Source organism: Callorhinus ursinus, unplaced genomic scaffold (genome assembly GCF_003265705.2).
Source record: "Callorhinus ursinus isolate GAN/ISIS: 27379988/994484 unplaced genomic scaffold, GSC_fseal_2.0 scaffold1, whole genome shotgun sequence".
Lineage (NCBI taxonomy): Eukaryota > Metazoa > Chordata > Mammalia > Carnivora > Otariidae > Callorhinus > Callorhinus ursinus.
Window position 1 is genome coordinate 16,216,916 of NW_027397063.1, and position 72,089 is coordinate 16,289,004.

Consider the following 72,089-nt stretch of genomic DNA (forward strand, 5'->3'; position numbering starts at 1 on the left):
ACTGACATTTTGGTTCACTCTTTATATAAACTGAATTTATCTGATAGTTCAAACATTCTACCTTCCCAATAGTAGGCAATTTTTTTTAAAGATTTTAATTATTTATTTGAGAGAGAGAGAATGAGAGAAAGAGAGCATGAGAAGGAAGAGGGTCAGAGGGAGAAGCAGACTCCCCGCTGAGCAGGGAGCCCAATGCGGGACTCGATCCTGGGACTCCAGGATCATGACCTGAGCCGAAGGCAGTCGCTTAACCAACTGAGCCACCCAGGCGCCCCTAGTAGACAATTTTTGACTAGCCTATAATTTTTTGATAATTCACATGTAAATATCCAACTAGAAACAGAGCTATCAAGTCTTCCATATAATTCAGTCATTAAGGATTAATGCAATGGTGCTTCCACCATATTCAATTATGAATAAATTTATATAGGAATTTTGAATGTTATTTACTTAAAAATTGAATATTTTGATAATACAATACATTATTGGGTAAAATAAAAATCAAAATTAGTTGTTCCCTTACTTTGCTGGATAAATGTAAGTTTTTACTAAAAAATTTTTGAAACATACTATAAAAACTTTTACAATTGAACTGATTGACACAGAAATGAATACCCTAGGGGCACCTGGGTGGCTCAGTCAGTCGGGCATCCAGCTCTTGATTTGGCTCAGGTCATGATCTCCAGGTTGTGAGAGCGCCATGTGGGGCTCTGCAGAGTCTGCTTGAGATTCTCTCTCTCCCGCTACCTCTTCCTCTCCCCTTCCCCAGTTCACACTCTCTCTCTCTCTAGAATAAATAAAATCTTAAAAAAAATGAATATAATTTTTAATTGTATTCACTGTAAACTGCCAATTAGGAATTTATATATTATCTACAATCTTTCAGAGGACTATTCTTCCTTTCACTCTAACTCATAAAAATATGTGTGTATGCAAATCTTTCAATACATATGTATATTTATAAACATGTATAAATATGCATTCGTTCATATACTAAGACACACCAATTAGAATAAGGCTTAAAATAAGTGACCAAAAATTAATATAGTGCGATTAATACCTCTAGTTTAATAATATTTTATATTTTTAACATACATTCAATATCACCTCAGGTCTTCTTTATCTGGTATTTTACCATTTTTTTTGGAAACAGGCATCATTTGCAAATTCATATCTTTAGACTAGTCTTGTGAGGCAGTGCAAAAAAGAAAAAAACAAACCAACAAAAAAAGAATAAAAATAATTGAGGACAAGACTTATTCCTGACAAATATGACCCATGTATATTACAAATACATGTGTTTGAGGATTAATCAATGTTTATGACTGCATTCTTTTCTACTTCTTTTTAATTTCTACTAGCAATGCAAATTTGACTGAACTTGGGAACTTGCAACTGTAATCTATGCAAGTGTTAAGTTTCATGATGTAATTTGCATTCTATGATTAAAATGATTAATTTACTTATTGCATGACTCATTTAATTTATTAAGTGTGTAAAAATACTCAATGACCTATATAAATATTTGGTGTTACTCAAAAATTATAATTATTGTTCACATATATATCTTCAAACAATAGATATCCACCATTGAACTTACCTTCCATAATAGTTAAAATCTTATTTCCAGTAAAATATCTTTGAATTAACCCTTTTGCTCAAAAAGTTTAAAAAGTGAACATTTATGAGTAGCTAATGGTAATTCTAATTTTGTTGAAAAATAAGAGTTTTATCAATTTGATGACAAGTGTCATTTCAGATGAAATATTAATATTTGTATTTCTTCTTGAAAATTCTGTGGTCTGTTTAACTTGCAATATTTGAAACTCCCTATAGCTACTGAGAATAATTATTTACAATCCTACTAAATAACTACAATTTTTTTAAATTACCAATTATGTAGGGTTAAGTGAGGACTACAACAAATATCTTCATATTTTATAGACAAATTTTGAAGGAATGTGGACTGTAAGATTTTTACATATTCTTTATAACATCAGGTTAATTTGTTTTATTCCTGTTGATGGTTTTATGCTTTAATAGCATCTTTGCCATCATAAGAATATTTTTATGCTTCTAAAGTTGTCACTTATCTAGCAAGTTTTTTTTTTTAATAAAGATGAAAATGAATGAATGGAAATCTTTCTAATACATATGGAATTCTTTAAGAAAATGAAAACAATGTAACCTGTGGAATGAAACAGAAAACTGATAAAATATCTCCTAAAGAAATAGAAATATGTTTTTTTTTTTTTTTAGGAAGATACTTAAAGACTAACAAGCAGTTCTGCTATTAAATCAATTTGAACATCAGAACCTGTCTGAAAATGCATTGTCCTTATATTAGGCAGAATTTTAAAATGGACCCTGTTCAGTGCTATGCCCATCAAAATCCCAATGGCATTTATAGAAAAATAGAGTAGACAATTCTAAAATTCATATGGAATCACAACATACTTAGAATAGCTTTAAAAAAGCACAAACAAAAACAAAACCAGAAAACATTAAAAAAGGAAAGCTTGAAAACTCATAGTTCCTGACTTCAAAACATGTTACAAAGCGGGTGCCTGGGTGGCTCAGTTGGTTAATCATCTGCCTTCAGCTCAGGTCATGATCCTGGAGCCCCGGGATTGAGTCCCACATACGGCTCCCTGCTCAGTGGGGTCTGCTTCTCCCTCTGACCCTCCCTCCTCTCATGCTCTCTCTCTGTCTCATTCTTTGCCTCTCAAATAAATAAATAAATAAATAAGTCTTTTAAAAAACATGTTACAAAACTACAGTAATCAAACTAGTATGGTACTGGCATAAAGACAGACATACAGGCAATGAAACAGAGAGCCCAGAAATAAACCTATGTCTATATGATTAAATGATTTTTGAGAAGGGGGCCAAAGCTATACAATGAGTAAAAGATAGCCTCTTTAACAAACAGTTTTGGGAAAATGATATTCACATGCAAAAGAATGAACTTGGAACTTCATTATGGACTACACAAAAATCAAGTCAAAATGAACTAAAGACTTAAATTCAGTTTATGAAACTATAAAACTCTTAGAAGAAAGCATGGGGAAAATCTTCATAACATTGGTCTTGGCAATGATTTCTTGAATATGACAGCAAAAGCGTTGATAATGAGAGCAAAAACAGGTAAGTGGGACTACATCAAGTTAAAATCTTCTGTACAGCAAAGAAACAATAGATTTAAAGATAACCCAGGGAATGGGAGAAAATATTTGCAAACTACATATCTGATAAAAGTTCAATCTCCAAAACATATAAGCAACCCCTACACTCAAGAGCAAAGAAACACAGGGTGCCTGGGTGGCTCAATTGGTTAAGTGTCTGCTTTCAGCTCAGGTCATGATCCCAGGGTCCAGGGATCCAACCCCACATCGGGGTCCCTGCTCAATGGGGAGTCTGCTTCTCCCTCTGTCCCCCCTTCCCCCCACTCATGCTCTCTTTCTCTGTCTCTCTCAAACAAGTAAAATAAATCTTAAAAAAAAGTAAAGAAACAAATAACTCAATTTAAAAATGGACAAAGAATTTGAATAGACATTATAACAAAACAAGACATGGTAATTTCCAAAAGGTACATGAAGAGGTGCTCAACATCACTAGTCATCAGGAAAATACATATCAAAATCACAGTGAGACATCACCTCACACTTATTAGGATGGCTATTTTATTCAAAACAAAACAAAAAAAAACAAGAGTTTGTGAGGAAATGGAAAAACTGAAATCTTTGTACACTGTTGTTGGGAACGTAAAGTGCTGCATCCACTGTGGAAAATACTATGGAAGCACCTCAAAAGTTAAAAATAGAATTACCTTGTAATCCAACAATCCTATTTCTCAGTATATTCCAAAAAAATTGAAATCAGGACCTCAAAGAATTATCAGCATGCCCCTGTTACAGTAGAATTATTCACAGTAACCAAGGTATGGAAACAACCTATGAATGAATGGATAAAGAAAATGTGGTACATATATTCAATGGAATATTATTCAGCTTTTAAAAATAAGAAAAGCCTGTCATTATGCAGCAGCATAATGAATGAATTTAGAGGACTTTATGCTAAGTGAAATAAACCAGTCACTGAAGACAAATACTACATGAACCCAATTATATGAGGTATCTGAAATACTCAAATCCAAAGAAGCAGAGAGTAGAATGATGGTTGCCAGGGGAAATGGGAATTTGTTGCTCAACAGGAATAAAACTTCAGTTTTGCAAGATGATTAAGTTCTAGAGATCTACTATACAATACTGTCCCTATAGTTAACCATACTATATTGTGGGCTTAAATATTTGTTAAGAGTGTAGATCTCATGTTACGTGTTCTTACCTTAATTGCAAAAAAAAAGAAAAAGATAGCTTTGTAACCTTTGCCTCTGGCATTATACCAGTGATTATTTTATATTGTATGGCAAAAGGGAATTTTGCAGGTGTAGTTAAGATTACTAATTTGGTGACTTTAGGTAGAGACATTGTCTGAGTGGGCGTAATCTAATCCCATCCTTAAGTGGAAAGTCTTCTCAGGCTGGTGGCAGAAGAAGTCAGAGAGATCTGAAGCATGAAGAGGATTCAATCCACCAATGCTGGCTGGAAGCTGGAGGTTGCCATGTGACCAGGAATGCAGTAGGCCTATAACATCTGAGAGTGTTTCTGGTTGATAACCAGAAAAGAAACCAGAACCTCACTCCTACAAGCAAAAAGACCTGAATTCTGCCAACAATCTGAATGAGCTTGGAAGCAGATCCCTCCAGGTAGGAACTCAGTAGACTCCTTTCTTAGGCCTTGTAAGGCCCTTTGCAGAGGTTGCAGATAAGCCTGACCAGACTCTTAATCTACAAGTTTTTCAAGACTTTTATAAGCAGATCTATCAGCTTTGTTGATTACACTCTTACTTTGATATTGCATCAGAGAGATTAGAAGAAAAAAACCACATATAACTCTTGAATTTAGACTAAACTAGCACAGATGCTAACAATAAAATATATTCAAGTTACTCTCTCCTAAACCTAGAAAGTACCTTTTTCAACATTTGAGTGTGTACACACACACACACACACACACACACACACACACTTCATTCTCTGGCAAAAGCTGCAAGGTTGATTATGATTATCTTAAAACCTTGCTTTTGTTCATTATTCTGTTCATTTTATGTCATTAATTATCCTGCAGTTACTTTCTATTTTCTACAAAATAAAAGTTTATTCATTGCTCTGATAATTAAACACTCAGATATATATCAGACTATCAACCAAACAGTATTGGTTTTTTTTCCCCCCTTGCTATAATTTTAGAGAATGGATGATCTTTCTATTCTATTGGGTCTGTTGCTTTTTTTTGTCCAATACAAACATTAAGATAGTTCCTTTGTCATATATAGTCCTTTTTGTGTATTATTTCTGCACTCAAATTATATTAGTAGTGTAACTAAACCTTCTGTACTAGGATAGAAATAACTAAGAACACAGCAGAGAGAATAAGGGAAGAAAAAGAACATAAAAACACTTTCACTGAACAAGGGGATTAAGATGTATTTCATTTATTTTTATAGCATGGCCATTCAATTCCTCATTTATTCCAGAAATATTGATTGACCACTTTCTGTATTCTAGGAAGACAGTTGGCCAGACACCTTCCTGAGTATAAGGAAGGCATTTACTGGGTATGTACACTACTATCCTGGAAAATGTTTAAAGAATGACATGATTAAATACACTAAACACGTTCTCAACTCCATGACCAAATTTTTGCCTATATTTATAACCATTCCAAGTTTAAAACCTATTTTAGTTGCATGTTAAAAAAACAAAAGTAAGAAGGATATGTTTTTGTGTTATATAACTGAAAAGTCAGGCAAGGATAAGTTCATATGCTAAAATGATGTTGGCACCTTTTTCTCTACCTCTGGACTTCATTTTCCTTGATTTTAGTTCCTTTTTCATGTAGAGGTCTGGATTTAAACAAATTTAGATGGAAATATTAAAGGTGCCAAATAAGGCCAAGCCAGGTGACAAATTGATCTTTCCAAGACTATATCTATCTCCAGAAATCTCAGCAATTCTTTCTTTCTCAGAATCAGAAATCATAGAGGAAGTCTGATTGACATATTTGTGTTCACTTTTCTATGAACAAAACACTTTGTGCAGATGACTAGCATATTTGGCTAGATCTGGCTCACTTATTCTTCATTGTATCAGGTAAAGACAATGTACTAACTCTCACCAGGAAAGAGGTTTTATTATTAGAAAAAGGAAAAATGGAAAGTATATAGTTACAAATCTACCACTTTCCACTAGAACTTACTATCAGTCAGTATAATGTATTTGCTTTGATTTGATGGTATTGGGTTTTTCAAAATTTTATTCATGTTATTTTATTCACATATCAAACTTTTTCCATTTATATTAGAGTATGCTCTTATCTAGAATGTTATTTATCTTCTTCACTTTTTCAAATCCCTCTTATCTATGGAATTATAGTTCAATTTATATACCCTATATGAAATCTTTTACATTAAAATAATCTCCAGTTTTCTTAATGCTTTACAGTATTTAATATTGTTCTTAATTGTTTTACTATATTATATTGCCAATAAAACCTTAATAACATATCTCCTGGAATGTGCTTGCATACTAGAGAAATAATGGTTTTCTTATGGTTCTCAAATAAAATATTTCTTAATTACAAATGGCTTTCTAAATGGAGCACTACCCATGTATAGATATATGCAGACACATCCAAAGCTATGTCTTGCCCTGCAATGGAGCATTAGATATGACTGTTTAAACCCCTAAGGTGATTTACTTTTAATTATACAAAATAAAATTAACTTATTCTGCCAGGGCACTTAAAGCTGCTTCTGTCTGTCTCATCACAACAAACATCTCAGGACATTTTCTAAAAGATTTTTTTTATCATAGTGGAATTTGAAATATACATAAAAAGACTTTAGCAAATTTGTTGATTTAGAGCATATTTGTCCAGAGATTACCAAGTAACTAGTTAGATTAAAGTGGGTTTAATTAGGTGAGCTAAAGAGATACTTACAAACTCTTACTCCTTTCTAAAGTGTTAAGCCTACCTTAAAATTAAAGCTCCTTCATCCTTGGATCAAAAATTTTAATTATAGATTAAATTTCTAGATTTCTACAATGTGTGAATAAATGAAACAAAATCAGTTTTGACACTTTCTGAAATCCCTGGCAAATAAGGCTGTCTGTTTTTGTTTAAAAAAAAAAGGCTGAGAAGAAGTCTGCCAACCTGTATTCCTGGTTCATACCTTAAGCTTTCTTTCTTTCTTTTTTTTTTACTGAAATTTTTTTATTATGTTATGTTAGTCACCATACATTGTATCATTAGTTTTTGATGTAGTGTTCCATGATTCATTGTTTACTAAGCTTTCTGTTGGATCATGAACAATGAGACGTCTGAGAGATGCTACTTTCATCTTTTCTGAAATTTGGAAGCTTTTATTAGGTGGCATGATATATTGCTTATTCAATTAGTTTATAACTAGTCCAATGTGATTAGAGGAGCTAGAGACAAATTTTGCACTCTGCAGTTAAAGAAAGGTCTAGAGAAAATATTTCCTATAGATATAGATATCTTAACTATGTAGTTAAATAGAAACAAAGCTAAACTTAAAAATTTCACATTAAGCAAAAATAAATGCGTAATTAAAGAAAGAAATAATTAAAAAAAGGTTAAAAATTGCTCCATATCTATAGGAGAAATGTTAAGGTTGTGATTTTTCACATTTTGAGAACATATTTTATTTATGAGCCAAGAAATTTCTCTGAGATAGGACTTGATGCAGAACTTATAAATAAAAACATAGTTTGCTTATGAAGTTGTTTCCTTGAGTTCTCCAGATTCTATTGAATAAAAAAGAGTGAACCATGATTTTTGGATCAAAAGGATAAAAAAAACTGATTACATGTTAGAATGTTTTGTTATGACTTTAATAACTAAACAAGAAAAATTGAATTATTGATTTAATTTTGACCAAAAATTATTGATTAAAATGCTTAAACATTTTCTAACTGGATAGATAAATATGTGTCTACATATATAAATATTTGCACATATTTAATTTTGGAACTTTTCTCTAACAGTGTGAACATTTTAAGATTAATTTTTTTTTAATTGTATAATAAATGTGTATTCTTTCTCAGTTTTTTGCAAATGTATAGAAACTATTGTGTTAAAACAGCGCTTTTCACAAAATCATTTACCTTTTATGCTATTTAAAATAAAATATTGGGGCACCTGGATGACTCAGTCAGTTAAGCATCTGCTTTTGGCTCAGGTCATGATTCTGGGGTCCTGGGATCAAGCCCCCCATGTCAGTCACACTGCTCAGTGAGGAGTCTGCTTCTCCCTCTGCCCTTTCCTCCTGCTCATGCTCTCTGTCTCTCAAATGAATAAATAAATCTTAAAAAAATAAAATAAATTAAAGCATTGTTTTTTCTTAATATAATCTTAAAAAAATTTAATATCAACCACATGATATATTTAAAATATTTTTCTGAAATATCTCTAGAAAAACTTTATTTCATTACTGTAGATTACATTTTTATGTACTATAAGAATTTTCCACCCTTCTAATGTACTTTCATATGTTCGTATATTTTTTATTTTCAATGATATGTGAAAAATTTATACTTTCATATTTGTATATACTCAGTATTACAAAATAGTTCTAATTAGTGCCACGTATCTTAAGTATTACAGTAAAATCTTTTTGTTTGCTATGTTTAAGAGAAGCATGTCATAGACTTATTTACCATCTCAGAAAAGTTTCAGAAAAGGACTAGAATATGAAATAAGTATAGCTTATTTGGCTGGACTTTAGTTTTCTTTAAATATACTCATCTATTTTTTCTCTATAGCCAAAATTGAACATCCATTCTTTCCACTTAGTCTTTAGTGCACTTTGTTTCCCATTAGGCATTATAAAACTTTTAGCTTAAGTACTGTACTCTAAAATCTATTTTTCTTAAGTAGTCTTAATAATATATTTCTAAACCTTTCCCCTGTACTACCTTCATCTGTAAAGCTGACTAAATAGTCACACTATGAAATTGATTACTTGGGCAATGAAGCAGAGCATAATCTTTGACTTTTAAAGATAATTCTCTGTCCTGGCACAAGGTAGCTCTATTACATAAAATTCCTTTCTCCTTTTCATAATGCTAGATACTCAAAATAGGGGAAAAATCATGTCATTTAAATTCAAATATATTTATCATTAATAAAATATTTTTGTATATCATCATTATGTATTACAATAGTAATGTATTATAGTTACTGTCAGTCTTCATGGATGGTTTTTAATGGCCAACAACTGTATTTATTCACTATGCCACTTATTCATTTGTTGTTGTATTTGTTTCAGTAATTCGGTATTTATGGATAATTTAATATATAACATAATTGTTTACCATGATTATATTGAGGACAAAACAGATATCTTTTCCCTTAAAGAAAGTGATTATGGCTAAACCATCAATGTCAAATAAAAGAAAATAAATTTATGCTTTAAATATGAATAATGTTGTAAACAGTTATAAAACATTCTGTACTAGGTAATAATTATCTCTAAGGTTGTACTTGTATTATACATCATTGAGAGGAAGCTAAATTGAAGGGGATTAATATTAAAATGGAAACTAAAATGGAGACTTCAGCTGTTAATATTCTCCTTTTAGGTCAGGGTTAAACTCTAGTAAAAGCAGTATTATTCCTATTGTTACAATAAGAAAATTGATAATAGCTCTCCCATACACAAACCATTATACTTTTCACAAATTATATCTGGTATTAGACTGTACTCATCAAATTTCTTATTACATTTTTTTTTATTTGAGTATAGTTGGCACATAATGTTATACAGTTTTGGGTGTACAACTTGGTGATTTGACAAGATTATACATTATATATTCACCACAAGTGTAGCTACCATCTTGTCCTGTTATATTGTCATTACAGTATCACTGACTATGGTCCTTATGCTGTGCTTTTTATTCCTGAGATTTATTCATTCCATAACTGTAAGCCTGAATCTCCCTCTCTCCTTCACCAATTGCCCAACCACTCCTCTCCCATCTGGCGACCATCAGTTTGTTCTCTGTATTTATAGGTCTTATTCTGCTTTTTGTGTGTTAGTGTCCATCAATAGACAAATGGATAAGGAAAAAATGTGGTGTGTGATATATAATATACGTATATAATGAAATATTATGCAACCATTAAAAGGATGAGTTTGTGCCATTTTCAAGAGCATGGATGGACCTAGAGGGTATTTGCTAAGTGAAATAAGTCAGACTGAAAAAGACAAATATTCTACTCATAAGTGGAAGCTAAAAAAACCAAAAACCCAAAACAAAAACAGATAATGCTGTATTGCAAAAACTCACAAAATATTGATGGCTACAAAGCAAGCATTTATATCATACTTAGAAGTACACATATTGATTGAGATTAAATTTATCTCATCTGCAGTCAACTAGGTACCTCTTGGCTAGGCTGAACTTCAGACTTTGGTGTGAGTGCAAGTCACCTCTGTAAGCCTTCATTGTTGGACCACGGCTGAAGGTAGAATCCAGGCTGAAGCTGCCACATTCACCTGGGACCTGCTTCATCACAGCAGGTAGCAAAAGCTCCAAAAGGACTGAGGGAAACTGGGCATGCATCTTAACGGCTTTATTTCAGAACTTGACCCACTATTACTTCTGTTTTCTTTCCATCTGCCAAAGTCTCATGTTTAGTCAATGAGGTGTATGAAAGTATAATGAACCAACAAGGAAGCCATGGCAAGGTTGGGCAGAATAGAAATAATTTGGGGAAATAATGCAGTCGATCATATATATAGGGGTGGATATTCATTTTTTTTTTGCCTTAAGTTTTAATACCAAAGAAAATGCAAATTCACCAGTGAAGAGGTTTAGCTTACTAGTGCATTTCCATCTTCTACAATTGTTATTTCACTGATGAGGAAATGAAGTATTTGTTGATTCTTTAAATTGCCATTAGTGCATTTATTTTTTGGTAAAGGTGTCAACCTTTAAAATATCTCTAGAATAATAGAATGCTAATAGAAATAGAAACCAATCATACACTGAGGTCATTTTTGTGACCTGTTACACTATAAGAGAGGCAATTGTTCTTGTTTTAAATTAGGAAATAAGATGATTATCTTAAGAGAATGTTGTTTGGGGACTATTTCAGTTTTTTATTGCCGAGTAACAAATAAGCTTCATGACTTGAAACAACATCCTTTTATTATCTCACAGTTTTTGTTAATGAGAAATACAGACAAGCTCAGCTGAGTTTCTGCTTAGTTATACCCAAGGCCAAAGTCAAATGTTGACTCAGGGTGCTGAGTTCTTATCTGGAGACTCTGGGGAAGAATTCTCTTTCAATCTTACTTGGGTTGTTGGCTGGATTCAATTTCTTGTCGTTTTAGGATTGAAGTCCCTGTTCCATGTCTGGCTGTCAGCCAGGATCTGCTTTTGGTTTCTAAAAGTCACCTGCATTATTTTTTGTATGTTCTTTCCAATTTCAAGACAGCAATGGCATGGTAAATCCTTCTTATACCTCAAATATCTCTGACTTCATCTTCTGCCAACAATAAGAAAACTTTCTGCTTTCAAAGGGGTCATGTGATTAGATTAGCACCACCTGAATAATTTCTCTGTTTTATGGTTGACTCCTTAGTAAACTTACCTACATCTGCAACATCTTTTTCTATGTAACATGACATAATCATGGGATTAACACCTGGAAGTAAGGTCATGAGGGACATCCTAAAATTCTGCTTAACACACGAAAATCCTTTTTTCAGTCACATTTGATATTCAAATTCATTTAGTAGCAGAATTACAGATTAGCCTTTTAAATATTTTTTTCTCATAATGCTGTCAGATTTCCATTTCTCTAGGGGATTTTTTCCAGCTTGCTATTCAATTGCACCAGTTAATTTTTTTTCATTATTATGAAGAATTGCATACATATTAGAGAGATTGTCATTCATTACTTTTTCATCTTTTTGAAAACACATAGGCTGACTTGTTAGAAAAAAACTGACATCTTTAAAGGCACAAAAATATTAGTGTTTTCCCACAAAATGGTGAGATAAACACTCATAGTACCATCAGTAGGCACATCTTGTCACCCCTTAAAAGAAGAGCTAAACTAGTTAAAACTGAAATTGTAAAGAATACCTAATATAATAGAATCACCATGGAAGTGTTGAATATATCCAGGGCCCTATGTAGACATAATTAATCTCTGTGCTTACACAGACTATACAGCTAAGCAGAAGAATCCAAGCCAAGGGATATCCAGTACAGACTTCCCAACAAAAATATATTTAATAACAATACCCAGACCTTTAAAATGGGATGCTGAAAATGCTCCAATGACAGAGTAAGCATATTGTTATATAAACGTCCGTACATCTAGAGCAAGATAGTACCACAAAGATTAGTATTAAAGACACAGTGACCACAAATGCTTCAAAAATAACCAAACCCAGATCAACTAACTGGTGAGACATGTATTAAAAGTTTCTATCCTTTCATCCTCTCTTTCTTTGAAGCACGAATGACCGTAATTGTAGATCCCGGGCAGCTTAATAATCACCCCATTTTCCCATGAAGATTTAGGTTTTTTTGTTTAGAAAGTATGAAAAAAAAATCACTTACTAGGAGATAAAGAGCTTCTAAAATAGTCATTAATTGACCATTGTAAATATAAGCAACAAAGTTGGCTGTCCCTACAATATCTAGAGACTACCTACATTCCATGTAATGTGGCTGCTTCTGTTTTTATGCCAGCAATGGCGTGATGAATCCTTCTTATGCTTCAAGTCTTAGTCTTCATTGCCTGCCTTTCCCCCACTGATATCTGTCTAGCCTGCTACAACCATTCTTTAAGACATACATGACCACTCTGAGTTGGAATAAATATCTGGTCTTCTGTAGTCAAAGAACCTCAGGCTTTTATGTCACCATATTGTTCATCCAGTACCAAGTGCAAATGTTGATACTGTAGTCAGTCATACACACTGCCTCTTTCCTAAGGGAATACTAAAATGGTATAACCCCAGTATGACTTTGGGTTATGGCCACCACCAGGACACAGGCACTACTACTGAGAAGGCTTGGGCCCAGCTGAGTGGTGCCATTTGCATTTTATTTAGAGTTGTAAAATTTAGTATGCAAGTATTTTGACACAGGGAAATGTGTCAGGTCAGAATCCAGACATGAATCTTGTACATAATTTCTTTTATACTTTATTCTTGGTAAGTATCAGTTCTGTGTAATTGATTTTAGGTTATAATTTTCTGAGGGTAACTGTGTCAAAATTTTGACCTACTCATCTTACATGATTATTTTGGCAGGCAATCCCTCTTACCATCTACTTTTTCTCTGTCAGGGATCATGCTTCCTCCTAAATAGATAAAATATAAATGCCATGAGACTGAAAAAAAAAAAAAAAACCTCAACGATATACCCCTCGTTCCTCCAATACGTATTCTGCTATTTCCTTGCCTACATTTAGTTTGCCAGTGGAGGTTATCCAAACTATGTATTCAGTTCATCACCTCATCAGCTTTCTTCACTTACTGCATTTAAACATCCATTTTACCATTCCATTGAATGACTCATAAATGTGACCCCCATAAACTTACTGATTGCTCAATCAAATGGATATATATTATTTAATCTCTCTGAAGTATTTTATATCATTGGCAGGTCTTTATACATTGTGATGCTGTCCTCTTTCTTTTTATGACTCCAAAGCATCAAGGTTTTACTCCAATTTTTTCTGACCATTCTTTCTTAAGAATGGTGTCACTGAATCATCTTTCACTGACTATCCTGTCACTGGTGAGTCCCATTATCAATTGTATATCCTCAAGTTCCTTACGACCACACTACACATCCACTCCCAATTGCTTTATGTTCATTTTCCCATATATGCTTATAATTTTCAGTTCTAAACTTCAGTTTATAACACTTTTATCAGTTGCAGACATATATTTCTATGTCAGCCATATCCTTACTGGCCCCACTGAGAGATTCTTCAGACATTCACATTTGACCTAATCCCAGACAGACAAACAAGAAAAAACATACAAAATTTCAGTACTTCAGTCTTTCTCTTCCAGGAAAAAAAAATAATAAATGAATTAAGTTATATTTTTAAAAGTAAATAACTTAATTGAAATTTAAAGGTATTTCAAATGATAAGCAACACTGAAAACTTTGGGGAAAATTTATGTTTACATTTCCTTTAAGATTTAATCACTGGTATATGAGGATGAATGCCGCCTGGAAAATCCACAAACAGGGCTGCCGTAGAAAAGAAATATAGTATAAGAATACTCTTATATTAGCAGGAAATCATCATATTATCACTCTTGTCACTTTAAATTTTGATCCATTTGATTCCACAAGGAGACATTACAGTTCAATAATATGTGAGGACTGGATAAAGAAGATGTGTTATATATATAATGGAATATTAACCATAAAAAAGAATGAAATTTTACCATTTGCAATGACATGGATGGAGCTAGAGAGTATTATGCTAAGTGAAATAAGTCAGTCAGAGAAAGACAAATACCATGATTTCACTCATATATGGAATTTAAGAAAAAAAGCAATGAACATAAGTGAAAAAGAAAGAGAGGCAAATGAGAAAACAGACTCTCAACTATAGAGAACAAACTGAGGGTTGCTGAAGGGGAGGTGGGTGGGGGATGGGTTAAATGGGTGATGGGGATTAAGGAGGGCACTTGTGATGAGCACCGGGAGTTGTATGTAAATAATGAATCACTAAATTCTACACTTGAAACTAATATTACACTATATGTTAATTAACTGGAATTTAAATAAAAACTTGAAAAAAGAAAAGAAATATCGTCTGGGGACATCTGTTATAAGAAAAATGGGATTTTAAAATAATGTTATCTCAAATACTTAGAAAAAAATGGCAAGTTTTTTTAGAAGAAAAATGACTTTTTGATGAGGCTAGACTGATTTGAAAGAGTAGAAAATTTAGAAATGTTAAACCATTAAGTGTATTGAAGTATGAAAATAAGAAAACAATACCTCAATTATTAGTGACATTTAAACTTTGCTCTTCTACAATAAGAATATAATGGCTTCAGTCTTACTTTTCTGTAGAAGCAATGGAATGAAATAAGGTTTCAGAGAGAAAGAGAGAGCAATCCTTGATAACTAAATAAATAGAAAATAGATATTGTTACTTTCTTCCTTGTGGTATGAAATCTGGCCCAGGTGAAGGGTAAGAAATAGTGATCATGACTATGACCTATGGCCAGCAAGATGGTATAGTGTTTTAAATCTACAAGATAACCATGTACCTCATCCATCTCTCAGTTATGGCAGCAGTCTTTATTAGAGAACAGAAACAGTAAGCATTGAAAAACAAGATAGAGATTAATCCTAGTAAGTCTAAAGACCCATTGCAGAATGTATCTAAATGATAGGGCCTACCTTCCTTGTATTTATAAAATTATAATGCAACAATTACGATTAACCAAAAAAAAGTACTTCAATCAAGTAAATCCAGTATGTCTTCTTTGAGGTTTCTATGTCAGGATTGTATATAAATAGACAGTTATTTATTTTGAGATTCCTTTTTTATAAATTATAAGAGGGTACTGAGAATGAAGAATCTGTGTACAAAGTGTAATAGAATTTAGGGGAAGACAACTGTTTCTTCTTGCTGACTAAATGCTAAATGATCAATCTGCTCAGATATCAAGCAGTACATATTTAGCAATTATCTAAGAAACCACAAAAACTATATAAGTATTTCAGCATGTTAGACTGCAAGAGATTTAAAATTTTAGTTTAGGTAATCTATTTTGGGAATAAACAAAAGACTGAAAGGGTTAAAAGCAATATGAAATATCCTAGAAATATTTTAAGATAACATCCATTTTTGGGTTTTGCAACTAATGTTATTTTCCATACTTCTGTTGGTTTAGTTTCCCTTTAAAATAAATAAATTCAAAAAATTATACTTTGCAAAGGAGTAAAAGACAAAATTATGATCGTTCTCATGCTGCCATGGAAATGTCTAATTGCTACTTTTTTAACACAAATTAATTTTCTCATATGCTCAATTTAAGTATCATCCAATTTTCCTCTCTGTGGCCTTTTGCTTAAGGAGTAATTACATTGCTGACATTTTTTATTAAAACAATACTATCTATTTTAAAAAGCATTAAGCCTGCCATTGATTTCAGATCCTGAATAAAAATTTGCTTGATGAATCAGGATATGTCTTAATACTCTATGAAGCCTATATGTATCAGACAACAGTTTAAATTGCATAGTATTCACATAAAAAGTCATTTTTAAAAAAATCAATAACACATTTGAAATTTGGGTCCTAATACAATGAAACAGATTTTTAAAAATATACATATATTTTAAATATTATATATATAGTCCATTCTGATGAAGCTATCACCTAATAATTTTAATTTTTAGTTGGAAAATGTAAATTAATTTACAGTTATAAATGTTGGAAATTATACTTGGAAGTATTAATTTACAGTTAGAAACTTAACATTTTAGCTTTTTTTTGGAGTCTGAAAAATAATCTGTGGCTTACTATATATTTACTAAATACATTTCCAAATTCTGGAGAACGTTTCAAACTCAGTGAGGAGGAGCTATGAGCCACTTAACCAGTACAATGAGAGCATTAGTAGTGTTATGAAGGATGCTGCTGGGCAGAATGGTGGGGAAGAAATGTGCAATTCAACAAAATGGACCTATGAATTCTGAAAGATAATAATTTCACTAGACAAAAAGAATCTTAGTAATCTGTAAATGAGGACAAAGGATCTAGCCAAGCATATAGCAAAAGAATCTCACTTAGAAAATCCCTAAACCAAGGCCCTGACATCTGAATAGAGGTGGATCTTAATCTAATGCATATGAACTTGTATTATAAAGTGAAAAAACAAAAAGAGAGAGAGTAGATCTTAAAAGTTCTCATCATTTATAACTATGTATGGTGATAGATATTAACCAGGCTTATTATGGTGATCATCTTGCAATATATGCAAATATGGAATCGTTATGTTTTACACCTGAAATTAATATATCAATTATATTTCATTAAAGTGAAGAAGTGTCTATGATCAATTCCTATAAGTTGTGTATAACTTGACTTTGGTTTCAAGGATAATTCTATGCTTAATATCTTTCACAATGGACAAATAAAATCAATAAGCATATCTTCAGTGAATGGCATGAAGGGGAAGATAATAGTTCTTTTTTTTTAAATTTTATTTTATTATGTTATGTTAGTCACCATACATTACAGCATTAGTTTTTGATGTAGTGTTCCATGATTCATTGTTTTCATACAACAAACAGTGCTCCATTCAATATGTGCCCTCATCAGGCTAACACATCTCGCCACCCCCCTCCCTTCTAGAACCCTCAGTTTGTTTCTCAGAGTCCATAGTCTCTCATGGTTCGTCTCTCCCTCTGATTCACCCTTTCATTTTTCCCTTCCTACTATCTTCTTCTTCTTTTTTTTTAACTTATAATGTATTGTTTGTTTCAGAGTTACAGGTCTGTGATTCAACAGACTTACATAAGTCTGTTGACTTACAACAGTCTTACATAATTCACAGGACTCACCATAGCACATACCATCCCCAGTGTCTATCACCCAGCCACCCCATCCCTCCTACCCCCCACCACTTACTGTATAGTAAAAAGGGGCTTTAAAACTAAGGATATACCTACAATATAATGCCTATGATTACCTACTTATATCCCTCCTAGTGTATTCTCTGTTCTGTAATCTTCACATACTGAAGATAAATAGGTTAAAAGACTCATTTTTATATACACATTGCATATATATAATATATCAATTATATTACCTGTTTTTAATGTTTAAATTTAGTTTGTTTTTATTTTTTTAAGATTTTATTTATTTATTTGAGAGAGGGAGAATGAGAGATAGAGAGCACAAGAGGGAAGAGGGTCAGAGGGAGAAGCAGACTCCCCGCTGAGCAGGGAGCCCAATGCGGGACTCAATCCTGGGACTCCAGGATCATGACCTGAGCCGAAGGCAGTCGCTTAACCAACTGAGCCACCCAGGCGCCCTAAATTTAGTTTAAATATTCCTTACTTAAAAATTATCTAATGTTATGTATAGTTGAATATATAATTATTTGAAATAAGCCCTCTTTTCAGACCTTAAACATCACATTTATGACACTCATTACTTCATTGTCTTAGTCTTCATTTAACCCAGCAACACAACATAGACCTAACGTTCCTCCAATAATTTCCTTTGATTTAAATTTCCTCAACTGTTAAGGAATTTGATGTATTCCATGTATGGCTGGAGGCTGTGATTTTTCCCACTATGAAAGATTATAGGTGGTAATACATGTTTTCAAAGCTTCAATTTTTTTCTTCAATTTGAAACTCTTTTAGCTAATTCTCATATTTTTGAAGCTCCAGGCATTAAGCAGTGGGTGGAATTTAATGACAAAAGCAGCAGATGTTATTAATGCAGATACTATCGGCTGCATCAAATTCATGTTTAGAAGATGTGATAGTGGGGCAGGAGTAAAGTCAGGTCCTTTTTTATTTTGTAATAGGTACTTTTCATATTGACAGAACACAAATTTCTGCTTCATTAAAGAGTTTTTTAGAAGTCATAACAATGAGGTGAAGTAAGAAAGAAAAAAGTGAGGAAAAATATTAAAAATACCACTCAAATCAACACTTGGATAAAAACTGAATATGTCAATTTTTGGCCTTACTAAGGAATAACACAACTTGGTAATAAATACAATCAATGGCATTAAAATGAAATCAACTCTCTTGATATTCATCTAATCTAGGAAAGGAAATAATTCATTTCTAAGCAATCTACACATTTAATGCAATGCCTATCAAAATAGCAACAGCATTTTTGAAGAACTAGATCAAACAATCCTAAAATTTGTATGGAACCACAGAAAAACTCCAAATGCCCAAAGCAGTCTTGACAGGGAAAAGCAAAGCTGGAAACATCAGAATTCCAGACTTCAAGTTATATTACAAAGCTGTAGTGATCAAGACAGTATGGTACTGACACAAATTTAGACATATAGATCAGTAGAATAGAAAGCCCAGAACTGAACCCATAACTATGTGGTCAATTAATCTTCTACAAGCAGGAAAAAAACATCCAATGGAAAAAGTCCTTTCAACAAATGGTGTTTGGTAAAACTGGAAAGCAATATGCAAAAGAATGAAACTGGTTGACTTTCTTACACCATACACAAAAATAAATTCAAAATGGGTTGAAGAGCTAAATGTGAGACAGGAAACCATTAAAATCCTAGAGCAGAGGAGGAGCAAGATGGCGGAGGAGTAGGAGAACTAAATTTTGTCTGGTCCCAGGAATTCAGCTGAATAGGGATCAAACCATTCTGACCACCTACGAACTCAACAGGAGATTGAAGAAAACAATAGCAACTCTGAACAGAAAAGCGACCGCTTTCTGGAAGGTAGGATGTGAGGAGAAGTGAATCCAAGGTGATATTTGGGCAGATAGATGGCGGGGGAGGGGTGCCTACTTCAGCTGCTTCTGACAAGTGATAGAGCCACAGAGCACAAAATCGGAACTTTTAGAAGTCAGCTCCACTGAGGGATGTCGCTCCAGTGGCTAAGCAGGGTGTGTGTGTGTGTGTGTGTGTGTGTGTGTGTGTGTGTGTGTGTGTGTAACCCTCACTGGGACAGTGTGGTCTCAGGACGCTTGGGGTCACAAAAAGACTGGAGGTGCCTGAGTGGGCAGAGCTCCCAGGTACTGGAGCAGGGAAGCCAGCTGCAGAGACAGAGCCGAGGAGTGGGCTCTCAAGCTTCGGGTTGACATAAACTGTGATCTGCAGCACAGCTGGGCCACTGCTCTTCCAGCAGGGACCCAACAAGTGGCAGATCCAGGGAGACTCCCCTTCCTCCCCTGGGAGGAGCGGCGCAGGAGCACACTGCAGGGATCTGCTGGGTTTGGAGACTCCAAATGGGGTCATGCACCAGAGATAGAAATGTTTGGTCACAGGCAGGGTGAGCACGGAGTGCAGCCAGACTGGGGAGACAGGAGTCATCGACTGCTTTTCTCTGGGGGCTCACTGAAGAGTGGAACACCGAGGTCTCAGCTGCTCTGGGGCAGAGATTGGGAGGCCGCCATTTTCACTCTTGTCCTCCAAAACTGTAGGGAAAGCTTGCAGGGAGCAAAAGCTACTGAGAGCAAAACTGAGCAGATTACTTAGCCCGGCCAGCAAGGGCGGGGCAATTCTGCTTCTGGCAAAGACATTTGGGAACCATGGCAATAGGCCCCTCCCCCAGAAGATCAGCAAGAACAGCCAGCCAAGACCAAGTTTACGGATCAATGAGAACGGCAGAACTCCAGCGCTAGGGGAATACTGCACATAGAATTTATGGCTTTTTTCCCATGAGTCTTTAGTCTTTCAAAGTTAATTTTAACTTTCTTTTTCTTTTACCCTTTTTCAACCAACATCTTATCAATCCCTTTTTTAAAAGACCCCATCAAAAAGGAGAATTACAGGCCAATATCCTTGATGAACATGGATGCACAAATTCTCACCAAAATACTAGCCAATAGGATCCAACTGTGCATTAAAAGGATTATTCACCATGACCAAGTGGGATTTATTTCTGGGCTGCAAGGTTGGTTCAACATCTGCAAATCAATCAATGTGATACAATACATTAATCAAAGAACAAGAACCATATGATCCTCTCAATAGATGCAGAAAAAGCATTTGACCAAGTACAGCATTCTTTCTTGATCAAAACTCTTCAAAGCATGGAGATAGAAGGTACATACCTCAATATCATAAAACCATCTACGAAAAACCCACAGCATTGAGAATATCATTCTCATTGGGGAAAAACTGAGAGCTTTCCCCCTAAGGTCAGGAACACGGCAGGGATGTCCACTATCACCACTGCTATTCAACATAGTATTAGAAGTCCTAGCCACGGCAATCAGACAACAAAAAGAAATAAAAGGCATCCAAATTGGCAAAGAAGTCAAACACTCACTCTTTGCAGATGATATGATACTTTATGTGGAAAACCCAAAAGACTCCACCCCAAAAATGCTAGAACTCATACAGGAATTCAGTAAAGTGGCAGGATATAAAATGAATGCACAGAAATCAGTGGCATTCCTATACACCAACAATAAGACAGAAGAAAGAGAAATTAAGGAGTTGAACCCATTTACAATCGCACCCAAAACTATAACATACCTAGGAATAAGTCTAACCAAAGAGGTAAAGAATCTGTACTCAGAAAACTATAAAATACTCATGAAAGAAACTGAGGAAGACACAAAGAAATGAAAAAAATATTTCAAGCTTATGGATTGGAAGAACAAATATTGTGAAAATGTCAATGGTCCCTAGAGCAATCTACACATTCAATGCATTCCCTGTCAAAATATCATCAACTTTTTTCAAAGAAATGGAGCAAATAATCCTAAAATTTGGATGGAACCAGAAAAGACCCCGAATAGCCAGAGGAATGTTGAAAAAGAAAAGCAAAGCTGGTGGCATTACAATTCCGGACGTCCAGCTCTATTACAAAGCTGTAATCATCAAGACAATATGGTACTGGCACAAAAACAGACACATAGATCAATGGAACAGAATAGAGAGCCCAGAAATGGACGCTCAACTTTATGGCCAACTCATCTTTGACAAAGCAGGAAAGAATGTCCTGTGGAAAAAAGACAGTCTCTTCAACAAAGGGTGTTGGGAAAATTGGACAGCCACATGCAGACGAATGGAACTGGACTATTTCCTTACACCACACACAAAAACAGACTCAAAGTGGTTGAAAGACCTAAATGTGAAACAGGAGTCCATCAAAATCCTAAGGGAGACCACAGGCAGCAAACTCTTTGACCTCAGCTGCAGCAACTTCTTCCTAGAAACATCGCCAAAGGCAAGGGAAGCAAGGGCAAAAATGAACTCTTGGGACTTCATCAAGATAAAAAGCTTTTGCACAGCAAAGGAAACAGTCAATGAAACCAAAAGACAACCGACAGAATGGGAGAAGATATTTGCAAATGACATATCAGATAAAGGGCTTGTATCCAAAATCTATAAAGAACTTATTAAACTCCACACCCAAAGAACAAATGAGCCGATCAAGAAATGGGCAGAAGACATGAACAGACATTTTTCCAAAGAAGACATCCAAATGGCCAACAGACACATGAAAAAATGCTCAACATCGCTGGACATCAGGGAAATCCAAATCAAAACGTCAATGAGATACCAGCTCGTACCAGTCAGAATGGCTAAAATTAACAAGTCAGGAAACGACAGATGTTGGCGAGGATGCGGAGAAAGGGGAACCCTCCTACACTGTTGGTGGGAATGCAAGCTGGTGCAACCACTCTGGAAAACAATATAGAGGTTCCTCAAAAAGTTGAAAATAGAGCTACTGTGCGACCCAGCAATTGCACAACTGGATATTTACCCCAAAGATACAAATGTAGGGATCCGAAGGGGTATGTTCAGCCCGCTATTTATAGCAGCAATGTCCACAATAGCCAAACTGTGGAAAGAGCCAAGATGTCCATCGACAGGTGAATGGATAAAGAAGATGTGGTATATATACACAATGGAATGTTATGCAGCCATCAAAAGGAATGAAATCTTGCCATTTGTAACAACACGGATGGAACTGGAGGTTGTTATGCTGAGTGAAATAAATCAATCAGAGGAAGACATGTATCATATGACCTCACTGATATGAGGAATTCTTAATCTTAGGAAACAAACTGAGGTTTGCTGGAGGGGTGTGAGGTGGGAGGGATGGGGTGGCTGGGTGATAGACATTGGGGAGGGTGTGTGCTATGGTGAGTGCTCTGAATTGTGTAAGACTGTTGAATCACAGACCTGTACCTCTGAAACAAATAATACATTATATGTTAAAAAGAAGAAGAAGAAGAAGGAGGAGGAGGAGGAGGAGGAGGAGGAGAAGGAGAAGGAGGAGGAGGAGAAGAAGATAGCAGGAAGCGAAGAATGAAGGAGGAGAAATCGGAGGGAGAGATGAACCATGAGAGACTATAGACTCTGAGAAACAAACTGAGGGTTCTAGAAGGGAGGAGGGTGGGGGGATGGGTTAGCCTGGTGATGGGTATTAAAGAGGGCAAGTACTGCATGGAGCACTGGGTGTTATCCGCAAACAATGAATCATGGAACACTACATCAAAAACTAATGATGTAATGTATGGTGATTAACATAACATAATAAAAATAATTACGTTAAAAAAAAATCCTAGAGCAGAACATAGCCAGTAACCTCTTTGACATCTGTGGTAGTAACTTCCTTCTAGATATGTCTCCTTAGGCAAGGTAAATAAAAGCAAAAATGAACTATTGAGACTTCACCAAAATAAAAAAAACTTCTGCACAGCGAAGGAAACAATCAACAAAACTAAAAGGCAACCTACAGAATGGGAGATCTTTGCAAATGACATATCTGATAAGAGGTTAACATCCAAAATATATAAAGAACTTACAAACTCAACACCCCAAAAACAAATAATCCAATTAAAATAATGGGCAGAAGACATGAATAGAAATTTCTCCACAGAAGACATCCAGATGGCTAACAGACACCAAAAAGATGCTTAACATCACTGATCATCAGGAAAATACAAATCAAAACTATGATGAACTATCACCTCAGACCTGTCAGAATGACTAAAATGAACAATACAGGAAACAACAGGTGATGGCAACAATATGGAGAAAGGGGAACCCTCCTACACTGTTGGTGGGAATGCAAGCTGGTGCAGCCACTGTGCAACACAGTATGGAGTTTCCTCAAAAAGTTAAAAATAGAACTATCCTATGATCCACCAATTGCACTACCAGGTATTTATCCAAAGAATGCAAAAATACTAATTCAAAAGGATACATGCACCCCGATGTTTATAACAGTATTATCTACCACCTATAATAGCCAAGATATGGAAGCACCCCAACTGTCCATCAACTGATTAATAGATAATGAAGATATCTCAGCCATAAAAAAAGAATATTGCTCAGCCATAAAAAAGAATTAATCTTGTCATTTGCAACAACACAGACGGAGCTAGAATATTGCTACATAAAATAAGTCAGAGAAAGACAAATACCATATGATTTCACTCATATGTGGAATTTAAGAAATAAAACAAGTGAGCAAAGGGAAAATAAAAGAGAGGGGGAAGCAAACCAAAAAACAGACTCTTAACTACAGAGGACAAACTAATGGTTACCAGAAGGGAAGTGGGTGGGGGAATGGGTTAAATAGGTGATGAGGTTTAAGGAATGCATTTGTGATGAGAACCAGGTGTAGGATGGACGTGTTAAATCACTATGTTGAACACCTGAAACTAATATTACACTGTATATTAACTGAAACTTAAATAAAACTTAAAAAAATAATTCTGTTTGAATTAATTAATTTTTTTCTGAAATACTTTGAAACTACAAAAATATTTTTATTTTAGTCACTATTACCTCATTGTGTAGGTTTGAATTTGAATGCTTCACTCATATAAACTGTATTTTGAATCTGAGTCATGTAATATATAAAGATAGATCTGTGTACATATGGAAAATGTTCTCTATATTATGTAAAAAATTTTCTTAGGCATAAAATGTTGAGACATGGGAAATTCAAATTTAACTTTCCTCTACTTATATAAATATCCAAAAATATTTAATCACTAAATACTAAAGATCATGATATTTAAGTAAAGAACAGTATAATGTTTTGTCAATTTCTTTGTATTTAATATTTTACTGAACTTCCACATTCTCCTAGAATAGATGTAAATTGGAAAAAAAAATTCCCTAAAAACATAACAAAATGAGTCAAAGACAAAATAATATGAACTTTGATATAAAAGTTGATCTACCTCAAATATGTATTATCAAAATAATTTGACAAATGGCAAAAGAAAATGGTACAAGAAAGTTTATTATAGCCTTCCTTGCATTTTGAAAGTATGCTGCAGAGACTGGACAAACACAAAAGATAATTTCAGATAAGGCTGAGTGTTATAAAGGAAGTAAAATAGTGTAGTTAAGCATGATGGGAAGGGACTAATTTAAGTAAGATGTTCAGAGAAGTGGCATTTGATTGGATTCTTAAATGGTGAGGAATTAGCTTGCCAATTCAACAGTTCTAGTCAAAGTATGAGCAAATGATAAAGAATTGAGATGAAAATAAGCTTGGGATTTTCAGACATAAGAAATATGGTCTGTCTGTGTTAAGCAAGGGTAAAAGCGTAGGATAGAGTTTGGGTGAGGCATTGTAATCATGGGTGATAGGTGTCATAATAGGAAAACCTAAAGATGGGAACCTATTTTAAGGCTATGAAATTCCTGGGCGCCTGGGTGGCTCAGTCGTTAAGCGTCTGCCTTCCGCTCAGGTCGATCCCAGGGTTCTGGGATCGAGCCCCGCATCGGGCTCCCTGCTTGGCCAGAAGCCTGCTTTTCCCTCTCCCGCTCCCCCTGCTTGTGTTCTCTCTCTCGCTGTGTCTCTCTCTGTCAAATAAATAAATAAAATCTTTAAAAGAAAAAAAGGATATGAAATTCCTGTTGGAACTTCTAGAAATTAAAAAGTCAGAATGTCAGTCTGGATCATATAATATAATGTTTTAAGCCCTAGAAGAGACTATGTATTTATTTAAATGTGCACAGAAGCCATTAGAAAAGTTGGAGAAGCAGTACAAATATATTTATATATTTTTTTTTGGTCAAATATATTTATATTTTAAAGGACCATGCCTTCTTTTTTTGGGAGAATGTACTCTGACATGGGATATGTTAAGATTAGAAGCAATGAGACACATCAGAAGCTGTTATAGTAATGTAACTTCTATTAATACATTTAATTCGTGTACATGACCTTCATAATGCATTTAATTCATATATTCATACTCATATTGTGTAGATCATGACCTTAACAGTTCCACTGTAACATTTGGAAAAGCTCAGTCCATTGCAAAAATCACAATTTCATAGACACTAAGAGCAGTGAAAGCAATAAGAATAGAATTGGAATTCCAGAGATGGCAGGACTCTTCTTAGATGAGCTGACTATCCTATCACTGACTGTTTTCTTCTTGGTGACATTTGCTAATTGTAAGCTGGGACCAAGGAGGGCCTTGGCTCTGGGTCAGACTTGCCCCATGCTGAGGAACTCGACTGAAAGTAAGTAAAATTGTCGTTCTCTTGAAACTTTACAGGGCTGTTGGAAGAAATAGATAACTTGAAAATACCCAAATACAGGTGAGCCTAGGTGACTCAGTCAAGTGTCTGCCTTCGGATCAGGTCATGATCTCAGGGTCCTGGGATTGAGCCTTACCTTGGGTTCCCTCCTTGACAGTAAGTTCCTCCCCACCCCCTACTCAGGCTCTCCCTTGCTCTGCTCTCTCTCTCTCTCTAATATATAAATAAAATCTTAAAAAAAAGCAAACCCATTTAAAAAAAAAAGAAAAGGAAATACCCAAATACAGCCAGTTTTCCCCAAAGAAAAAATTCTGAATCTCCATCTGCTAGCTGGTGGTTTTGTTTATGAGTAAACAAAGTAATAACTCCTATGATTATGTCATACTTAGCACAGATCTCACCAGAGAAATGGAGACGGCCTCAAAACACAGTTTTCTCTTCAACATATCTGAATGACTTAGAAGCAGGAGGAATCAGGGAACTGGAGAGCTAAACATAAAATATCTGCAGGTCAAAATCTCCCAGGTTTTCCGGGCTGAAGAAAGAGAGATCTGACAGGGTCTCAATCCATAGATTGAAATGTCCTAAGAACATGCCCCAAGAACAGAAATGGACCAAGGGTAGACTGAATCTGCGCATTTGAAGACTGCACATTTAAACTATCTAACTGGTTACAGAGACAAACCATTTCAATCTCTGTCTAATTTGAGATCAGATCTTTACCCTGTCTTCCTATAAGGGAAAGGGAAAGCCCTCGTTGGCTTTGTGAAGGCACTATGGTTTTCAAAAAAATAACCAGACATGCAAAAGGCAAGTAAAAGATGACCTGTAATGAATACAAACAGAAGGATAATCCTAATAGTGACATTAGTACACACAAGGACTTATTATTAATTTGATCAATATAATATATGATAGTCAAAATGATGAAAAGCTGGAAATTGTAATAGAAAAATTTAATCTATAAAATAGAATCAAATGTACATTTTAGATTGTAAAATACAATTTCTGAAAGGAATCAAATTTGTTGAATGATTTCTATATTATAGAAATAAATATAAATTTCTAAATTTAATCTATAAAATAGAATCAAATGTACATTTAAATTGTAAAATACGATTTCTGAAAGGAATCGAACTTGAACGATTTTTAACAGACTGCACAAAAGACAAGATTTGTTATGCATTTTATTATATATAAAGTATACATACCATGTATTATATAAATGTAAATATTATATATGGTATATATGAACATTAACACCGATTGTGTCTAGAATTATTTCTGACTCCTTTTTTATTTTCATTTTTTCTCTTTTGATTAATATCACTTGCATTTTTAGACTGGATAATTGGCATTCGGTACTGAAACAAACACCTCCTGAATCTCAGTGCATTAACACAGCATTTTTTTTTTCTTTCCCATGATAAGTAAAATGCTAATATTTCTCGTCAAGTGGTCCTCCTGTACAATTCTCCACTAAATGATGACTCTGGGACTGAAGTTCTTATTATTTAGTGGCTACACAATGCCCCAAGTCCTCATAGTACCCTGCATTTAGTTGTTCAACTAGAAAAAGAAATTTTGGAGGACTGTGCAGTCACCCCCTGAGCCCCTCAATGACGTGCACAGCACTCCTGTCTACCATCCCCTGTACAGTTGCATCATCGTTTCATTGGAAGCTGGGAAATGGGAGTGCCTGGCAGGTGGACAACTCCCTCAACTTTGCACAACAAAAAGGGGACATGAATCTGTGCAGTTCAAGCAATCTTTGCCACAATTAATGCATGCAATGAAGCAAATTACGATTTACATGCAAAGTGCATTGTTTCCACATTTGAACTATCCAAATGGTTACTTAATCTATGTCTTTTCTTCTATTCTCTAAAGTCATCCCTTAAATTGTGCCTATTTATTTAATTGGGCAAAGTAAATTTTGTACATCTTCAATGTATAAAGAAATTGTCTCAAAGTTTTAATTGCTTGTAATTTATCAGAGAAGGATTATTTGTCTTTTCATGTTTATCTGACTCTTTTTAATGTACAGATTAGATTTGTGCTTCCCACATTTTGAGTTTACAGGCAAAAAAGAAAAAAATTATGGGGTTATTCTGTAAATATTTGCATAATGATGCATCTCTCATCCCTTTTCATATTTTTCCTTCCAAAATAATTTTTCATAGAAAATGTATAATTCCTTCCTAATGCATTATCACTTTAACTAGGCTTTTTAACCACTATTGCCTTTAAAAAATTTACTTATTCCTTTTCTCTTTCCTTATGTTAAAAAATAAAAATTTTTTAAAAAAAATATTCGCAATCGTTTCCTTTGAGTATAAGTTGGTGAATCTATATTTTCCAGGTAGCTTCTGTTCGCCTTCCTGGTTCACTTCCCCATCCTACCCTCTTCTCAAAGTCTTCAAGTCTGATCCCTATGAGAACTTTAAAAGGCACCCATGCACACTTACTACCAGAAAGTTTCAGCAAATGGGAACCCAAAAGAGATAGGAAAAGGGAGGATGGTAATCTCAGTGTACCTATTCTCCTGGGTCCATCCATGACCCAACACAGTGATGGGTTGGCTCTGTCTCTGGGCTGAAGTACTACTACATCTCTCAAGATGGTCTCTTCCATAGGACTCTCTCCTTCTAGGTTCTGGCATAGCTCCTTTCCCCTTCCAATCCTACTTACTGCTCTTTCCTCTATTATTTGCTGCTTTGTATCTAAAAATAACATTAATACAAATTAAGTGAAGAAACACAAATATCCATTATAATTAAAACATAGGTTACAAATGTATCCACACTGAACCTCACTATTATTTGGCCATAAAAAATTTTAACCTTATTATTACTACAGTTTTATGTATACTATTATAAGAGACTATGGTAATTCTGTTCTTTATAAACATTAATATTGATTACAAAATATCATTTATGGGCCCAAAATACTAGGCTAATAAAGAGACAAAATGTTGATGTGCAATTAAAAACACTAATCACATTAAAAATAACATTTAGTGTTTTATTGCTTATCATAAATATGCATTTTAGAAAATTTATGGGAAGAGTCTAGAAAAATATATAAATAGAATAAGTGTTATTTTAACTTGGAGATAACCAATTTGATTATAATTAGGTTTATTTTCCAGCTTTTTCACTGCATGCTAAAAAATCATGATAAATATAGACTTAGATGATAGATTTTATAAAATTGTTTTTATTCTTAACATGTTTTATAAACTGATTATCAGTAATTATTGTTCTTTTTTCTTTCTTGATAGAACAGTATTTTTAAATAAAATAAACTCTTGATTAACACATGATCATAGTTAAAAAATGTAACATTTTTAAAAGTACATTGTTTTAGAACGTAGTACCATTCATCAAGATGTCTGGCTCTCCTTCTGAGAATATGGGAGACCTGTACTGTTTCACCTCAAGTGGTAGGCATGTCCATGTTACTTGCTATGAAATAGACATTGTGTGCAGATATGAGTAGATATGTGTGTCACTTGCATGAAAAGCATGTACTTGCTGGCATTAGTCTTTCCATGTCTCTCTTCTCTTGCAACAAGGATAGTGGAGATAATCTTTCCGTCTCTATGGATTTTCCTATTCTGGACTTTCTGTAGAAATTGAACCATACAATATGTGGCCTTTTATGTCTGGCTTTTTTCCTTTAGCCTAGTGTTTTTAAGGTTCATCCATTTTTAGTGTATTCTTCACTCATCCTTTTTGAGTCTCCATTAATGATCCAGGTTTCTGGAATTTTTATTAAGTATAATTGATGCAATTCTTAATATACTATATTGTTTCATTGAGTTTTCTTCCATTTTATATTATCTATCTACCTTTTCAAGAGTAGAAAAGTTTAAAGGCAAAATATATTTGATTCTATAGCTGATCATTATCTGACTAAAAAGTAAGTATTAGCCAGCCCAATGACAGCTTAAAGGGAAATACAAAAGTATTTTCTTTTGCTGTTGTAATACAATCTCCTAAATGTTTCTAAAAATATATTGGAATTATGAGGACTTATCTACCTTATGTAACTCAATGTGAAAGGAAACGTAAATCACATAAAAATTTAAAAATCTAAATAGATATATTCTATGAGCAAAAATATTGAAAATATTTATTTTGATAACTGATAGATTCTTAGACAATTTCTGTGACATTTTAATTATGCAGCAACCATCCTTTTTTCATAAGTAGAAATGAACTATATCCTGAAGTCTTAGGATCAAAAGGCATTACATTTTACTTTAATATATGTGAAGCTCTGAGATGCAACTCAGCACCTAAAAAGCTACAAACGAATTCTTCACCCTGGGTATTACTGACAAAAAGGATTAAATAAATACATTTGATTTCTTTTCTTTCTTCTACAGCATAAGCTAGCTACAGAAACAGAATAAAGCTTCAGAGTTCTTTTTTGTACTATACTGCAAAACTCTTAACTAATGTAAATTGATATTTAACAACTTTTTCTCTTCCCCGTGAGGATTTTGTGCCTTAAAAAAATCAATTCCTCTTTCAACAGCCCTAAAGTTAGTTTGCTTACTATAAATTTTGTTTTTGCTAAAATATGTATTTTCTTCCTCACTCCTGTTATGTTACTGCTTCTCTTTCCTACCTTTTCTCACTGAACCTCTCTGCACGCCCAAGGATTCTTCAATATCATAATGATGTATTTAATCCTCTAGTTATATTCATCTTTCCAGAATCTCAACTTCTTTTAGAAAAGAATTTTTATTTTTAATTGAAGGGTTAAGCTGTGTAATGAGTTTAACATATGAAGAACAAATAGAAGATAAAACATAATATGCAGTATCAGACTCCTGTCATTTTCAATGACTCAGGGTCTTATGGCCATGTCCTTTGTTATTTTTCCAGTGGTTATTTACAGAAGCTTTTCCAAATAAAGGGACTCCTTGACTAAGCCATTACCAAGTCATTTCTAAGATCTATGCCCTGCATAAGTGCTGCTGTTTGGGTGAATATAGTTTCAATTTCTAAAAAATAAAGGCCAACAAACCATCCAGTGTCGGACCCCACACAGAAGCATAACATGGGATTTCTATTATGTTCTGAAACTTTATCTCAAAATGCAGTGCCTTCCAGTATTGTAGTTAACCACTACTGTTCTGAATTTTCTGCTCTGAAAAATTTATGAGATAGTCATGGACTTATCGTGAAGGCCTAGCAATGTGTTCATGTTGTTACTCACTTTCATGAATTTTGCACACATAAATTACTTTAATGTGTCCACTTGTCTAGGCTACAGTACCCCTTTACTTAGTCAAACAGAATTCCAGGTATTACTGTGAAGCTATTTCATAGATGTGGTTATCATCTACAATCAGTTCACTTTAAGAGATTACCCCCCAAAATATAGGTGGGACTCAGTCAGTTGAAGGCCTTGCAAATGAAAACTAAGGTTTCCAGAAGAAATTCTCCCTCAAGACTAAGGCATTAAACCCTTTCTAGCCTACGGGGTTACCCTACAAATTTCAGTCTTGCCAACCCCACAAACATGTGAGCTAGTTCCTTAAAATAAATCTCTTACATGCTACCCACCTGCGTATGTGTGTGTGTGCACGTGTGTGTGCGTGTGTGTGTGTGTGTGTGTGTGTAATCTGTTGGTTCTGTTTCCCTGGAGAACTTGACTGCTACAATCGTCATATCTTTCTTCTCCACCTTCCCTTCTCTCATCTCCAAATGTCCCCTCTCTCTCTCCCTTCTATTCAGTGGTGCTTGTGCTGGTCAAAGTGATAGCTGGGATCTGGCTGAGGGGAAGATATATTTAGTTGAGTTTGGTGGAATATATGTACCTCATTTTGCAGTGACTTCCCTCTAGATTTCTCCTTTTTATACATGTTTCCTTTCTTCCACTATATCCATACCATTATAATATCCTCCACAAATGCTTCTTTTTCCCACCGTGCTGATACGTGCGCAGGGCTAGAGTTATAACACAGTGTGAGCATGCCCTCCAGAACCTGTCCCTAGCGTGTGAGTAAGTAGAGGAGAAAAACAATGTTTGAAAGAATGACACAGGAAACTAGTCTTTGGAAAATTCTTACACATCTCGGAGACTCCATAAAACATTATTTTGACAGAGATCTTCTTTCTAAATTAAAAAAAATAATAATAACTCTATGGGCGCCTGGCTGGCTCAGTCAGAAGAGCATGTGACTCTTGATCTCAGGGTCATGAATTTGAGCTCCACATTGGGTGTGAAGATTACTTACAAAATTTTTAAAAATTAAAAAAAATCATGAGGACATTTTAAAAATATTTTTTAAATAATCTTAGAATTTGGATGAATAAATCTGAAAGGGAAAATATCTGAATAAGAAATAAATCTGAAGTTAACTTTTACAAGTGATAAATTAAAAATATATTTTGGTCAACCCTGAGTGAAAGATCTTTCTATCCTTTCTATAGAATATATTTTAAAAACTGTTACATAATACCGGTAATCTAAGAATATACAGCAAAAAAGTAGAAAAAATATTACAGCACTGTCTCAGGCTAAAGTTAATTAGTAAAAGTTTTATTTTCATGGATTGTGATGCTGGTGGTATTTGTCACCTTTCTAAAAAATTTATAATGTTTTAATGTTATCTCTTCCTAACCATTTCTTTGTATAGCTAATATCATATTCATAATGATGCATACTTGAGGTTAAATTTCTAATCCAAGTATAGAAACTTTAGGTGAAAAAGAATCCCTGCAGGGAGAAATCCCTGGTTCCTGTTCTTTCTCACCGTAGCTGTGGCTCTTGTGACAATCACCTGGGCTGCTACAGCATCACAATCTGCCACTATCCAGTGGTGAACCCACAGCCAGTAAAACCTGTTTGTCATGGCCAGGTAATCACACCGCATTCCATGCTGAGAAGAGGCAGGCCACCTGTTTGTGAAGAATCAAGTTCATTGTCCCTTGATTGATGGCCTCTGGGCAGCATCGGTTCTTTCCACGCCCAAGTGCAAGACAGTTCTCTTCTTTAAACGGTCTCGCACCACAGAATAGCATTATCATTAAATAAAAGTGAGTTAATGGAACTTAATTTAGTGAAATATTATTCAGCCTTTACGAAGAAGGAACTCCAAGTGAAATAAGTCAGGCACAGAAAGACAAATATTGCATGATCTAACTTATAAGTGGAATCTAAAAAATCAAACTCCCAGAAGTGGAGAGGAAAATGGTGGTTGCCAAGGACTGGAAGGAGGGGGAAATGAGGAGATATTGGTCAAAGGATGAAGTTGTGGGAAAAGATGAATAAGTTCTGGGGATTTAATGTACAACATGGTGGTTATAGTTAATAATACGGAGTTGTATATTTGAAATGTGCTAACAGAGTAGATCATATAGGGCTTACCACAAACACACACACACAAAGATAACTATGTGAGGTGATGGATATGTTAAATAGTTTTATTGTGGTAATCATTTCACAATGTATACGTATGCTAAAACATCACATTGTATACTTTAAATGTATACATTTTCTACTTGTGAATTGTTCATGAGTAAAGCTAGGAGACTTTTTTAAAAAAAGAAATACAGATGCATTCAATTGTATTAGAGGCTAAAGAGAAATATCACTAAGATGGGAAGGATATTGATTCAGAAAAGGTATCAATCCCAGAAGAAGCATCAATCTTCCAACTAACCTGAATTAATACCGTAAGATTAGTTTCTGACTCACGCAAATTCTCCAGGACACCTATCCTGCATGCAGTGACTCAGTGAACATGGTGGCCTTAATATCATGGCTCTTTATTCTCAACACAATGCCTCTACCTGAGGAAACAGACTGAAGAATCATGAAACCTTCTTTGCTGCCTCAGGTCCGAAATGTCACATATCTCTTATGCTCATATTATATTGGCCAGACAAATCAGTCTTACACATGGACACAGGAAGAAAAGGAGAACTGGATAGTGGCGAGAAGTGGATATTGGTCTACCTCAGAGACTGAGAAGTGAAACTTCGATCTATCAATTACTAAGCTGTAATGCTAGGAGAATGCTTCCTCTGTGGTTATTTAAATAAATGCAAAAACTAATGGATTGAGTCCTGGAAAAAATCATGGATTAATTTTTGTAACTATCTTATTTGTTGTTACATTCCAAATTCTATTTTTACTATAAATATATAGTTTATATTGTAAGACATATATTAAATGTAAAATATTTATTTAAAAGGAGTAATTACTAACATGTTTATCAGAGGGAATGCACAAGGAAACATTAGGTCAACATGAGGCAGACAGTTTATGGACATAGATTATAATGTTTCTTGCAGTTTCTAAATCTTTGGGGTTGGATATAAGGCACAACACCTCTAAACTCTCGGGGCCTTAACATTTATATTTTCTCCTTAGACATACAAATATAAAATGCACATAACCTTTCAGATCCAATCATATACATCATAAAAAAAAAACCAAAACAATCACTTTTTTAGAAAATGTAAGTAAAAATGATAAAAGATGTATACCAGTTTGCATCCTGCTAGCAGTGTACAAGGATTCCCTTGTACCCCCACCCTTGCAGCATTTGTTATCTCTTGTCTTTCTGTTATCAGCCATCCCAACAGCTGTGGGGTAGTGTCTCATTTTGGTTTGTATTTGCATTTTCATCTTTGTCCAGAAGCCCTGTTGATTTAAATTTGCATCCTCAGATCCATTTATCTATCTATGCTGGAGAACTGCATGAGGATATTTAATTGGCATCCCAAAATCAACATGTGTAAAACAGAACTAATATTCTCTCCTCCTCACTTGATCTTACTCTAGGAAATTGATTCTGGCCTGGTATTTCCTGCTTGTTTAAAAATTTAGCCAACATACTTTCTTCTTAGCTTTTGCTGCATCCCAAAGATTTTGAACAGTTGTGTTTTCATTTTCATTTGTTTCCATGAATTTTTTTAAATTCTTCTTTAATCTCCTGGTTGGCCCATTCATTCTTTAGTAGGATGCTCTTTAACCTCCAGGTATTTGAGTTCTTTCCGACTTTCCTTTTGTGATTGGGTTCTAAGTTTCAAAGCATTGTGGTCTGAAAATATGCAGGGAATAATCCCAATCTTTTGGTACCGGTTGAGACCTGATTTGTGACCTAGGATGTGATCTATTCTGGAGAATGTTCCATGGGCACTAGAGAAGAATGTGTATTCCGTTGCTTTGGGATGGAACTTTCTGAATATGTCTGTGAAGTCCATTTGGTCCAGTGTGTCATTTAAAGTCTTTATTTCCTTGTTGATCTTCTGCTTAGATGATCTGTCCATTTCAGTGGGGGGGGGGGTGTTAAAGTCCCCCACTATTATTGTATTGTTGTCAATGTGTTTCTTTGCTTTTGTTATTAATTGCCTTATATAATTGGCTGCTCCAATGTTAGGGGCATAGATATTTACAATTGTTAGATCTTCTTGTAGGATAGACCCTTTAAGTAGGATATAGTGTCCTTCCTCATCTCTTATTACAGTCTTTGGTTTAAAATCTAATTTGTCTGATATAAGGATTGCCATCCCAGCTTTCTTTTCGTGTCCATTAGCATGGTAAATGGTTTTCCACCCCCTCACTGACGGTTGCTGGAGTGGGGGTGAGGTGGGAGGGATGGGGTGGCTGGGTGTTAGACATTGGGGAGGGTATGTGCTATGGTGAGTGCTGTGAATTGTGCAAGACTGTTGAATTACGGATCTGTACCTCTGAAACAAATAATGCAATATATGTTAAGAAAAAAAAGAAGAAGAAGAAGAAGATAGCAGGAGGGGAAGAATGAAGGGGGTAAATCAGAGGGGGAGATAAACCATGAGAGACGATGGACTTTGAAAAACAAACTGAGGGTTCTAGAGGGGAGGGGGTTGGGGGATGGGTTAACCTGGTGATGGGTATTAAAGAGGGCACGTTCTGCGTGGAGCACTGGGTGTTATGCACAAACAATGAATCATGGAACACTACATCACAAACTAATGATGTAATGTATGGTGATTAACATAACAATAAAAAATTAAAGAAAAAAATTTAGCCAACAGCACAAATATTCAACAATTCTCAAATCCATTTTATTTCTCCTCATATGTTATGAACATCACATATAATATCAATTCCTGACTCTTTTACCTTCTCTATTGATAACTTTTTTTTTTTACTTCTCTCCATTTTTATGGACAACATCCCCTACTTGAAGTTTTCTTCTTGTTTTAACTAAATTTCTGCAAGAGCTACTAAACTTATTTTCCTGTCTCCATTCTTAAACTTATTTTATGTATCATTCACAGGAGTCAGCATTTTACTTTGAAAATGCAAATCAGTTTATTCATTTCAGTATTTTAAAACTTTCACTGGGGTTTCTATTGAAAATGGAATAAAGTCACAGTTGTTATTGGATTAGAAAGATCTGCATGATCTCTCTCCTTGCTCTACCCCTCTGGTCTCTGTGCAACAAAAGGGAACAAAGATAATCCATCTAGGGCTGAAAGAAAACAATTAAACTCTCTCTATTTTTTTTAAAGATTTTACTTATTTGTTAGAGAGAGAGAGCTTGGGCAAGAGAGAGAATGAGCAAGGGTACAAGCAGGGGGAGCTGCAGGCAGAGGGAGAAGCAGGCTCCCTGCTGAGCAAGGAGCCTGATGTGGGACTCGATCCCAGGGCACTGCGATTATGACCTGAGCCGAAGGCAGACGCTTAACCGACTGAGCCACCCAGGCGTCCCTATATTTTTAAATTGAGAAATATATTAAATTTAGTATTACACATATTTAACATACAAGTTCCTACTGTCTCCTTTATTTTATTTCATTGTATTAAATTTTATTACATTAGTATATTTTGATAATATATACTACTAGTGCTTGTACTTAGACAATAACCGGTATAAGTAAATGTGTATGTACCTTTTTTGTACAAAATGTTTATGTATGGATACTTAGTTTTAAAAGGTAAGGTGTGCATTCAAAAAAAGTTTGAAGACCACTTTTCATCCCATGTCTATTCTTCTCTCTTTGCTGTTTGTATTTCAGTCACAGAGTCTTCTATTATTTGAACCTATTCTTTGCTACCTGAGGCCCTTCTCTCATATTGTCCTTTATGAAACCCTAATTGTAATTTTCCCAACAGAGATGTAAGCCCAAAAGACAGTAAATCCAAATGCTTGCTCAAGAGAAGACTCCCAGTATCTAGCACACTGCTTTGTATATATTGACAGTAGTTACACTTTTCTTGAATGAACGCTTGTTTAAACTTATATAATGAAAATGCCTTCCAGAAAAGTGAAATAAAAAGCTTGTAACTATAAGAATATATATATTATTGTACTTTTGCAAAATAAAGACAAAAAATAGTGGCGCTTTAAAAGAGGGAAACACAGAAACTTTCCAGTTAATTCATTAGAAGAGATATTTTACATTACTATAGTGCCTTTTATACATTATCTAATTAATACTCAAACAGCCCTAAAGAGTACTTTGGGGAAGTGCCATTTGAAAAAAAAAACAAAAACAAAAACAGAAATAGAGAACTTAATTTGCCAAGGGTCAAAAATTTGGTCAACAGCACAGCCCTTTCCAAAGACCCTAGACTTCATGTTTCTTATTCCTGTGACTAGAACTGTGAGTTAAATTGATTAAGCTTTGTGAAGAAGGAAAAAGCTAATTCACAAAATTAGAGAGCTTGAAGTGTCTCCATAGATCATCTAACCAATCCCTTTTTTCTGAAATATAACTGAAACCAAATATCCTCATCCCTGGAACTAAATTTGAATATGTCCTTGTAAAATAACTCCAAGAGTTTTCATATGAACTCTAAAATAGAATTGAAATTATATTTCAGGTAATTATTTTAGCAGAGAGTAGTTTACAATAATTTTCTAGGAAAATAAAAGAAAGAATAAATATTGCCTGAATTATACAGATAAGTTCATTTGAAATTTTTATTTTATCACATGAAATGTTTTTTAAAAACATTTTGTACAAATTAAATATTTTCTCTCTCAGTCTGAGCCTCCTTCCTCTATTTTCTCATTTTTAGAGCATTAGAAAAATTGTTATTCTATAAAGAATTCTTTATACTTAAATACAGTGGCCATTTCTCTATTTCTATGAAAATTGCTCTTGCCATAATTCTAGGTTAAGAAAGAAGACCACTAGTTCCATTTAGTTAATAACTTTGGCATATGTTTAACTACTTCATCTGCTCAATTAATTCTTATCTGGCTTTATATTTCCTAATTCCTATGAGAATAAATGAGAGCATTCCTGACAGAAGATAGTGGATAATGATCCTATAACAGAAGAAATGAAAATGCTTTCTAGAAATGTGAAATAAAGGGCTTGTAACTATAAGAAGCTTTCTTCCTTACTAGATTGTAGGGAGCAAAAGTTAGAGGAAGTACAGAATCATGTGGCAGAGGTAGACAAGAATTAGATCACTTGGCATTGGAGACCTTGTTAAAGTTATTTATCCTAATAAAATTGGAAACCATTGAAAGATTTTATTCTTTTAAAAAAGTTCACCCTTGAAGAAATGTAGATAATATACTAGGAGGAGCTAATAGTAATTCGGAAGAAATCAACTAAGAAGCAAGTGTGTAGTTTAAACAAAGAGATGGTGGGTACTTGGGGTTGGAGTAGCAGATACTGAGAAAAATGTCCTGAAGAGATATGGACATTAAATTGACAGGACATGATTGGAGATAAACCTGGGTGTTGGAGTTGGTGAGTTATCAAAAATGAATATTGAATACTGCATTGTACAACAGGATGTCACTAGTGGTTTCCATGGAATATAGAAACGGATGGGAAGATCAGATTGGTGTTGAAGGAGTATTTCATGATGTTCACTTTGAACATTTTATTTGTGAACTGCCTTTGAAATATCCCAAAGGAAAAATAAGAAATAGATTGGCATTGTGGCAGAGAAATACTAATCTGACCTAAGGATATAAATTTGAAAGACAAGGAGCATAAGTGATCATGAGCAAAATAAAAGGTATTAATTACTAATGTATGAAAACCCCAGTGATTCTCCTTCCACTGCTCTTGTTTCCTCCCTCATACTCTCTGCACTCTATATGGGGTTTCTATTTACCTGCTCATTTCCATTCTGTAGCTGCTCCCAGGAACTTCTAAGGCAGATCTGTCATTTCCAGCTATGGTTGGCAGGTTTTAATACAGGAGAATCTGGGGACTATAACAAAGCAAAAAAGCTTCACATAGAAACAGTCATTAAATGATAAAAGGCATATGGCTAAGAAGTACAGTTGTTCCCTCCTACCTGCCATTTCACTTTCCATGGCTTCAGTTGCCCATGGTCAACTGTGGTCCAGAAGTAGCTGATCCTGCTTCTGATATATTATCCGAATGCTACATCACAATGCTTATGTCATTCACCTCACTTCCTCTCATCATGTAAGCATTTTGTTATCTCACTTCATCACAAGAAGAAGGATGAGTACAGTACAATAAGATATTTAGAAAGAGACACTATATTTACATAACTTTTATTACAGGATATTGTTATAATTGTATTTTTTCATTAGTTGTTCATCTCTCTTTGTGCTTAATTTATAAATTAAACTTTATCACAGGTATGTATGTCTAGGAAAAAACATGACATACACAGGGTACTGTACTATCCATGGTTTCCAGCATCCACTGGGGTCCTAGAACCTATCCCTCACAGATAAGGGAGAAATACTGCAGTAGAGACATGTTCATGGTATTTAGGCAGGAGAAATGACGAGGTGAAAGGTATAAAGGAATAAGAAAGGAGAGGCATATTAAGAAATGTCACTTGGATTAAGTTTTCAACATTTGAAAACTTTTGTCTATTTTCATATTTTTATAACTAGAATTTTTTAAGTATTGTATTTGTTTCTTGAACTATGACGATAACACCATTCTGTGATTGAAACAAATTGTCACAGCTTCAGGAGCATATATGCCTTTTATTCCAGGTGATTGCTTGGAGATGCTAAGACCTGAGCCTTTGGGGAGGTTTATTCATCTCTAGTCACAAATATTAAATCCCTGTTGAGTGTTTAGATCCTTAAATCTTGGCTTACTTGGTGGAAGGCCCAATAACTGAGTTTCCATAAAAAGTGCCTGAAGGGTGAAACAAATTGAAGTCAAAGATTTATCTTTTATCTGAGAAATGAAAAGGCATAATTTATTTAAGTGGAAATCACATGACACAACTATTTTAATGATCATTTTCTTATTAAATAAGGTTTGTTTTTTCAACAAGTCTTCTAGCCTGTCTCTTGATTTTGATTTACTAATCTATAAATAGAGACGACATCCTTTTATGAATTGTATTTCTCAGATTTGTGTTAAAGTTTTTAAATTTTTAATGCCATTTCTTTTGTTGGGGAGCATTTTGGGATGCTGTTATTGAACATCTGTTAAAGAATTATGTGAGCTAGAATGGCATTCTAGAATACTGTTTTAAGCTGTCATCAGTTGCCAGTTCATTGCAATATTAACTATAGAAATATATATCTCAAATGAATTGATAAAATATATTTATTTAAATATTTTTATCCTCTGTTATCATAAAACAGGTGTAATTAGTCTGGATGGCTTTCCCAAGTTTGTGCAAATTATCCTTCGTCTTTTCTTAAGTCTGGTAGGATACAAACCCTTTTTATGGTTGCCAGTAAAAATACTAGGACAGAGAAAATGGAGAATAAAACACTAGTTAGTACTTATTGGGTGTTCTGTATATTTAATTGGTACCCTTAACAATTTAATCTTAACAACTGTTCATGGTTTGCGTAAGACATGTGGATGTAGATGTAGAGTTCCTTTGTTGGTAGAACTTCTACTGTACAACTTTCTCTTGATTTTCCACAGCCTTGATTCCCACAAAGTTGATAATGTCAATAATCACAATAATAATAAGAGGTGCATGCTTATAAACTACAATGAAAATATAATCAAATCATATAGTTTCTGGTAAATAATTATTTTATTTTGTGATAAGCATAATAGGATGTTAAGGAATCAAAGAATATGTATGTTAAAACTTGCACTTGGTTAACAGATGTTTTAATACTAACAGTAATGTTTTGAAGATCAAATATAGCCCCAAAATATAAATAATTGCTATTAATAATAATGGGATATTGTATTTACAGTAAGGGATTGCTATAAACTGAATGCTTGAATCTCCCCAGAATTCACATGTTGAAATCTAATCCCCAGTGGGATGAGTTTGGAGGTGGGGCTTTTAAGAGGTAATTAGGTCCTAAGTAATGTCCTTACAAAAGAGGCCTCAGAGACTTCTGTCTCCCCTTCTGTCATGTGAGGACACAGCAAAAAGACACTGTCTATGAATCAGGAAGCAGGCCCTTATCATTTGCCAAATCTGTAGCTGCCTCGATCTTGGATTTTCCAGCCTCCCGAACTGTGAGAGAGAAATTTCTGTGGTTTATAAGCTACCCAGTCTGTGGTATTTTGTTATAACAGTACAAATGGGCTGAGATAAAAGGAAGCATATGTTCCAGAGTCATGCCTTCTTTTTTTTTTTTAACAAAATTAATAATCCAAAAATTACTACTCACAAAGATAGCAAATATCTTCAGATCCTAAAGCAGAGAAGTCTTAAATCCTTATCACCCCACTTAGTAATACTCAATAATACTAGAACAGCCTTAAAACTAAAGAGGCCTATAGAAATTCCAAACTCAGGGATAGCGAGTTCTCTGAGCCATAATCTAAATTCTCCATTTCCATGCAACAACAAACAAAAATATTCCAGTGAAAGAGCAAATTACAAACATACTTTAAATTATCCTTGGAATATTGGTCAACCCATTCTGTTTATTTACATCACTTGTATTCTTCATGCACACCAGTATTTCAACATCCCAAGCTAAACAATACATTCAGATTTAATCACATTTGAATATTAAAAAAAATTCTCTAATATAGTCTCCCAAACTCAATCAAAATATCCATCATGAAATTAGCCTAATTTGCTCTACTATTCAAATGTATAGGTAATGTTATTAGGTTCAAATAGCTGTTTATAATAAATTCATAATGTGTTATTTCTCTTATGGGAGATATTGACAATAAATAATCAATATCAAGCTATCTTTCTTAAGAAATGTTAAAGAAATATAGAACAGATGCATCTAAATCTTTCTAATGCAAGACTTTTTCTAAATTAAAATAGACATAGGAACACTGTTAAAAAATAGTTTTCAGTAACAGTTTTAAAAAAGAAGCACAATTAGATTACTCCAGCAATGTTTCTTCTTATTAGCCAAGAGGTCTACCCACCCTATTTTATTTTATTTTGTTCTTAAACTTAATACATTTATACTTATACTTACTTACACATTTGGTATAATTATGTCATTTCAAAATTTCCCTTTAACGAATATGGCATATAATCACATAGATTTGACCAAAAGCTTTATATATTTCTTAACCATACTTAACTAGGGTAGAAAAAATATATTTTCATTTTTAATAAAAAATATAATTATATTGAAGCATATTCTTCTCAATGTACTATCCCAAGGAGTATGATTATATACTGGTTGTAAACCTGTGGAGGACTTCCGGGGGCTGAATTAATTTATGTAAATTAGGAGATGGGAAAAAAAATTAACACTCTCCTGGATAGTCTGTAATGGCACAGGAAAAAGAAAATGTGATGAGATTGAGATATCTGACATTTTGCCCTCTATTGTGGAAACTCCAAGATCCCCTTTCTGCTGGTAAGACCAGCGATGTCTGGGATTGTGGCTGTTCTGTTAGCCTGATTCCTTGAGTGACTATCAAGGGTAGGGTTGTCGGATAAAATGCCAAATGCCTAGTAAAATTTGATTTCCAGATAACAACAAAGTTAGTAGAAGTATATCCTATACTTACACTATTTGGGGACATTTATTGCATGGGATGTATTTATACTAGAGAAGTATTCATTGTTCATCTGAAATTCAAATCTGAGTATCTTTTATTTTTATTTGCTAAATCTGGCCACATTAGTGAAGCCTCCCTGAAAATACATAACAAGACATGTAGAATGAACAAAAAAATAAACTTACTTATTTAAATCATGAGATTATTACAGTAAAGCCTAACTAATTTAGACTAATACGTCTGCTTGAAGTCAAACATCTATTTGTGCCAGAAAAGAGATAATTATATTCAATTAGGTTGTAAGATATTTAGATATACAATTTATATAGAAACAAATACAGATACAGATACACGGATTATAGGGTATTTGAATTTATATCTTGAGCCTTAAATTACAAGGTCCAATTTTATTTCATAGTTAACAGAATTATCCTAATTTATGTCTATATAACATTTAACTTTCCCAACAGAATAACAAAAAATTAAGCATTGTTGTTTAATTCTTAATTCTTTACCATATGCAAATTTCAGCTTATCACGTTATGCAACTCTGAAATTTATATTTCTAACATTGACTATGCATTGACAAACATTTTTCTAAATCAACATTATACTAAGTCACTGACAAATGGCCATCTGGTAAAAAACTCAGTGCAGTGTAGCCAAATTTGAAGAAAACCTACCAAATGAAAAGCAATGCTGGAGATACCTACATAATTATTTTGAAAGCCTACAAAGAGACAGATGTTGAATGCCTAGAATAATTTTTTTGCATCTTACTGAATCTTACTGTGTTTGGATATTCACTTTTTCTATATAACCACAGGGAATCATTTCTTAAAAAGGTAAAAGAAGAATGAAAGAGTAGTTTAAAAGATAACACTTTTGTATACTCTGCATGCTTTTGCTTTTCGTTTTCACATGAGGGTAATAAGTATGCATCTTTGAAATTGTATCTAGGCAGGATATTTAAAATTAGTTCATTTTAAACTCAGAAAAATTCCATTTGAATAAAAGGCAAATACAGTTTTCAGGTAGCATATACATAGGCTTACATACCAGCTTTGAAATATATCTCATAGCAACTGGGACTGGCACTGACTGATAAAATAGAAAATCTTACCTCCAACTTGAGAAAAATGCTTACTACTCCACAGGTTTTCAACATTGCTTTAAAAACAATTGTAATAGTTGATCAAAGAGGGAAAAAAGAAACAGAGTTGAGCACTAGGAAATAAAGAAAACCATACAGTATAAAGTCTTCAAAAATAGCTATGCAGCTAATATAAATTTTTTTCTTTACAAGATACAGACTAAAATTTTATAACAGGGCATCTGTAAACACTCATATTGCTCAGAAAGCAAGGAAGATTTAAAATTAAATCAGCAATATTTTTGCTCTTTTTTGGGAAAATTTATCATTGTAAATTCATTTTTTCAAATTCAAAAGTATTTTAAGTTGTAATAACGGGTTCAACAAAATTGTTGTACTGCATGCTAGCCACAGTTTTAAGTGTGGGTTTTGAAACAGCTAAGTAACAAAAATATAATACTTTATATAGTTTTCATTCTAGTGTAAGAATATAGAAAATAAAATAAATAAAACATTATATGACAGATGGTAGTCATTGCTAAGGAAAAATGTAGAGTAGGAAGACAGGCAATATTGAAGTGGGAATGGTTCTTATGGAGACAGTGACCAAAGGACTGAAGAATGTGAACAGGAGAGTCATGGTGAGGACATAGACAATAAATAAGACCCTGAAGTGGAAGGCAAAGATTAGAAACAGTTAGGAGTCTCAGAAAATACAGCTGAAAGTTAATAATGACCAGGATCAGGATGATAGCAGTGGGGCAGAGAAAGGCAACTGAATTCAGAAAATACTTTAGTATATCTAGATAGGACCAATATATTTACTGACACTTTGGATATAGTATGTGAGAGGAGAAATGAGGTCAAGAATTCCAAGGTTTTTCCATGAGTAAATGAGTAAATAAACTTACTTATTTAAATCATGACATGAAATTGTCATCCTTAACTGAAAAGAAAACCAAGCAAAAGCAGGTTTGGAGTGGGAATAGTGCAGATTAGGAGTTCACTGTTGGACATGAGAATTTTGAGTTGCAAATTGGACATCTAAGTGAAGGTCTGTAGTAGGAATTTGAATATACACCTCTGAAATTTAGAGAAAGGGGAGTGGCCTGAAGTTACAAATTTGAGAGTCATTAACATGTGGATGGCAACTAAAGCCATCAAGTGGTATGAAACACCAGAAGATAGAGTTCTGATGGAGAAAAAAGCAAGTAGAAGAACAAAGCCTGGTCAAAAATCAGAGGATTGAGAAATGATGAGGAAACAGAGAAAGATAAAAAGGAATAATGTAAGAAGTAGAAGGAAAACCAAGAAGTACGGGATTCAAGAAGACATCAGAAAATAGTGTTTCAAGGATGAAGGAATATTAACTGTGACAAAAACTGCTGAACGGTCAATTGAGATGAGGACTAGAATTTGTCATCTTCCTGACCAAACTGACAAACTGAAAAATAAGGAGAAGAAATAGAAATCCATACCAGGGCTTTTTTCAAGTTTTTGAGTTGCTAATCTCTGTAATTCCCTAGAAGAAGGCAATTATTTTTATTGACTATATTTTTAGGGGAAGGAAATTTAATGGGCTTTATTTGTTTTTGTTTTTGGTGGGTTTTTTTTTCACCATAAAATCCACACTACAAATGTCTGGGAACCACTGTGAGCAGTTTATCCCATTGCAAGATTATCCGTTTCAAATACTCTCCAGATTGGAGGGAATATCATGGGATTATTTTAGTTTTAGGTACCCCTGGGCTCACCATGAAGCAGATATGGATAACATACCAATTATTATTTACATCCTCACTAGCAGATGGGGGCCCCCTAGAATCCATCATAATAAAGAACTGCTGTTCTAAAGATCACTGCATGTCCGAGTGTTTTCTTTTATGGAAGCACACTTAGAAAATTGTTTCAGTTTCTTATAGGAAGACTACAGAAACATTCTGAGTATCTACATTGAAAAAACCCTTCCTCTGTGATAGTCTCTTGGACTGTGAACAGACTCAGGTTGGGAGTTAATTGACAAATTAGGAGTATATTTTATAGTAGAATGAGTAAGCATCTATTCATTCTTGTTACTTTCACTATTATATTATATATAACCATTTCTTACTAGGAGCAGGGAAAGAATGTTCATGGGAACAATCCAGCAAGGATCTTTGAGCATACCTTCTTAGTATTGAATAGTGTGCACCATAAAAGAAATTCATTCTTATACAATCTAATCATGGAAATGGTAACCTTTCACTTCTGCTGTGATATATTGACCAGAATCCAACTACTAGCCTGAGTCCACACTCAAGAAGGGATTACAAAAGGCATTAATACTAGGAGTTGGAGATCAATGGAGGACATCATATGTGTTTGTTTAGGACACAAAGGGACATATGTACATGTATGAAATTAGTGTCATTTAAAGTGTGGGAAGCTATGTTTTTTACATTTAATTTACGTATAATCTTATTAAAAGATTATAATTGACTACTATTTAGTTGCCTTAAGAAACATGATTGTATTTTTAAAAGGAGTGAGGAAATTAAAATTAGTTGCTCAGCTCCGCGCTGAGCATGGAGCCTGCTTAAGATTCTCTCTCTCCCTTTGCTCCTCCCCTGTTCATGCTCTCTGTTTCTCTAAAAAAAAAAAAAAAAAAAAAAATTAAATATCTATCCTCTCTACATTTGTTGACAGGCTGAAAACTAGTTATCACTTCTCATAATGGGTGTATGAAAGACAAATAAATACAAGAAAATAAAATATAAAAAGCAGGGCTCAATTTCACCACCCTGAGATCATGACCTGATCTGAAATCAAGAGTCAGACACTTAACTGATAAAATAAAAGAAAATTGAATTCAAGAATCTTATTATATATTTGAGTCCATTTTAAGTGACCCTCAATGCAGAGCACTGATAAAGTTTTGATTTAGGGAGAAGAAAGGAAAAGGTAAATAAGGAAGAAGAAAAGAAGAAAATAGGAGAGATTAAATAATTCATTTGTGATTGATTCAGAGACCACCTAAGAAAAGAGTTCTCTTACCATTTTGGCACAGTAAACAGAAGAGTTGAAAGAATAATGAGGTAATTTTAGAGCATTTTATTTTCCTGCCAATTTTTTTATATGACAATACTAACGTGGATATGAATTTTTCATATAAAAGGATATTAAAATGAAAATTATCTTTGGGGAAAATATTTAGTGGTTTGAAGCAAAATATTGGTGAAAATGAGAATATCAGACTGACAAAGCCTCAGGAACTATTCATATAGATTTTGATAATTGTTTTGATTTCTTTAAAGAAATTTTGCAAAGCACTGTCTAAAAGACATTAAATTAAGCAGAAAAAGACATTCATCATTCAGAACATATGAAATACAAATTGGAAACATATTAGGTTGTCTCCTTAATTGAAAGTAAAAGCACATTCATTGGATATTTCAGTTGAAATAAAACTTTTTATAACTCCTATTTAAATATATAATATAGCTAAAGAACCAATTCAACTAGAATAAAAATGACAATAACCTTATTTTGTTCCTCTGACAAGAGAATCTTAAAGGAAATTTGCAAGTGGCATATTTGATAAAGGGTTAGTACCCCAAATCTACAAAGAACTTATAAAACTCAACACCCAAAAAACAAATAACCCAGTTAAGAAATGGGCAGAAGACATGAATAGACACTTTTCCAAAGAAGACATCCATATGGCTAACAGACACATGAAAAGACGCTCAACATCACTCATCATCAGGGAAATACAAATCAAAACCACAATGAGATACCACCTCACATCTGTCAGAATGGCTAATATTAAGACAGAAACAAAAGGTGTTGGAGAGGATTCGGAGAAAGGGGAACTTCTTGCAACGTTAGCAGGAATGCAAACTGGTACAGCCACTCTGGGGAACTGGAGAACAGTATGGAGATTCCTCAAAAAGTTAAAAATAGAACTACCCTATGATCCAGGATTTGCAGGACTAGGTATTTACTCAAAGACTACAAAAATACAGACTGGAACGAATACATGCATCCCAATGTTTATAGCAGCACTATCACTGGTAGCCAAACTATGGAGAGAGCCCAAATGTCCATTGATGGATGAGTGGATAAAGAAGATGTGATACATACACACACACACACACACACACACACACACACACACACACACACACGGAATATTATTTAGCCATCAAAAAGAATTAAATTTTGCCATTTGCAACCACATGGATGGAGCTAAAGTGTAATATGCTAAGTGAAATAAGTCAGAGAAAGACAAATACCATATGATCTCACTCATATGTGGAATGTATGAAAGAGAATAGATGAACATATGGGAAAGGGGAAAAGAAAAACAAAAGAAGAGAGGGGAAACAAGCCATAAATGATTCTTAATGATAAAGAACAAACTGAGGGTTGATGGAGGGATGTGGGTGGGGGATGGACTAGATGGACGATGGATATTAAATAGGGCATTTGTTATGAGTACTGGGTGTTGTATGTAAGTGATGAATCACTGAATTCTATTCCAGAAACCAATATTGCACTGTATGTTAACTACCGAAAATTTAAATTAAAAATAATAAATGAATGAATGAATGAATGAATGAATGAATGAATGAATAAAATAGAAAATTTTAAAACTCAGGAATGGGCAAAAAACTAGAACAGAAATGTCCTGTTTGGTCCACTTTTCTGTGATCAATAATTTGAAATATTAGGTAATCATAATAGCATTCAAAATCCAATCAAATGTTAGATTGTATCATTTTTTCGAGATTGATGTATATTGCTTAGTAAGACATTAAGATGAAATAACTTTTTAATGTTTTGTTTGCCTTTTCTCTACACTATCAATAGCCTAAAACCCAGGCAAAAGTAGAAAGTATTTGAGGCTGCCTTCTAAAATACTTCTAGAAGCAGAGGTGGCACAGGAATAGCAGGATTAAAGAGAGGGTAGCTTTGTTTCATACTGGGACATCCCTAATGAGATGAAGGCAAAGTGGATAGGTGAAATTTTTTTTTTTAAAGATTTTATTTATTTGACAGAGAGAGACACAGTGAGAGAGGAAACACAAGCAGGGAGAGTGGGAGAGGGAGAAGCAGGCTTCCCGCCAAAAAGGGAGCCCAATGTGGGGCTCGATCCCAGTACCCTGTGATCATGACCTGAGCCGAAGGCAGATGTTTAACAACTGAGCCACCCAGGCGCCCCTGGATAGGTGAAATTATAGCTGGGGGAGGGTTATAAATCTTGAGAGGTAGACTTGTGGAACAGGTAATGGTTTAGTGATATAATCTATGTGAGAGTAAATTACCAAAACAGTTATCATTTGGGCAAAGTTCAAGGTTACAAAGAGAAACAATAGGACTATTGAGCAAACTAAATTTCAAATACTATATTTGCAGTCATAAATTCTGTTTAACAGAGCACAGTCTGCAAGGTCATAACAAAGTCATAGTGAGGGATTTGACATATATGACTAGAATTTCATTAAAAAACGATATAGAAGACTTGACAATGCAATTAACAAATTGCTCACATGTATGTGTTTATGTTCTCATATATGTAAAATCCTGTTCTCCAAAATCTTGTTCTTGAAAACTCATTGGTTTTTAAGCACACATTGAAAAAAGTATAAAAACTGACTATATACCAGAGCAATATAAGGACTCTCCAAATACCAATAAATTGATATAACACACACCACATTCCTTACCACAAAGCAATAAAATTATAAATCAGAACATAACTGTAAATCAAAATCTTCCATTCATTGGAAATTAAAATTGAAAAGAAATAGTTTTAGAAGGTATTCATGAATCAAAGAAAAGATATTTATATGAAAATATGAAATGCAAAAATAAAACATATCAATACTTATAAGTTCAGCAATTATGAGAGTCATAATGAAAGAGAATTATTATTTATTTATTTATATTTATCTTAGAATGTGTATGTGTGCACACACGAGCCAGAGGAGGGGCAGAGGGGGAGGGACAGAGATACTCCCAAACAGACTCTGCCCTGAGCATGGAACCCCATGCGTGGCTCAATCTCTCAATCCATGACCTGAGCTGAAATCAAGAGTCCAGTGCTTAACTACTGAGCCACCCAGGCAGCCAGAGAGTTATAATTTAAATGCATACACTAAATATAAGACTTTGAAAATTAGATATTTTACATTACATCAAAATAAGACCATTTCAAAATTAATGTGCTAATTTAGAAAAAAATGACAGGATAAACACAGATGAAGTAGAAAAAATAAATAATACAAATAAGAGTAGAAATACATGAAAAAGGGCTAAAAAATTAAAACCTTTGATTAAATTAAAACCTGGCTATGTACAAATACAAAGTAGGAAGCGAAGTAATTTACCTTCCAAAAGTGTCCTTGGAACAAAAAAAATTCTGTAACAATACCAAATGTCCAGGAAGGAATCCCTGGGAAAATGACATAAAGTAAGCACCCTTTCCTTCATTAATCACAATTGTGAAAGCAGGAATGTTTTGTGTCCTCATGATTCTGTACTCAAAACTTAACACAGTTCCTGGCACATACCAAGCTTTCAATAAAATTAGTTGTTAAATTAATAAATTACGTAGGAGTCCAGTAGAACACAAGAGAAGAAAACTGGGGTAGTGTTATTAATATTTGTTTTCCACAGAGAGGATAAATAGTGCTTTTAATTTTACCTTCAAGGAAAATAAAGTTATATCTTTAAGTTTGTCTTTAATTTAATTATAACCCAGTTTTCAAGGGTCTCTTGACCTCAATTATAACAATCTTTTAAAATAAGAAAGGATGGGGTGCCTATGTGGCTCAGTCGATTAAGTGTCGAGGCCCAGGTCCTGCTCCCTGCTCAGTGGGGAGCCTGTTTCTCCCTGTCTCATTGCCCCGCCCCCTGCTCATTCTCTCTCTCTCTCTCAAATAAATAAAAAATCTTTAAAAAAATAAGAAAGGATCTATAACATTATATCATATATTAGAAATTTAATTTATAATTATAAGTAAAATACATTTATTTGAACAGGGTAAAAATTTATAATCAGTGTAATTTCACACATATCTCTTTGCAATTCCTTTATTCTTGCCACTTTTTGCAACTTGTTCCTTGTATATATACCCATTTATGCTCATATACATATGATCTAGTTTGAACAAAGATCCACATACACTACTGAATTAAGTTTGAATAATATCTAATGTAATTCCATGTAATATGAACATTAACTAAAAAAAATTAAGTGATGAAGATAAAGGTGATGTAAGGTCCTTATATGGAAATGGACACAAGTGTAATTATAGCAGCATTATCAACAATAACTGAACTATGGAGAGAGCCTAAATGTCCATCAACTGATGAACGGATAAAGAAGGGGTGGTGTGTATATATACATATATATGTATATAATGGAATATTATTCAGCCATCAAAAAGAATTAAATCTTGACATACACAATGACATGGGTGGAGCTAAAGTGTATTATGCTAAATGAAATAAGTCAGTCAGAAAAAACAAATACCATATGATCTCACTCATATGTGGAATGTAAGAAAGAAAACAGATGAACATATAGAAAGGGGGAAAAGAAAAAAAGGAGGGAAACAAGCCATAAGTGATTCTTAATGATAGAGAACAAATTGAGGGTTGATGGAGGGAGAAAAGTAGGGGATGGGCTAGATGGGTGATGCGTATTAAGGAGGGCACTTGTTATGATGCGTACTGGGTCTTGTATGTAAATGATGAATCCCTGAATTCTACTCCAGAAACCAATATTGCTCTTTATGTTAACTAACAAATTTTAAATTAAAAATAAAATTAAAAAATAATAAAAATAATAAAATAAAAAATATATTGCAGAAACTCGCATGCACCACAAGAAAGCACATAGATCATGAGCTGACATTAAATTTCAGGTAGTTGTTTCAATGTAAACTTAGACATCATTAAGGCTAAATTTACAATAAAGCAATTATAGAATCTATGACATTAGTGTGATAAAGCTTCAAGGTTTAATATACATATGGCTTTCCACAGGCAAAACCACCAGTTGTCACATAGATTGTCTAACTCAAGAATGGATTGATACAAGCTGTTACTTTTATTGATTACACACAATTCATAAGATTTTCCTGATCTACTTTACTTTTTCCCATATAACTCAGAGGTCATTTTTTTCCCTCCCACTAAACAATGATTTTTCTGTGAGCTGCTCAGCAAAGGGTCAAGAGATAAATCTGAGCAAGCTTTCTGCCCTCGAGCGGAAGACTGCAGTGAAGTGTCACCAGTAAGATGGACTTTAAGTAGACGTTTGCTATGGCCTGGAAGTTTGTGTCTCCCAGATTCATATGTTGAAATCCTAATGCCGATGTAATGGTATTAGAAAGGGCTTTTGGGGGGCGCCTGGGTGGCTCAGCTGTTTGAGCATCAGATTTTTGGTTTAGGCCCGGGTCATGATCTCAGGGTCATGAGATTCAGCACCTCTTTGGGCTCTGCACTCAGCAGGGAGTCTGCTTGAGATTCTCTCCCTCTCCCTGCTCCCCCACTCATTCACTCCCTCTATCAAGTAAATAAATAAGTCATTTTAAAAAAAATTAAGTTGTGAGGGTGAAGCCCTCATGAATGAGATTAATGTTCCTGGAAAAAGACCCCACAGACTACTCCCTAGCCCCCTTTTGCCATGTGAGGATATAACTGAAAAGTCTAAGATTCAAAAGAAGGCCCTCACCTGACCATGCTGGCATTCTGATCTTGGACTTCCAACCTCCAGACCTGTGAAAAATAAATTTATGTTGTTTGTATGCCAGTCTATGATATTTTGTTACAGTAGCCTCTGTGGACTAATACATTTGAGTAAACATGTGTCTTCATTTTAGTATTTTCGTTCCCAGACTTAGGGAGTTGACAAATAATTTTTCAGTAAATTATAATATATCTGTAAATTAGATAATAAATAAGTTGAATAAGGGGAGGGAACATTTGATGAACACTGGTAAAGATTAGTAAAGCAAATAGTAAAATGTTTGATCATAGTATATAAAGTCCAAGTTATTTGAAAATGAAGGAGTAATCACACACACACACACATTTTCAATGTATAGAAATTTCCATCTAGACAAGTTTTCATTTGTCCTACAAATAAACTACTGTCTTAAAAATGTTAGTTGGTAATTACATGCAGAAATGAATTTCTGGTCATATCAAAGTTATTAATTTCAATCAGTCAAAGTCTATATAACCTGGGGGATGGGTATATATGAGCTAAGAGATAAATAAATAAATTTTGAAGACCCTCAAGAGCTATAGCTTGCATCATGGAAGAAAAGCACAAATGATTTCACAGATTTAAAGTTAACATTACTAATAATAAAACCAAATCATTTATGATACTTGCTTCCAAAGAAGGATGGTTTAAATATTAAATTTTATAAGGTGGTGATATCTCATTCTCATACTTAACTATGTGTATGACAGTCTCTTTACAAAGAAAGGGCAGACTATTGAAATAATTTATTAAGTTTTGTCTACTGAGGAACAAAAAATAAATGCAAACTAAAATAGTTTATCTTACAATCAAAGGATTTATAAATGGGAACTATAAAACATTTTCCTTGAATTCAATAAAAAAAATCATTTGCTTAGAAATTCTAGCTACATTAATCTTGATAAAATAAAGTTCTTGCTAAACTAACTTTCTAAGATTTATATTGGGAAAAAAATAGATGTAGGGCTTGGCCTTCAAAGTAAGATTATGGATGGAAATGATAGTGTGTAATTTCCTTACAGGAATCCTGTGTTTCCCCTTGACTCATCTTATGCTTCTGCCACAATGATGAAAAGGACATGCATTGTGTGATCTAATGGACCAGGGTGGATGAGAGACAGGTCAGCTAACGTAGACCAACCAAAAGCTTACTATAATCGAGTCTGTCTCTGCTCAGTCTACAGCAGCTACATTCAGCTGACCTGAGGGAAAATGACCAAATTAGTTTTTTGTTTGTTTGTCTTAAACCACTGGGATTCAGAGTGGTTTCCTACATAGCACCATTGTTTCAGGAAGTAATTGATACATGTGGAAGGAAAGAAAATATTAACAGTGGGGACTTCTCTGTGGTCTGTTTTATATTGTACATCCTCTCCAGTGAGCATATGTAATTTTTAATCAAGGAAATAATTGTTAAATTAAATCAATAATTGAATATATAGAAATTAGATGCAAATTAAAGTTTTAGGACAAAAACTCATTCTCTAAAAGTATCTAATAATGATTATTAAAATTTGTATATACAAAAATAAAGTATGTGTGAGTTTAAAGTATGCCACACAGACAAATAAATGTGTAGGAAGGCAAGAGATAGTTTATATTCTCTGAGAAATCTTATTTAATGCTAAATGTTTATACTCCTTAGATTTAATCCCTCTTTCCTTAAAAAAAAAAAATGACATTGGTATCTATCTCTTCTTATCTCACCAAAAAAATGTCCTCCATGGATGCCAATGATATTGGATAGTGACAATTTAATTTATTTAATCCATCACCTGATCTCGTATTGTCAAATGGCACAAAAAGCACCATTTTCTTATGCTTCAATATGATAACTATTATTATTGTACATTTTTTTTAATTTCAATATATATTTTTTTAATTTTTAAGTAATCTCTACACCCAACATGGGACTTGAATTCACCACCCCTGAGATCAAGAGTTGCATGCTCTATGGACTGAGCCAGCCAGGCATCCCAAATTTCAAAATTTTTGAACTTTTTCTTCAAAATCTTTAATAAGTTTATGCTCTTAGGTAATCCGTATCACTGTAGCCCTTACCCCATCATTTTTCTTGGAACTTGACACTTAGCTTCTTTCAAAAGTAAACCTCTGTGCTTTAGAGGGAATGAACTGGATTGGGCTGTTAAGTCAGCATTAACTTGCTATTTTCGGTTATTTCTTCTTGATTTATCAGAGTCACAGTCTCCTTTGTCTTCTATTTTTTTTTTCTTGAAACCAGCCTCATGTTCTTTAATAGACATACACAAAAGCTTTTTAAATTCTCAAGTATATTTGACTCAAAGGACATAATTACAAAGCACAAGACCAATAGCTGAAAAGCACACTTAAAATACCAAATATATTGAACATTGTGTACTTAGTTGGATGTGGCATAGTCAGTGGAAGTATATGAGATTTGTATTCAAGGCAGCCTGTAACGAAATTGCTATTATATCCTTAATGATCTGCATGAGGCTGGGCAAGATATTAAACTTATTGGACTTCAGCGTCCTTATCTATAAAATTGAGTTTTAAAATAGCTCAGAGCTTTATTGTGTCTACTTTCACGAAGAATTTGAAGTGGCCTGGTATATAGTAAGTACTATTCCTTTTTGAAAGGTCTCATGTCAGTAGGGGGAACGGAAAGAAAAAAAAATGGAGAAATAACATAGAATGTAAAATTTTATAGTTACAAGACACAGAGATAATCTGCTCCAACCCCCTCATTTTATAGATGGCTAAATTGAGGTCAAGAGAGATTTAGTGTTTTGCCTGAAATCTCTCAAGAACAGAGTGCCAGGGGGAGGATTATTTCTTCATAATTATATAATAAATCTAAGGGCTGAAAGCGGCACTTCGAAGTTTTTGCTTTTCTTTGGTATGGGAGGCCCATCTACGTGAGCAAGGCTGTGTCTCTGTATCATTTATCTCCAAGGAATTTAAACATTTTCTAGCCAACTATTACATTATTCAGTATTTCTCAAACACCCAAGTTTTTTTATATGTCCCTTAACTTTCCTTTAAAAGTCTGTTATGCCCAGTGACTGTTATGCAATAGAAAAAAGAAAAAATAGTACAAATTTAAAGTCCAATTTATTGAAAATTTCTTGCCTCAGCCTTAGTTTCTGAGACCACCCTTTGCCCTTTTTTTAAATCAGTTTAGCTCATCTACAAAACTAGAAGGGTCAGATGACACTTTTAAGATATACACTACCATTTTATTTATCTCCTCCAGAAAATAAGACTGGCGATCAGATTTTGATTGTGAAGAAAAAGTCATAATGGATATTAATTATTTCTGTTGTCATCTTTAAATTCTAATACTAAGCGCAGTGAATTTGATAAAATTGGAAACTCCTTGGGGTAAATAAAATTTACCTTCACTAAGCATGCACATTTTAATGCTTCTTCCACTATGGACTCCGGGAAGACCTGGAATTCTTACTCACTGTGGATTTATATTTGCCTGGATCATTTATTTCCTGGTCTTCACTGAAGCCATAGAGACAACTACTCCTGTCACATTTTCTCCCCAGACACAATCCAGGATTACTAAAAATCTCACAAGCCATCTTGTTTTTGAAAGATTTACAGCAAGATTTTCTGACCAGATAAGTTGGATAAGTTAGCTCCAGATCTCTATCTGAAATGAACTCCTATACCATTTCAGGGTTATCATGGGCAATACCATCAAAAAGTAGCACACACAGCTTACTTTCATTGGCAGGAGAGGGCTTTGGCATGCTGCTTACAGGGAAAATACCTGCAAGTCAGAGAATTATGAGGACTTTTTTAAAAACTTTCATACGTTTTCAAGGTTTCCACTGAATCAGGGTCATTTAGCTCCACTCTCCACTTAATTGACTTTAACCTTCCTTTATGAACCTTGATACACAAAACCTCACAGTAACCGGGAGTTTTAATTATTTCTCCCAGGTTCTGGGCAGGGATGTTTATTACCTTATTTTGCTCAATAATAATAATGCTCCCTAAAGCGAAGGGGTAGTTCTGAAAGGGGCAAGGGGGATTTTTCAAATTAGTGTTTTTTGTTTATTCTTAAATTGGCTAGGAACCAAATTTGTATGTTGGCTTTCTGAAAATCACTATTCTTTTGCTTTTGTGTTTGAAGAATATGTCAGCAGCCGTTCACACACAAACACACATTTTTCATCCTATTATATTTAATTGTCTTTAGAATTAACTTATGGAATTAAATAATGATTTCAAAGATTAACATGGGCTTGTTTTCCCTTCAGTTACTCAGCGCTTTCTCACTCTTCTTTCTCCTAGATGGTGGAAGTGGAAACGCCAAGCCGATCTGGAAAACAATTCTTTAAGTGGAGTCCTTAGGTAAACGACATAAGAAAATAAGGGCTGTCTTACAGATCTGTTCCCATGTTTCTGAATTCCTGGAATATTAAACATCAGGTCTTTTCTTCTTGGTACTTTCCGCATGTGTACACGCTGTGAAGCCAGACTGCCTGGATCTCTTCACGCTGGGTAATTTACTTAATCTCCCCATGTCTCGGTTTCTTTCTATGTAAAATGAGAAAAACAAGAGTTCTTGCAAAGTTTTTGAGGATGGTTTAAGACAGTATATCACACACACACACACACACACACACAGTATAGGTGTAAACTCTTTTCTATTATTACACGCCCCCTAAAAGTACAAGTTAGTGTAAATTAAAATGACCCAAATTGTTAGGAATGAAGCATTGGGTAAAGGAAAGGAGAGTGAAATATAGCTTATGATTTCTTTATTTTTCTAACTTGAATTTGACTTGACCAACCTGGAATTTGGAGAATCACAAATCATCACCAACTAACCCTGTCCTTCCTAGGGAGGGTCCTGAATTTAGACTCTGGGAAGCAGAGTAATAGCAAGAATAAATTAGCTTGACTCACAAGTGTAAATCACAAGGAAAAGAAGAAAATAAAGGGTAAAAATGGCATGGCTAGATGCAGGAAAAGGAAGAGTATTCGTAGGTACGTAACAGAAAGGAAGAAGCAGGAGGGCGAACTCTGAAGAGCAACTCAGACCTGGCTCTGGGAAAACAATGAGGTGATGAGCTGTCTTAGAATAATTGTTACAGCAGTCCCTCCCTGTCCTGGGGGATATGTTTCAAGACCCCCAATAGATGCTTGACACCACAGATAGTACTTAATCCTGGATATACTATGATTTTTTCCTATGCATACCTAACTATGATAAAGTTTAATTTATAAATTAAGCACAGTAGAGGTTAATAACAGTAACTCATTATAAAAATAACAATTATAACAATATACTGTAATAATAGTTATACAAATGTGGTCTCTCTCTTTCTCTCAAGATACTTTATTGTACTGTTCTCACCCTTTTTGTGATGATGTGCGGTGATAAAATATCTATGTGATGAGATGAAGTGAGGCAAATCATGTAGGTACTGTGACATAGTGATGGGCTACAGCTGACTTCTGAGGACACATCAGAAGGAGGATCATCTGCTCCTGACTGTGATTGACCTTGGATAACAGACAGTGGGAAGTGAAATGGCAGATAAGGGAGGACTACTGCGCTGTGTTTTGTTTTTTCTTGCTATTCCGATATGGCACATGGTACATTTGTAATACATTTTGGGTTTTTTTTTTAAGTTTTTATTTAAATTCCAGTTAGTTAACATACAGTGTAATATTAGTTTCGGGTGTACAATATAGTGATTCAACACTTCCATACAACACCTGGTGCTCATCACAAGTGCACTTCTTAATCCCCATCACCTATTTCACCCATCCCCCACCCACCTCCCCTCTGGTAACCATCAGTTTGTTCTCTATTAAGAGATGTTTCTTGGTTTGCCTCCCTCTTTCTCTCTTTTCTTTCCCTTTGCTTGTTTACTTTTGTTTCTTAAATTCCACATATGAGTGAAATCATATTGTATTCATCTTTCTCTGACTGACTCAGAAAATGAAACCGTACTTTTGAAATATTTACATTATTTCACAATTTTAACTATAATGCTTTTTTACTATGATGTAAAGAATATGACACCTTCCAGTAACCTAATTATTAAGTTTGGTCTCTATAGTTAAGAGTCTGTTTCTTAGTTTGCCTCCCTCTTCTTTCGGTTGAATAAAAACATGCTCAGTAACTGATGCGAATATTTCGGGTTATGTGAAGTCAACGTCTGTAATTGTCAATTGAAAGAAAACTGGCAATGAGTTTTTGTGCTATGATTTTTATCTATTTCCCTTCAGAAATTTTAAAAGTAATTCTTCAGTCATAGGACAAAAAGGAGATCTTTTCACCCTTTTTTTTTGTAGCTGTGTTGAGGTATAATTAACATAAAACTTCTCATCTTTAAAATATATAAATAAAATCTTTTAAAAAATAAAATAAAATATATCATTTGTAAATTTTGACATTTGAAACCAGTACAATTCAAGACTGCAAACATATCCATCAATCACATAAGCTTTTTCATGCCCCTTGCATTTTATCTCTCCTGTTCCTATTCCCATCCCATGCCTTCCTCAAGCAACTGCTGATCTATTTCCACAGGAATCATTAAATAAAATTATCCAGAAGTTATATAAATGTAATCATATGATCTGTACTCTTTTTAAATCTTTTTTCACTCAACATAATTATTTTAAGATTCGTCCATATTTGTGCTTAAATCAAGTTTATTTCTTATTATTACTACGTGGTATCATATTGTACCAATACACCCAAAATGTGTTTATCCATTCACCCGATAATGTACATTTGGGTTATTTTTGCTTTATGCCATTAGAAATAAAGCTGCTATGAGCATGAATGTTTATGAACAAATCTTATATGGATGGACATATGCTTTCACTTCTCTTGGATAAATACGTAGCAGTGGAATGCCAGGATTATGTAGTATATGCATATTTGACTTTTCAAAGAAATTACCACACTGTTTTCCAAAATGGATATATCATTTTACTTGTTCACCAGGAGCATGAAAGAATTCTAGTTGCTCCACAATCTCTCCTTGGTATGGTCAGATCTTTTCATTTCAACCAATTGAATAGATGTCTATTGAGATATTATCTCATTATGATTTTGATTTGCATTTTCTTAAAGACTAATGATACTTAGCATTTTTTTCCTATGTCTATTTACATTCCATATATTGCCTTTGATGAAGTTTCTGTTCAAATATTTTGCCCTTTTTTGACATTAAATGGTTTTCATTCAATTTCTTAGATTTATGGGTTTATTATGGATAGTAATATAGGTAATTATGAAAAGTTTTCAGCCACAATTTCATCAAGTATTATTTCTGCCCTCTTTCCTTCACTGACTCCAATTATATGCATATTTAGATCCTTGAAATTTTCACACAAGCTTATTAATGATTTTCATTTTTAATATTTATATATCTATATCATTTTTAATAGTATTTATTGCTATGATTTCAAGTTCACAAATCTTATTTCTTCAGTGTAGAATATGCCATTTTCCCATCCTGTGCATGTTTCATCTCAGACATTGTAGTTTTCATCTCTATAGATCCAATTTCCTTTCCTTTTTTTTTTTGGTATTTCTCATGTCTCTTCCTAAGTTTTGAATATATAAGATACATTTATAATAAGTATCTTAATGATTTTTCTACTATTTTAACCTCTTTGTCAGTTCTCAGTTAGACTTCTTTAATTCCTCCTAATTTTGAGTTGTATTTTTCTGCTTCTTTTCATGCCTGCTAATTTTTTTTACCAATGCTAGATGTTGTGAATTTTGCCTGTTGAATGCCAGATATTTTTGTATTCCTACTTGAGCTTTGGCTTCAGTTGATGTTTTTATAGATAGTTTTGTATGCTTAGGTGTTACATTTAAAATTTGGTAGTCTAGTATTATTTTTTCCCCTATTCCTAAGGCAAGACATGTCACACTACTCTACCAAATACACATAAATTGAGAGTATTTTCCACTCTGTTGGGAACAGACATTGTTCCCAGTGCTGAGTCTCAGGTACTATTTCCTTTCCTCCTTTCAGATGGTTGCTTTTTTACCCTCTGGTAGTTCCTTCACAGATATTCACTGATCAGTAAGTATTCTTGTGAACTCTTGAGGATCAGCCTCTGCATAGCTATAGAGCTCCTTCTGTAGAAGTCTCTGCATTTCTCTGTCCTCTGATGTCTACTTTCCTGTTCTCCTCAAAATGTGATCTCCATCTTCTCAATTCACAGAATCTATGGAGTTCCACTTGCAGTCACCCTCCTCATGCTATAGCTGGACACTCTCTCAAGACTGTAATCTGGGTCAGGCAGTTTATCTGCTTGCTTTTTCTCCATCTCTCAAATATCACTGTCTAGTTGCTGATATCTGGAATTGTGAACACATCTATTTTATATATTTTGTCTTTGTTGTTATTTCAGGCAAATGGGTAAATTTTGTTCCTGTTTCTCCATCTTGGTCAGAAACCAAAACCCCCTTTTTTATTGTCAAGTATGAAGACCACCTTGCACAATAATTATATATACTTGATGTACTGCGTGTCAGCAAGACATATATTACACACTTCTGGAAGTGATTTTGGAAGATAGGCATGTATGTTAAACATCTTTGAAGTGTACTGCCTGAAAAGGAAAGTGAAGGACTAAGAACTAAATCTTAGAAAACACGGAGGAAATTTAAAAAGAAAAAGAAACTAGTGGAAAGTAAGGGAGGACTTTATGGCAATTAGAGTATCATTAAATATATATATGGAGATTTTAAAAATCTGGGCCAAGTAAAATATGCTGCAGTTTATATAGGATGAATACTGAGAATAACTCATTTGTGATAGAACTCCTGAAGTTATAAAAAGTCTGTTTTCATCAAAATGTAGGTACAGAACTTATATTTAAGGGTCTAAGGGTAGGAGTAGGTAAAGAGATCATGAAAACAGTGGCTACTATAGTTACAAAAGCATTCTAGTAAAATAAAGACAGAAAATAGAATGTCATCTAGCAGTGAAGGAAGATCAAATAAAGGTTTTAGTGTGGTTCAGAACTGTGTCTTCCCCAAAGAGGAAAATGGCACAGAATTATTATCATGAATGATTTAAAGAGAAAATAAAAGTAAAAGTATATGTTACTAAATTTTTGCTTTTTCTATTATATAAAATCTCATGAAGTCCTTAAAGTGTTTGGATTCCTTAATATGATATTTGGAAGTAGTCAAGTTGCCCCTAAAAAGCAGAAAATACTGCAGCTTCCAGACTGGCTTGTCATATTTCCATAGATTTGTCCAGTAAGAATAAAATGAGCCCAAATGGATTGAGAGGAAATAAGTAAGATCAACATGGTGTCCGCTTTCCAAATCCACAACACCAAACTAGGAGGGGCAGATATAGCTGGAATGAGTGGTAGGTAGCTGTCCTGCCACTTCCAATCTGTAAATTAGCAGCTTTATATCCATCAGCTCTACCCTCAGGAGGATGAGGTGAAAAGTTTATGGCTCACAGGAATCAGATTAATGAGAAACCACTTTGTAGCAGCTTCCCACAAAATGAACTGAATAGGAAACAGCCTTGTGACAACTTTTCCCAAGGGTACCTATTTTGCCATATTCCTGGGAGGATCACAGGCATTACCTAAAAACTTGGGTCAGACTGCACCTCAGCCTAATCTGCTTGGCCTATGGGGATACATGCATTGTAGCCTTGGTGCCATGAGGGAATTTTCCTGTAATGATTTGCTAAGTTACAGAATAGGAGGGTCAATAAAATTGGGATTAAAAACGTAGGAATGGAAAATGTTAGAGACTGAATGTTAACGTCCCTTCAAAATTCATATGTTAAATCCTAATCCCCAATAAGATGGTATTTGGGGGTGGGAACTGTGGGAAGAGATACGGTAAGAGTGGAGTCCTCATGAGTGAGATTTGAGTCCTAATAAAAGAGACCCTAAGAAAATCCTTTGCCCCTTCACTTTGAGGATACAGTAAAAAGACAGCTGTCTATGAACCAAGAAATGATTTCTTACCAGACACAAAAATCTGCCGGCACCTTGATCTTAGACTACCAATCTCCAGAACTATAAGAAATAAATTTCTGTTCTTTATAAACTGCCTCAGCCTAATGTATTTTGTTACAGAAGCCCAACAGAATCCTTAAGCCTACATTTCCTGAAGAGAGTAAGAAGAAAAACGAAAACAAACAAACAAAGAACAAAATAACAAAACAAAACAAAAAACAACAAAAAACCCCAAAACAAAAATGGGTAAGATGCTATCATACTACCTTCAGGAAAGAAAAAAGTGCTCAAATTCTTTAAAATCTGCAGAATTAGAGAGAAAGAGTTATTTGGAGATGGGGAAATGGGAAGTTGGCAGATCCCATGCCTGACACTTTTTAATGAAATGGAATGGTATATCATGTATTCCTGGATACAACTGCCTAGCAATGGTCATTAAATGTTAAATGATAATAAGTATATTTGCTTTTTACATAAAAGCTAGGGGACTCTAAATATTTCAATTCTATTGAAGAATGAGTAGTCAGTCGCCATTGATCTTTCTTCATCCACTGAACAAGCAGAAAGTCCACTGCTATTCTTATCTCTAATTTTGGAAAATATTTAATCATTAGGCATAGAAAATTCATTTGAATTGTATAATTCCTGATGTAATAGATGTTATAGATATGCAGAAGTGGAAGAAACTTAAAGTTTATCTAGACCAAACACGTTCATTATATGGATGAGGAAACTGAAATTTTTAAAGACAAAGTACTTTTACTAAATGCAGTGTCCGCCAGTGGTTATAGAAAGAGGATAGATAGTACACTCCGTTAGATTTTTTTTTTTTAATTCCACAAAACTGATGAAAGTTTATGCATGGAGATGAAAGTTTCTTTACAAATACTGAGAAGAAAAACAAGAGAAATGTATTAAAATTTCAAATGTATTGTCATATTTCAAGAACTAATAAAGACTAATACTGCCATCTTGTGTTTTTATGGCTACTTACCAAAACAATTACCTAATTTCTCAATCCGCAAGGTAACACGAAACTGGGAGGGGCAGACAGAGATGAAATGAGCGATAGGTAGCTCTCATGGCACTTCTAATCTGCAAGTTAGCAGCTTTAGAGTATACATTTTGTAGTAAACATGGTTGTACCTTTCTGATACTAATATTAATTTGAAATAAAAACATATCTAACCTTAAAATTAAGGTTATACATTTTAATTGGATAAATTGGAATAGGGTTGAAAGAAATAGATTATTATAAAACCAAAACAAATATGACTATATTTCCTGCAGGTGCCTTTTAATGTCACATAGGGCAAGTGACTTGCTTGCATATGAGAAATTACACAATAATGTCAGGCAAAGGCAGAAACATACCTATTCTGTATACATATATATTTATATATATTTCCTTACATATTCATTTTACAAACACTATAGCTTGGAACCAGTTTGTTGAAATTTGGGCTGTACGTTGAACAGAAGTTAAAGGCTTTTTTCAACAAAAATTTGCTCAAGAAAGATACTTTTAAAACTAGAGAAAAAATTTAAATTTTACAGTCACAGATGATGGAGACCTCACCACAATTTACCTATCCTTTGTGATAAACAATCTCTTTGATAAAACCTGGTATAATTTATCAAAATATTTAATTATTTTCAGATTAAAATAAAGTCATTTCTAAAGAAGGAGAAAAAAGCAAAACCGAGTTTTTTTATTAATGCATTTAATATTTATTAAACTCAATAAAATATAAAGAGATACATTTATTAGTTAATGAAATGTTTATCACAAAATTTGGAGTAGCAGGTGCTGAAGTAGAAACTACAATTACTGTTCTGAATATCAGGGACCTAATGCTCTGAGAAGTAGGTGAATATTCAGGTCAAATACTTAACAAATAGAAAATTAAAGATCTTGGCCCAAGTGTTTTAATGCCAAGTTCATCTATCTTTCAACATCACAGCTATCTTCCCCAAAGCTATCTATAATCGATCCCTTGCTAAGAAATACAATTTACAAAATCAATGATGTACGTGCATGTTTTATAAAGGAAACTATTCTCTTATGCATTCTCAGCAAAATAAATAGATTGATATATTGGAGAATGCAGTCTATGTACCTTTATGAAATACTTTGTGTTCTGCCATATTTTATTCAACAATTTATTTCTCAATTCCAGTTGTTATTTGTTCTGAGCATACAGAATGACTTTATTAAAGCTTTTGAAACTAGGGTAGTAATTGACTGCTGCTGTCTGTGAACTACAAAATCAAAAAGTAAATACTAGATAAAAGAGATGACATTTCCAACATTTTGAATTCTTTACAAATTGCAGAATAAGTGAGTTGCTGGTTATGCATTTCTTTCCAAAAAAGTTTCTAAGACAAAAAATAGAAGTGAATAATAACCACAATTTCAGTTTTACAAATAGCTTGGGTATGCATTATTCCAATTGTTCCTCAGTCTAATGAGGCAAGTGCTTTCATTGACATTTTACTGAAGAAACCAGCCTCAGAGAGGTTAAATTACTTCCATAAGCTCGCACAGCTGGCAAGTGATAGAATTAGGCCCTAATCACAGAATTTTAACTTCTAAATCTCATGAACTTTCACCATTCTATTATGTTCCTACTTTTTCCCTAGACACCTATAGTTTGTCTTTTTATATATTTTTATACCATTGCTTAAAATAAAAGTTCGCTTCATCCCTCTTAGGTATATTACTTGAGATTGGTGAATTTTAGACAATTTTAGCTGCAGCTTAGACACATAATCTAGAGGATGCTAAGCAAATGTTCGGGATTGGCATCTGTCTAGTTTTAATAATTTCTCATGCAATGTCCAAATATTTTTGTTTGGTGCATGTGTGTATATGTATGTTTGTGTATGTGTGTCTATGAGGGCTTTTTTACTTTTATTATGGAAAAATTCAAGCGTATACAAATTAACCAACATTGTAATGAACCTCCATGTATCCATTACCCAGCTTCAACAGTTATGAGTATTCTGCTATGTTTGCATCATTGATATCTCCATCCACACTTCATCTTATAACTGGAGAGCAATTAGTAGGGTAACGATGATGATGACCATGATGATTATGGCTGTCTGTGCAATTTTTACAGACATAGATATTTTGTTTAGGTATAATTTATACTCATTAAAACTTAATTCACCCTCCTTAGTATATATGTTTATGAGTTTCAACAAAGACTGACATTCATATGACTATCACCACATGCCCAAATAATCTTAGAGTTGGAACAATAAAATGATAAAAAATAAGGGTATAGATATTATTTCAACGATAAAATATGTCTGGAAACTATAAATCCACATGGCGTCAAAGTAAAATATTATCCTTAGGCTATTTTTGTCCCCTGAAACAGGCTGTTTAAATTACCTTAACAAATGGAAGTTTATGTAGCCATGCAGAGAAAAAGAATCTATTTCTCTAAAGAACAAGAACCTTGATCAGGACAGATCACAGGAAAGCAGGACTTGGCATATTTACCAAGTTGAAAGATTTCAATTCTCACACTCGGTAATTACTGTTACTTAGAATCTCTGTATGGACTTGTTCTCTGACTCACACTTGAAGTGGTAATTTTATTTTTTTAAGTATCAGTTCAACAATCTATGGAAGCTAATTGTCTAAGCTCTAGTTTTCAACCCATAATTAGGGACACAACTGACAGTGGATATTGATCTTTCTTCCAATATCAGCTAATCCGAGACATGATTCCCTGAGCAGGGGGTTGTGTGAAGGGATGGTAAATCCAACCAGGGTATCTACTTTTTGGAATCCCCAGTTTCCACTTTTTGCTTACCAAACAAAACTAATACAAATTGGTCTGGACAAAGAGGAAAGTTATTTTCAAGTAAATTAAAAATTTCACTCTCTAGGTTGACAAAAATCATGGCTAGCTTCAGGGCTCAATTTTGATATCATGAGTCAGTTTCTTTCTATCTCTCAGCCTTGCCTTCTACTGTTGTAGTTTTGTTATCAGGTAAAAATAGTCTGCTCAACTTGGGCCTTATGAATTTTATATATAGTGTATTATGGAAAACAATAAGGGTCTCTTGCTCAGAGTTTCATCAAGAATCTTACTGAATCCTTTTGTTCTGACCGAATCAAGTAACAATCCATAAAGCAATCACTGTGATCAATAAACCATTTGTTTTAGATCTAGAGTTGAGAGAAAGATCCCTACCAAAAACTTACAGATCAAATATGGAGAAAGGGAGATTTCCAAATTCCTATTAGCAGAAGTAGAAGTAAGGGGTCCACGTACTGGATGGCCAAAAAGTAACAAGGACGTATCAAACTGGAAAAACTTGGTTTTATCTAGAAGATAACTATCATAGGTAATTCATAACATAAAAATATTATAAATATTTTTTATTGCTCTGACAGAAGAGTATTTTATCACTGAATTCCTTTTGGCAAGAACAACATTATTTATCTCATAGTGAATACTGAATTTGATGTTTATGATGTTACTAAAAGATACCTCTTAGTATTTTGCTGAAAATTACCAAAACATTTTAAAATAGGCTTTTAATGTCATATATGAAGTTGGCCTAGTAATCATTTTAACTTATTTTTAAAAATTTTATGAAAAAGTAAGTTAAAATTAATAATTGCCTTAAATTCTAAAAAGATATTAGGATTTTTTGTAATCAACTTGAAACCCCTTGATTATATCTTCTGAGTTATGAAGCAGACACATGTTTATACAGTGAAAATCAGACACATAAATTATCTGAGGGTACACATCACAAATGCATACATTGTATTGCTCAGATGCAATACATGCACTGAATTACATGTTACTAACATTACAGAATGTATAATATATTGTACTGTGTTATAATACCAATAAACCATATTTTATAATATATAAATATAATATATAAATCAGTATAGATTCTATTTACATTTATATTGAATTTATATTGCATATTTAATATTTATATATGAAAGAATCAAATAAATACTTATAAAAGATATATATTTATATATATAAATATCTGCATTTCCTGACGTTATGGCCATTTTGTAGTATCTGAAATAAAGCAAATTTTTGCTTGTTTTTGTCAATCTAACAGTTGAATAGAATTAAAAGTAATTGTTTACTTTTTCCCTTTCTTTCATATTGTGAGTTATTATGCGTTCATAGTAGCTTAGTGCATTCCATAGTTGCCCTCTACTATACATTCGATAACTAGCTGCCACTGAAGCAAGATGATCCCTGCAACCAAAGAGATGTTCTAGAAAGGCCCGGAAACAATACTTTACGGAGACTACCACAGACAGTTTTGAAATTGTATTAATATCAATAATAGTGTACAGAGAATAGAAGTTACATGCAAACTTAATTGCATGTTTAGTGTTCTAGCAGAACTACATAGCTTCTTTAAGACCATGAAAAAGTAAAGATAAAATACTGCCAAGAGCTCACAACTAACATGTAGGTGTATGTTTCTAATGAAATGACTGAAATTCATGTACAAAATTTCCCCAAGGGCCTCATAAGCAGAAAAATTACATAAGATTAAATGATTACATTTCAATCACTAAGGAAAATGATTAAAATTAATATAGAATGTCAGAAATAATTTAAGAACTCAGACTAATCTAAGTGAAAGTATTAAGTTTCTCAGTACAAACATACACAGATTTGTTTAGAGGTTATGTGTGAAGCTGGTGCTCTGTGACTAAAGATTAAATCACCATTTTCCTCACCATTAAAAAATTTCCAGTGATTTTTCTTTAAATATAGACTGATTGTTACAATTCAAATTACCAGAAAGTACCAGAAAATTCACTCAATTCAGTCAACTGAAAAGGAATATTCCACACCCCCAACATAATTATTAACATTAACCTACATTATCAACTATTTTTTTCTTGGTGTCCTCAGGTGGTTGCATTGTACAGAGTGAAACAAAAATGCAAAATTTCATGTGATTCTAAGTCTCATGCAGAAAAGTTAGTGGGAATTACTGTTATTCCCAATCACAATGGCCCAGATTTAAGTCCTAAATTCTGCCTTCATGCCACTGCTCTAGCTAGCAGAATGTCTTCACTGAGCTTAGTAATTAGAAATTTCTCAGTCATCTGTCCACATGTTGATCAGATGAAGCAAAAGCTCTGCTGAATTGTCCTAAGTAAAATTCAAGCATCTACTGGGCCATATTCCTTCTGTGTCCTGTCTATTAAATGATGGTGGGTGTCTCGATACAGTCAAACTGTAAGCCCTGGCATCTTCTAATAGTCAAAGCCCAGCGAAATTCACCACATCAAGGAAAAATATTCTAACCATAATCCATCTGGCATGGATCTAACTCACACATTTACTTGAGATCATAGAACACATAGCTGATGCAACAGCATCAACTTTGAGGCAATCACGAGGATATTTAAATTTTGTCTTTTTTTTAGGGGAAAACTTTTGCAGAGTGACACTTTATCAAATATCTATACGAGCAGAAATCTGTCTACTAGGATACCATTTAATATGAGGTTACAAAACACTCCAAAGGTGAGCTGTTAAATATATGAACCCTGTCCAGGCCTCATAGGGACTTTCAGAGAACCTCTTACAGGTACTTCATTAAGAATAAAACCATACATGGGGCACCTGGGTGGCTCAGTCGTTAAGCCTCTGCCTTCGGCTCAGGTCATGATCCCGGGCTCCTGGGATCGAGCCCCGCATCGGGCTCCCTGCTCGGCGGGAAGCCTGCTTCTCCCTCTCCCACTCCCCCTGCTTGTGTTCCTGCTCTCGCTGTCCCTGTCTCTGTCAGATGAATAAATAAAATCTTTAAAAAAAAAAAAAGAATAAAACCATACCTAACAAAAATGTGGCTGTGAAAAGTAGTATTTATAAGGAATAATCAGTCTTTTCCTTTGTATCAGTGCTCCTCAAAGCAGATAGTTCTAAAAGATGATTGATAACACATGTTCTGAGGGGAAAATCTCTTCATACATAGGTACATCTAACTGTTACAATAATCTAAACAGTTATGTGTGTTTATGTGAGTTTACTGCAGGACTTACCAGATTACTAAATATTGCTAACACTACTTTAGCACTTACTGTGTGGCCTGCAAAGCTTTAAAATCTCTATATTTGTGAAACCATTTAATCTTTAGAGCAACTTAATGAAGGAGGTACTATTATCATTGCTTTTTAAAATAGGAGCAAACGGATAGAGAGATTAAGTGACCTGTCCAAGGTCACATAGATGGTAAATACCCAAATGCTTATGATGACTTCTCAACAATGAAATTTAGAAGGCATCATTTCCAATGTTAAGTTAATTTGAAAATATCGCCTCCACCTAAACACCTAAAGTTTCTCAGAAAACATGTTCTGTGTAACAAAGTGTGGCCAATGTTATTTTGTATAGTACAAATATTTCATCAATCCAAATCAAATCATGGGGGAGCTATTTGATAGACTAAATCTTTATTGCTTCTATTAGATTCACTCTTACTAATCTTTGCTTTCACACTCCACTCTCTATATACACTCATACATGCTATATGCAATGCTAATGATGAGATTTATAGTCATGACAAAGTAACAGGACAAGATTAACCCTTCCACATTAAAATACAAAAACAAAATCCACAAAAAAGTGATTTTCAGCCATTGGACAAGAGACACCTCAAGACAATGATCTCTGAAAGAAAAGAAATAAACCAAGTGAACACATATGTCCAATTCACTACATGAAGAGTTTCTCAGCCACAACACAAGAGAGGAAACTCAAAGGGAGCCATCCCAGGGGTCTTAGTGAGTTGAGGACACAAAGTTCAGAGTACAGGGAGACAAACTATCAGAGAGGAAAGAGTTGCACAAAGAAAAAGAATCCTTAGATATGTACAGGTGTCCCTTGAGTCTTTGCATGGAAGGAACCATAAAACGGACCACAGATGGTTAGGTGTAAAAATCACTGGAGACCACATGTACCTAGAAGGACCTCTTCAAGTAGCCAGTTGAGCCTTCCAAAAAATATCGCCTCAGTGAAGGGCCCAAATTAGCCTTAAATTCAAAGCTGTTGTGGTGCCATCTAAGAAAACCTTCAAAAACAAATTTCAAATTGATTGAACTATTTCCAAGAAATGTAATTATGTCCCAGATATAACCAAAATATTTAAATGTATACAAAAGAGTTCAGCAACCAATAAAATAATCACCCAGTATACAAAGAAGAAAAGGAGGCCACCTGGGTGGTTCAGTTGGTTAAGCGACGGCCTTCGGCTCTGGTCATGATCCTGGAGTCCCGGGATCAAGTCCCACATCGGGCTCCCTGTTCAGCGGGGAGCCTGATTCTCCCTCTGACCCTCTTCCCTCTCGTGCTGTCTCTCATTCTCTCTCCCTCAAATAAATAAATAAGATCTTAAAAAAAAAAAAGAAGAAAAGGATTATCCATAATGAGGTAAAAATTCAATAGAAACAGATATAGAAATATGATTAAGAACCACAGATGCTAAACCATCTATTTTATATAGATCCCATATGTTCTTTGATTGTGGTTAGAAACTAAAAATAAAATGGTAGTGCCAAAGTTTTTATGTATTTTTAATGGTATGGAGACTTTGCATATTCTTCAAATTAAAGCAGTTTTTCAGATGAACATTTCTGATCTCTTTTCTTCACGTATTCCTTCACGTAGATCTCTCCACAAGAGAAAGAGTGTTAAGTTTTTATGGTAGGACATTTGATAGAATGCCCATTGTGGTAGCTATTGTCTTCTGATCTCCCTCACTTATCAGGATCAGCCCATTTGTGTGTCTGTGTTGTGTGTGAGAGAAAGAGAGAGATTGAATGAGAGTTTTTTTCTTTGTTACCTGAATTTAATAACCATTTAAGTCAGTTTCCTACCTGTGATGTGACCAAGATGGCCTTAATGTTCCCCTCAACTTGACTAAACTTAGATAGGCTTCTTCCTCACTTTAGGCCTCTGAACTTCCTTTTCTTAGAGCATTTACTATAGAAAACATGCAGTTGTAC

General features: G+C 34.1%; 1 long non-coding RNA gene and 1 pseudogene across 2 annotated transcripts; both read right to left on the reverse strand.

Moving 5' to 3' along the window:
* Positions 1-2,102: 2,102 nt before the first annotated feature.
* Positions 2,103-39,686, reverse strand: LOC141373447 (uncharacterized). Of its 2 annotated transcripts, none has more exons than XR_012379486.1 (3): positions 39,634-39,686; positions 39,448-39,546; positions 2,103-2,188 (listed from the first exon to the last, which is right to left on the reverse strand). It is a non-coding gene; the product is annotated as an uncharacterized lncRNA (long non-coding RNA). The 2 variants fall into 2 exon arrangements; XR_012379503.1 differs by lacking the exon at positions 2,103-2,188 and adding an exon at positions 36,971-37,074.
* Positions 11,928-12,754, reverse strand: LOC112833982 (magnesium transporter NIPA2 pseudogene; annotated as a pseudogene).
* Positions 39,687-72,089: the final 32,403 nt, after the last annotated feature.